The sequence below is a fragment of the Danio aesculapii genome, chromosome 24 (genome assembly GCF_903798145.1).
Source record: "Danio aesculapii chromosome 24, fDanAes4.1, whole genome shotgun sequence".
NCBI lineage: Eukaryota > Metazoa > Chordata > Actinopteri > Cypriniformes > Danionidae > Danio > Danio aesculapii.
Genome location: NC_079458.1, coordinates 24,502,780 through 24,569,931, shown reverse-complemented (window position 1 = coordinate 24,569,931; position 67,152 = coordinate 24,502,780). Strand labels below are relative to the sequence as shown.

General features: G+C 33.7%; 3 protein-coding genes across 4 annotated transcripts in view; all 3 read left to right on the top strand.

Moving 5' to 3' along the window:
• Positions 1 to 6,474: 6,474 nt before the first annotated feature.
• On the top strand, positions 6,475 to 16,599 carry bmi1a (bmi1 polycomb ring finger oncogene 1a). 2 transcript variants are annotated; one of them, XM_056450612.1, is made up of 14 exons: positions 6,475 to 6,658; positions 7,326 to 7,437; positions 7,515 to 7,578; positions 7,672 to 7,706; positions 8,116 to 8,170; positions 13,120 to 13,249; positions 13,340 to 13,436; positions 13,662 to 13,717; positions 13,803 to 13,853; positions 13,960 to 14,065; positions 14,704 to 14,746; positions 14,864 to 14,962; positions 15,179 to 15,259; positions 15,420 to 16,599. In XM_056450612.1, exons 1-14 carry the CDS (start codon positions 6,523 to 6,525, stop codon positions 15,732 to 15,734), a joined length of 1,380 nt encoding a protein of 459 aa, XP_056306587.1. In that variant the 5' UTR covers positions 6,475 to 6,522; the 3' UTR covers positions 15,735 to 16,599. The 2 variants fall into 2 exon arrangements, with proteins under 2 accessions (XP_056306587.1, XP_056306586.1); XM_056450611.1 differs by lacking the exons at positions 6,475 to 6,658; positions 7,326 to 7,437; positions 7,515 to 7,578; positions 7,672 to 7,706; positions 8,116 to 8,170 and adding an exon at positions 10,271 to 10,622 and having other exon boundaries at positions 13,117 to 13,249.
• Positions 16,600 to 19,263: 2,664 nt separating this feature from the next.
• On the top strand, positions 19,264 to 27,219 carry spag6 (sperm associated antigen 6). The gene is made up of 11 exons (XM_056450796.1): positions 19,264 to 19,378; positions 19,551 to 19,646; positions 20,924 to 21,090; positions 23,929 to 24,112; positions 24,195 to 24,400; positions 25,495 to 25,668; positions 25,996 to 26,148; positions 26,289 to 26,480; positions 26,593 to 26,709; positions 26,805 to 26,950; positions 27,075 to 27,219. The coding sequence occupies exons 1-11, from the start codon at positions 19,354 to 19,356 to the stop codon at positions 27,136 to 27,138; spliced, it is 1,524 nt and encodes a 507-aa protein (XP_056306771.1). The 5' UTR covers positions 19,264 to 19,353; the 3' UTR covers positions 27,139 to 27,219.
• Positions 27,220 to 36,713: 9,494 nt separating this feature from the next.
• LOC130218078 (polycystic kidney disease 1 like 1) overlaps positions 36,714 to 67,152 on the top strand; it is a 42,675-nt gene continuing 12,236 nt past the window's right edge. The window contains exons 1-30 of the mRNA XM_056450110.1: positions 36,714 to 36,909; positions 37,001 to 37,169; positions 39,224 to 39,463; positions 40,454 to 40,586; positions 41,172 to 41,375; positions 43,318 to 43,499; positions 43,584 to 43,787; positions 45,060 to 45,145; positions 45,777 to 45,917; positions 46,241 to 46,615; positions 47,756 to 47,821; positions 47,918 to 48,088; positions 48,171 to 48,248; positions 49,523 to 49,665; positions 50,228 to 50,348; positions 52,101 to 52,224; positions 52,304 to 52,496; positions 52,617 to 52,673; positions 52,762 to 52,962; positions 54,113 to 54,358; positions 54,445 to 54,561; positions 56,257 to 56,408; positions 56,482 to 56,582; positions 58,501 to 58,696; positions 60,292 to 60,375; positions 60,464 to 60,671; positions 60,800 to 60,906; positions 61,902 to 62,118; positions 64,496 to 64,669; positions 64,793 to 64,912. Coding sequence (XP_056306085.1) covers positions 36,714 to 36,909; positions 37,001 to 37,169; positions 39,224 to 39,463; positions 40,454 to 40,586; positions 41,172 to 41,375; positions 43,318 to 43,499; positions 43,584 to 43,787; positions 45,060 to 45,145; positions 45,777 to 45,917; positions 46,241 to 46,615; positions 47,756 to 47,821; positions 47,918 to 48,088; positions 48,171 to 48,248; positions 49,523 to 49,665; positions 50,228 to 50,348; positions 52,101 to 52,224; positions 52,304 to 52,496; positions 52,617 to 52,673; positions 52,762 to 52,962; positions 54,113 to 54,358; positions 54,445 to 54,561; positions 56,257 to 56,408; positions 56,482 to 56,582; positions 58,501 to 58,696; positions 60,292 to 60,375; positions 60,464 to 60,671; positions 60,800 to 60,906; positions 61,902 to 62,118; positions 64,496 to 64,669; positions 64,793 to 64,912 — 4,806 coding nt within the window. The remainder of the gene's footprint in view (positions 36,910 to 37,000; positions 37,170 to 39,223; positions 39,464 to 40,453; positions 40,587 to 41,171; positions 41,376 to 43,317; positions 43,500 to 43,583; positions 43,788 to 45,059; positions 45,146 to 45,776; positions 45,918 to 46,240; positions 46,616 to 47,755; positions 47,822 to 47,917; positions 48,089 to 48,170; positions 48,249 to 49,522; positions 49,666 to 50,227; positions 50,349 to 52,100; positions 52,225 to 52,303; positions 52,497 to 52,616; positions 52,674 to 52,761; positions 52,963 to 54,112; positions 54,359 to 54,444; positions 54,562 to 56,256; positions 56,409 to 56,481; positions 56,583 to 58,500; positions 58,697 to 60,291; positions 60,376 to 60,463; positions 60,672 to 60,799; positions 60,907 to 61,901; positions 62,119 to 64,495; positions 64,670 to 64,792; positions 64,913 to 67,152) is intronic.

Sequence of the window (67,152 nt, the reverse complement as noted above, 5' to 3'; positions counted from 1 at the left end):
CAAAATAAAACGTATAGCTATAAAGTCCAATCTATGTTTATTTTTACACATTGGCGTATTATGCTAAAAAACACCCAAAAGGGTAATTTATGTTCTAAATATACAACTTTGTATCTGTTCGGATTATTAGATTAGCTACTTAATATGCTATTGTTACGATGACGTTTTTTAAATAACTGGTTATTTACTCTTATCAATACAACCGTTCCTTAAGTCCTTATTTTGTTTGCGTAGGTAGGCTACCGAATAAACAGATCATAAGACATTATAGCTAGCTAATACAACGTTATGTTTTGCTTAAGCCAAGCATTGAGCCAATCAATTTGTAGATAAAATACATAATTTGTGATAGTAATATCGAAATTGTAAACATAACGATACAATAGCAAACTAGAAAATTGTAAAGTTCGGCTATATGTGCAATACCATTCTTAGTTGTGAATTTTATACACATTTTGGTTTTCCGGCGGCCCAACCGTTTCGTCATTGTCCCTCACCGCTGGTTTAGTTGGCCATTACGTCCAAAAACGAGCTCTTTTCTGACTTAAAGTCTACACTTATATCCCACCACTGCCACCAAGCGGCCATTGCTGCGCCCCGTTTTATTCTATCAGGTATGTGTGCTCTCTCTCTCTCTCTCTCTCTCTCTCTCTCTCTCTCTCTCTCTCTCTCTCTCTCTCTCTCTCTCTCTCTCTCTCTCTCTCTCTCTCTCTGTGTGAGAGAGAGAGAGAGAGCGTATAAGCGCGCGTGGCCTACGTGTGATATTTGTTACCCGCGAAAAGGGGCTCTTTTTACATTTTTGTAATTAAATGTAGTTCATAAAAAAGGACAAAGAATACAATTAGGGTAAATAATGGCATACTAAAACGTTTCAGAATAGCTTAGGCTACACTTTGACAAACGATGATTCCAATAAGATAAAATCAAGTTAAAAATCGAGTAGGACAAATTAAACTTGGTAGAAATCAAAATTATTATTATTTTGTAATTCAAATTGCCACTTTAGTTGAAATTTTACAAAACTATAGCATACATAATTTATAATAGCATATGTGGTCAATAATGCATTTTTATTTATCATTTATTGATTAATAAAACATGTTAACCATTTGCCTTGTAAAATTTAATTGTTCATTGCAAATTGACAAGTGTTGCTCGATTGCTTATTTTAGTATATAGGTACACACGGATAAACTGTTTATGGGTGAAAACAGGCTACACACTCATTTAAGCAAAGTCCATTTTTAGCTCTTTTAATAATACACAGTTTCAAATCAGCTTCCTAGAAGTCACGATTATATCCGTTTCAAACCTTTAATTAAGCATGGCTTACTGTGATTCTTGAACTACTTTAACCATTTAATCTGGTTGTATTCTTGTTGCTTTAATGGTCATTAAGCGATATTCTGAATAAAGTTTGATTTGACATTTTTCACAACAAAAAGGGAGGCTTTTATTTCCTATAGGGGGCAGAGTCACTCTCTGAAACAACGTTCAGTCAGACGCGCAGAGCTAGATTAAATGAGCCATGTCGTACCATGTTTTACGGAGTCAGAATTTAGTTAATTAGCAATCGAACGTCAATATCTTGTAGGTTAAAGTATACATTGCGGGAATCACACAAGGCCATCCCTCATTTAAAGCACAAAACTGACAGTAAATTATGAATTATGTGCTGTGACATGGCCATTGAGATACGCAACAAGTCGACCAGCTTGTGTTTTTTTCCTTAACAAAAAACTGCAGAACCGGAGGGGAGGGGCAGAGACTCACGGCATTAACTTTTGGCATAGTGCCCATTCTGAATGAGATGGAGCAAAGGGGTTGGCACGAAGAATCATTAGGGTTTCCCAAATCTTGCTAATAAACTGCCCCACAGTTCACATGATGAAGCAAACTTGTATTTTCTAAGTACGATAAGTCTTTCACGAACCTATTTTTAAACGCATTGTCAAAGCAAAACAAAATAATATTGTGATTCGAAATTACACCCAATGGACTGTCTTCACATATTTACAATTCTCATTATTCACATATTTAATTATTCTCTTTATATATATATATATATATATATATATATATATATATATATATATATATATATATATATATATATATATATATATAATTATATAAGTATTTAAACCATATGTCGTGCCAATTAAATCAGGGATCTTGACAATAAAAATCCCTATTCAAGGAAATTAAATGTGCACTAACCGAACAAATGTAAGTTACGTACGGGTTTGCATTAAAAGAGATGACCAACAAATATCTGTTGCCTTTAGTCAAAGAAAAAAGGGCTTTGCTATAGTAAGCCTATTTATTCAACCAACAACCGAGATTGGCGAATGAATAAACAATGTGAAGATTTAGTCGTGTTTATCCTTACTTTTGATAACTTGTTCTTATTTTCAACGCCCATTTTGCATGATTTCCTTCTTGAACAAAACAAATAACGAAACTTCCTTCTCGTGTGTCTTAAAGGAGACGTACCACTAGACCTTTCTCCCACACCAAACTGCAACCAAGTAACTTTTTTTCGTTTTGTGCTATTAAAACAGAATTACCAAATCCTTGGGCTATAACAAGACGTGTGATCTGGTTATTATTCCGGAAATATAGTTTAACCCCCAAAATGTTACAATGTTTGCAAGACCATGTAACAATATGGACACAGCAAAAAGATATACAACATGTTTTATATGTGTATATGGGTGTCCTTAGTTTATTTTGACATAATTGAAAAGAAAAAAAATAAATATTTAAATTTAATTAACCTAAAATAAATTAAATAATGCGTAGTATTTTTAAAAAGCTAGATTGGTAAACTTTATATGTTAAGACACATTTAAGAATCAGTACGAAATTTCAGAATATTTTACTTATTGGCTTTTTAGAAATTTCTTATCTGAATACTTTTAATATGCTTGGTTCACTTTTTGGTTTTTTGTTATTTTTTATTGCCTGATTATTATCTATTACATTTGTTTAATTATTTCCTGTTAAACACTTTACTTAAGAACGTAAGAATATTTATTACAGTAATTATAACTGAATTCATATTCATGAATAAGTATATTCAGAAAATTAAATTAATGTAATTCAGAGCTATTGTCATACTACTCAGCATCAGAAACACAGCAGTTGTAACACATTTTGGGTTTAATTTATAAGATATAATCGTGCACAATAAGAACATAAAGAAAACCCTTTAAAAATCTATCATGCTGTGTACATACGGGCCTAACACAATTTCACTTGATTTATTATATTCCATTAGTTCCTTGAAATATGCACGCGCCCCTAAATTAATCTGTGACATTTGATTAACTTTTTTGCAGGAACGTTTTATCCCAATTAATGTTACTGACGTCAGTAATTTAAGTATGTCGCTTTGGACGATTTTTTTGGACCATAGTATTTAAACGACATCTGCAAACATTTTTTGTATCGGACGGTTTCTTGGGTTTTAATGCTAAACAAATGGATAAATATTTGGCTCGATGGATAGTTCACCCTAAGCCATACAGGAAACGCATTTTAGAAAAGCAAAGAAATAAATATACAGAACATAAAAGCTTAATTGTTATTTATTTATTGTCATCTTGTGGTCTCAAATGTTTTGTTGATTTGGCTTATATTAATACAGTCTAGGCTACCTAATTTTCAAGTTATCTAGTTTCACGAATTTATTAAATTTTTATGACGACAGTTATTTCTAAACATTTTATTTACAGCTTACGAAATGTATTAAAATTAATTAGCTTGTCTGTATGCAACCATAGTCCTTCAATTTCAAATAATGTAAGGGAGTATTAATTTTAGCTACAATATTTAATTTTATCTTTAATTTTTAAAAAGACAATTTTTATTTAACATTTTCACAATATCTTTTTTTAATTACGCTACAATGCTGGATTAAATTACTTCCTACACATGCTTTGCTATATGTTCCTTTAATGACCTAGAGATTCTGTAAACATAAAAACAATAATTAAGCAATATTATTTTCCTTAAAAAAACACACGACAATAGGCTAATGATAACCTCCTCCCCTATAATAAAAAACTTCAGCAGCGCAAAAGGTTAATTTAAACATAGTTTTCCTCTATTAGCATAAACTTTCTTCTAAGCATTTGCTGCTGAAGAGCCTCCAAGCAACAGCTGGCTGTTTGGCTTCGTCAAGTTTTTAATAAACCACCAAAAAGTCCACGTCACATCCATTTTGTTGAACAACCTCTTGTCGCGAGTTTTACCCAAAATGGCCGCTGTTCTGTTTGAGGGTTCACCAAAAATAATTCTTCAGTTTGGTGAAGTTTGGTTATTTCATATCACAGTTTGTTGATACTTCAAGTAAATAATTTATCATTTTAAAATCGATTTATTTGGTCTTTCGTGTCTGCATTCTTCTATGATGTGTGGCTGGATTGGGAGAGAGTTCCTCTGAAATGTACAAGGTCGACAGCAATTTATATTGCTGCAATCTATCCTTAAAACAGCTAGTGTCAAGTTCTCATTTCGTCATTAGTCAGGGCAATGACATTAGAACTGCTTTATTTTTCCTTTTGCATTTGGTGTGCTGTTTTAACTGGAGACAACTGGTTAAATATAGGCCATCATACATATTCTATAGCCGGAGCCATTTGACTGTGATGAGGCAAATAGCTCACTGACCATTGAATCGGGCAATGTTTTCTTTCTCTAAAATCTAGCAAGTGTCCTTAAGATTTTGTATACAAAAGATGATGCAAGATTTCAGGTTGATAGTGTGTTTTCCGTGTACCTGCAAGGTGCGATGTTAAAAAAAAACTTAATTAAAAAAGAGTGAATGAAACAATCAATCAATAAACGAATGAATTAAACCGAAAATAATAAACACTGGTAACATAACCTGCATAACTGCAATATATTTCTGACCATTAGTTTTATTTTAACTTTAAGTGTTTGAAAAATATACCCTATGTATAATAAATGTTATTTTACATTTTACAAATTTTGCCTAAATAAATAAATTACATTCGAATACACAAAATGAAACATTTTATTGAGGGCAAATAACGAACTCATAAAGAATGTGTTCTTTGCTGGCAATATAAATAAAACAGAAGTATCATACTTTCCTTAATTTGTTCACAGATAGCTGTGGAAGAGCTTAATGACTTATCATAATGACCTTTTGAGACTTTTTATAAGATTCTTGATAATGACCACAAGCCCACACACGTAAATAAATAAGAGCAAATATTAATGGCAAATTCATAAATCCACGTTAGAAGCAAGTAAAGGGCTACTTTTTACATGGTTTTTATGTATCATCACGTCAGAGTAAATACTCTTTTTAAACTGTCTGACATCTGCAGTTGTTCCCGAATACTTTCTTCAGAAAATGTATACAGGCGTTTTGTCATCTGTAAAATGACAACATGTTTCTTCTTTATCGTACTTCATTTTAAAATATTTGCTTTAGAAATTTTGTGGGACAAAATTATTTTATTTATATAGTAAAATGCTTTCTACTTTTCTCCAACGCCTATATTCTTATATACTATGAAGTATTGTCTGTTTTCTGTTCAGCTTTGGAAATTTGGTAATAATTATAACAACTACACAGAGGCAAAATACAGAGGCAAAATACAATTTAAAACCAGGTCTCATACTAGAAATCTGAGTTTTTCCAGAGTTTCTCCAATTTAGAAAAACGCAAATATCACTGTTCTGGAAAAGTTATTTGATATTACATTTTTGTACTAAGCATCGATACTTTTCCCTAATGTCGTCTTTATTGCGATAAAAAAAAAATTAAGCGTTTTAACAATGTTTCTAATAATAACTCATGCGTTGTTTTTCTCGGGAGAAATGCAATGCACACGCATACTTTTATTATTGTTATTTTTGCTAATTAGTGATGAAGAATCCTTAACATTATTGAAATCTTTCAATCCCCCAAATGGTTCATACGTTATTTTCAATATTAACATTTTATTCACTCCAATAAATACATGTTTTAAGGTTGTTTGGGTAACCAAAAACGGTTGTATGCAGACACCTATCTACATAATATATGTCGCAAAACATGTTTAAAAACCATTTTGTTAAATACAAGAACTTTGAAAAAGAACCGAACTTGCCACAACGTTACCATTATAGACTTTTAAGAATCGTCTTTAAATGGTTAGGAATGGTTTTAATATTATCTAAACTATTAAATTGGTTTGTGCAGCATTACGGACGTGTTTCTTAGATCAACATACATAAACCGGAGAGCTTTTTATATGTTGCTTAGCCGTTCTGGAAGCACAGAAATCCGGCATAGTCTTTGTCAAACCAATAGTTTATTTATTTATTATTATTATTATTATTATTATTATTATTGGTTAATCTCAGTTGGGACAATAACATAATTGATAACAGCGAGTGCATACGTTTGTGTCAGTAGTACTGTGTCCCTGTTCCCCGACAATTCAAGCCCAGAGATCAGCTGACGCGCTCATGTGACCAAGGCTAGCGAGTTTGCTCAAAATGGAGTTGTCGGAATCAGTGATGAAAGGGCTTCAAATCCTGGCCGATCCGAACGTGATCGACCTGAAGTCATATACGATATTCACAGAGGTCGCCTTCGACAGTCTGGTCTCGCCTCGAAGCGAAAGCGCTCTGGGTAAGATGGTTGAGGTCTTTTCTTTGTGCAGCAGTACTTCCGGTGCTTTCCAGACAAGAAGGAAGTCGCTGCGCTGTGTTGCTGATGTTATTTTCTTAGACTTGGCGTGTTATATGTTGCAGAGTCCTACAACTGCGCACAGGCTGACGGACTATAACGTTAATCGCCATGCTTTGTTTTGGCGTGCCTACTGTGCTTACACAGTGTAGTGTACATCAGTTGACCGCTTAGCCGCATTAGCTAAGCTGTGTTGTGATTAACAACATCATTCTTTTTAAATGTAAAGGAATGAGTGAATATATATCTTATATATGCTTTATTATGCTCAAACACATGTAGTAGGCTAACATGCATGTATGTTCAGATTTGAAAAAATGTAATCTAATCTGCGGTAGTTATCAGCTAAACGTGTTTTCTTTTTCGCTTACATACTTTCCCTGTATATAAAGTGATTAGCTGGCATGACTGATAATTTAACATTTGTAATTAAAAGGCATTAACTCAGCGTGTGAGGTTCAAAACAACGCACGATCTAGCTCTCTCTCTCTCTCTCTCTCTCTCTCTCTCTCTCCCCCCCCCCCCCCCCCCCCCCCCTCCCTCTCCTTTTCTCTTCTATTTTTTTAACACGTTCAATCTTCTCTTGAGAGCAATTTTTCTTCTACCTCAGGTCATCCAGAATTGAAAGACATCGATCAGTCAACCCTGAAACACTGTCACACCGCGGCAACGACCTTCATTCTGGAGGGAGTTAAGCAAAATGCGGATAAATCGACAATTAGGTAACATCTTCTGAAGATCATTTCCAACCCCTCTCCGCTTGCCTTTTATATTCTGAAAATGCCGTGTGTTCTTCTAGCTCCTGTCTTGAAGACCTGAGGTTCCAGACTGAAAGGGTGGACATATTTTATACTTCATTCCAAGTAACGTTTTGTCTCCCGATCATTTTTGTCTCCAATTATTTTTAAAGAACAGTTGGGTTACAGTAAGGTGAATATCTCTCTTTTATCTTCTAGAAAAACAAACAAAATGTGGAGTCTTTGTTGTCAAGGTGAGGCATGTGTATTTTTTGAAAGGCATAAAAAATCACTATTAGTTAACTCAATTGGTACTCCAATATGTATACAGGAGCTCAAAAATTTCCGCAGTTATTGTTAAATTTTTTTTTACTTGCTCCTCAGCATTGATATATGCCCTCCCCATGTAACTGATGCTGCATGGCGTCTTGAATATTGTATAAAGGTATGTTGTTTCTTTAAGTTATCCAGCATTTACAATACTTCCATAATATCTCATGACAATTGTTTCTCTCCACAGAATAGTCATGTACATAAAATCAATCAGCCGTCATATCTGATTTCCTTGAACACCGAGGTATGTCCATATAGCCTACATGCATTCACTGTACTGTCCAGTAATAGTTAATTTTCACTTTGGATAAACACTGGTTGATTTTGCAGAGTGATGGCTGTTCGTCGAAAATTAATTTTAACTGCACAATGGAGCAACTTCAGGTATTTATTTTAGACCGCAGACTCACTATCAGTCTGACTAAAGGCAAGTTAACTTGTGATGGTTTACTTCAGCTTAGACATTGATTAAGATGTTTTTTTTTCTAAAGGTTTAAGTAGGCTAATATGCTTTTATTATTATTTGAAACAATTTGAAGTTTTCAAAGTTATGTTCATATTTGTTTTACCCTACAGAGTTTCTTCCTTCGGAATTCCATTTTGTAGGCCTTCTTATACGAAACGTCCTGGTTTAAACCAAAATACAAGGAATGAGACGAGCGATAAATAATTTAGCAATAATCTGTTATTATTGACATTAATTTACTATAACCTGGTAATTGAATGGTGAGTTTAGGCCTACCTAAGTTATCATCGTGTGATATCTGTCTCTGTAAAAGCCTGCTTAGCAATTTTATTATCGTAGTCATCACACAGATGCCTGTGTTTGTCGTAGGGGTGACACAAAGGTGAATTGTCCGAAAGACAAGTCATAAAATTCTTATGCACTCAATTATCATCCCATCACTTAACAAACATCCTAGAGGTTTAAATACCGACGCGTTTAGCAGGCTTGATAAAACGTTGCCATTAAGTTCAAGTTAAATTATAAAACAGTAATTTTTTATTTTAACTGACTGATTGTTGTATATGCAATCAACAGTCTCATTTATGCACGGTCAAAACTGGGATATTTTCCTCTTAATTTGGATCAAACCCTGTTTTCATTTAATTTTGTGTATTGTTCTCTTTCGTAGATCATCAGAGGTTTGCGATGTCAACCAACTGATCTTTTAATGTTATGCTTTGTTTTATCTAGCATATTTGCATGAACAGTTTGACTTAATTTTGTTTAGCTCAGATATAAAAAAATGACTTGATGAAACAAAGTTGCCAATTTCTCTGTATTTTGTATTTGCTTATGAATAAACTGGATTGTTTGAACTGTGTTTAGGATTTGGTTGGAAAATTGAAGGACGCCGCAAAAAGTGTCGAGAGAGCAACACAGTCATGATTCCTGGAGGTTTATCAAACCAAACGTCTCTTCGGTTTCTTTTTGTTCTTGCATATATCGATTAGTATTATCTGGTGTTGTTATTTGTTTGTTTGTTTGTTTGTTTGTTTGTTGTTTTTCCAAAATGTCATTTTCATAAAATCTACAATAAATCACTTTTAAGCAAGGCTGTCTTTGTGTAGACTATTTCTTTGACGCATTTTAAAAAGAAATCAATATTTTAACATTAAAGTGTTTGACCTTTTGGATCGTTAATATATACATGTGTGTTGCGCAACCATATATATATATATATATATATACGTGTATGTATGTGTGTATATATATATATATATATATATATATATATATATATATATATATATATATATATATATATATATATGTATATATATATATGTATATGTGTATATGTGTATATGTGTGTGTGTGTGTGTGTGTATGTATATGTGTGTATATATAGATAGATAGATAGATAGATAGATAGATAGATAGTGTGTGTGTGTGTATGTATGAGAGTATAAGGACAGCATAGGAAAGACTGTGAGCTATAGCTTCTGTTGAGTCATTTGTAGAATCAAAATATTTTCTAGGGGACTCCCGGCCGTATGAGGGGACGTTCGCAATATTTTGCTGTACTGCTGTACACATTCACCACCGTGAATTAATTCAGCAACGCATGCAATCAGGGTAGGTACCCTGTCTGAACATGCCATCGGCTTATGAATTAAATACTTCCATAGTGCATTAGAAAGTTTAGTTTATGCAGATGTGTATAAATAGAAAATCTATGTGGCTCTGGTCTTACGTTAAGTTGATCATGTCTATGTTATGAAACATTCTTTTTAGCGCTGTTAGCGGATTGCATTTATTTTGTAGACAAACGTGGCAAATGGTCCTAAGCTGACCTACAAGAACCCATCCTGTTGTGTAAACCTTACACGAGCTGGACCACGGTCAAACAGACTTTGAAACGCAATTCTTTGTTATTTGTTGTGCGAGAGCAGCGCTGAATACACCGACACATATTCCCAGGCCACCCTTAAGGAATTAGATCACGTGATGCACGGGGCGGTCGAACTACAAGCCATTTTGGGGACGGTGTCAGTTTCCACTGAACCATCAGCGCAGCATTTTTCAAAGAGAAGACTAGGCGCTAGTCTGGAGAAAACGCACATCAGCGTGGCCGTTTTACACGCGGGAGGTCTAAATACGAAACCAGTTACGCATCTCTAACAGCAAGGCACGCACATCGACAACAGGACCTTTTCTATTTTTTTAGTATTGTAATGCGCCCTGCTCCACCGTTCTCTTATTGCAATTGACAGCGTCTGCAGCCCTTTTCAAGATGGCCGCTTGGCTCGTATTCATTTTCTGCTGATCGACTTATAAGTTTCATTGTCTAACCAGCTCCAGGCTCGACTATTCACTACAGCTCAGCAAGGTACGTGTTCTTCAATATCTCCCCTTGCAGATGTCTAATTCCAGGCTCAGTGTTTTTGTAAGCTTAAAATGGAGACGTACGTTAGTGGATGCGGGAACTGACAGGCTCGCGTACGCAACATTGTCTCCGTCTCTCCGCGTGCTTACAGATTTGAGTTATTTTATCTAAGATTTTTGTTTACTGGCTCCACGAATGACTCTTTTTGGGTTGTGTGGTATTCAGTTATTGACATCATGATGTTTGTTTGGTGTTTCTGGCTAAAAGAAACGGTTTAGTTATTAATGAATCCTGACGGTGCACGCGAAATCGGGTAAAGACGGGTCGCCTGTTCATGTCAGGCTGATTTCTTAAGGATTTTCTATTTGTCGTAACATTGACCAGTTATCTAATTTTATAGATATGCAATCTGTATGATGTTTACTTGTTATCAAACTTGTTGTTTTGTTAAATTGTGCCTGATTGTGCGTTTTTTTAACTTAAATTTACACGGTAACCTAAACTTGCCATGTTGTCATACTGTATATAACGTTACAGGACAAAGCATTCAGTAGCTAACAGAAAACAATCACTACACAGACGATGTGTGGTTGACAAAACACATTTATTAACCCATATACTTATTTTACGAATATAACGTTTTTCAGCGTTTACTTTAATTTATCCATCTGACTTGAATGCTGCTTAGATATCCTACCTTGTAAGCTACAAGATTTGTTTGGATCTTAGGATATTAGTGTTGGACTTTGAAGCCACTTTTCCATTCAAATATATGTTTTTAAGTAGGCTATGTGGCTGTATATTTGTATACTTGAGCGAAATCATTCGTTTTCACCTATTTTTATAAAGGCTAATGTGTGGAAGCCTTGTTGTTTTTTTGTCACTGCATGTCAAGAGGTAGCCTAATCTTTTAGTGTATTTTTTAGCACTGAACTTTGTCGCTTTGACCTTTGTTGTTTAAAAATATTATATATAAGTCTATAACGCGTTTATATCTTGTTTTAGAAATTGCTGTTTCTCCCCTTAAGACTTAGTAAATATTTTTTATTATAACGTATGCCGCCGTTTCAAGTTGTGAACGCAATGTCAAAAACCTGATGCAGAATAAGTTATTAATGAATTTAACAGTTTGAGTCTTAATCAAAACCCTTAGTCAGCTTAACCAGGTGGTATATTAATAAAAATCGAAATAGGCCAGACAGATCTTTGCAAACTACATTTTCTCACGTAGAACAGTGTACAAAGGCAATTTCCTCCTGACAGTGCTTTTATTTTATACGTGAAGCCATCATCCTCAGAATGCTTGCAGAGTTCAAAAAGGTTGTGGTTGTCTGTCTCTAACCAACCGAAACGCTTGTTGCAGTTGTGAGAGCAAACAGTCCTAAAGCCTGTCATTTCTGTTTGTCTTGTGGATTGTATTAGAAAAGCTAGATCCTAGCCGCCTTTACTAATTTAATAAGGATATATATATTTTTTTCTGGGACGACTTACCTTTGTTTAAACCTTCTTATGGGCGTGTATAATTACAGCCTTTTGGTTGGCTATATTATTTTACCTAAAGTAATATCACATCTGTGTTTTTATCATTTGTTCTTCATTCATGTTTCATTGATATCGTGCTTTAATTGCTTTTTTTTTCTTACAAAATGCAGCATAATTGACACCCAAAACGCCGGTTATAACTACTAGAAGTGTAGCTCCAGGTTTAGTACTTCACATGTAAATCACTACTCTATTTATGTTCTGTGTAAAGTTGCTTACTCTGCTGGTTTTCGGATGGTTGTCATCTCAGACTTGTCTTCGGCTCCCAGAGAATGAGCCGACTTAATGAGGTGTTTTAATAACAGATCCGTGAAAAACAAAAATAAACATTATACATGGCAACGTATGACGACAGTCATGATGTCAATTGGGTATCAGTTTAATGCACGGTGCATTTTATGGGAAACGGGCGACTGAAACAGTGGTTCAGAAGATAGAGACTGTCAAAGCAAAGCGGACATCAGCTATTGCATAGCTGCGTGGCGTTATTTCAGTCGTTTGTGAACGGACTAAGGATAAACCTTAAGGCCAATATTTGTTTTAGATGTATTCGGCGGATTCGTTTTCAATCAAAATTTGCGGGAACTGCATTTATAGACAAAGCGACATGTTCATTTTCAGCTGGTTGGTACGTTGCCACGTTACGCAGGTTTAGTTGCTATAGAAACCGTTGGAAGTGTTCGTCACGTAAAGTTAATTTACGTAGACTGTTCTTATGATGGATGCTTTATTTATGCCCTTTGTGTGTTGGCGAATCTCACTTTACTCCGATATGATCTCTTTGCATTGCAATTAATAAATTTTACAGAAGCGTAAACAAGCTGTTCTAAATGTTGCTTGTATGTTTATTAAAGTGCACCAACAGCATTATTAAGGCTTTCGAAACAGCCCGTTATAACGTGAAAGTCTCAGGTGATTGTAGTTGCAATTTCAACTTATTCTAATGCATCTGCAGGTTCTTTTCCATCCCATGACGATGCATCGCACAACAAGGATCAAGATTACAGAGCTCAATCCTCATCTGATGTGTGTATTATGTGGTGGATATTTCATAGATGCAACAACAATCATAGAATGCTTGCACTCATGTAAGTGTTTGTGTGCTTTTATTTGAAAACTTTATGCCAAATATCTGGACTTTGACTTATCCTGTTTTTTTCTTTCTTTCTTATCCTCAGTTTGTAAAATGTGCATTGTCCGGTACCTGGAGACCAGTAAATACTGTCCCATATGTGATGTGCAGGTCCACAAAACAAAGCCACTTCTCAATATAAGGTAATCTTCAGCATTACTGTTGTTGTTTTTACTTGTCATAATAATTAATACTGACTGTAGGCATTCATCTGGTTTCTATGAAATGATGAATGCATAATGATGCTGTATTTATTTTCAACATTTTGATTACGTATGTTATTTAAACTGTCAGAACAGGATAGCCTCAATGGCATTGTCTTTCAAAAAATTGTTTAACTGGCCTTCAACCTTCCCTCTCAACACCAGGTCTGACAAAACTCTACAGGACATTGTATACAAGTTGGTTCCTGGTCTTTTCAAAAGTCAGTCAGTCACTTAAATTTTATAAGTGTATTATTGTAAGTATTTACACATGCTTATTTTGGAAATATGTTTTTTTCTGTGCAGATGAAATGAAGCGTAGGAGAGACTTTTATGCTGAACACCCATCTGTTGATGGTATGTATTTATTATGTTAAGAAAATAGTCTGTTCAATCCCCAACAGTTCAACAAACCTGTGTTGCACTGTTTGAAGTGTTTGAATATAATCTTCATTTTTTTAAGCTGCAAATGGATCAAATGAGGACCGAGGGGAAGTTGCTGATGAGGACAAGCGAATCATCACAGATGATGAGATTATCAGTCTGTCAATTGAGTTTTTTGATCATAGGTATGTGTTGATGTTTGAATATGTTTAAGTGTATTCTTTTAAAAGTCTAAACAACACAAGTGGTTATTAAACTAGAGTAGCCTTAATGTTGAAGATGTTTTATTTTAGACAAATGTTATAATTTATCACTTATAGTGCTCAGGATATATGAAAACACCCCTCACAAATCTCTCTTTTAAATTAATATTTTTAAAAGGATGCTATGCAATATTATATTTGTGCATAAACATTAGATTAGTCAGCACTGAAGCCAAATCTGGAGCTTATCTAACAAAATAACTTACAATAATGGTCCAAACACTAGTACACCCAAATTTATATGTTCTAGAAAAATATCAAACACAAATTTTAAAAGGAGGAAAAATTAAGAGAAGCAAAAAAATTGAAAAATTTAGTTGAAATTTTGAAGGTTGTAATTTTTAAAAATATTTTGCTTGAATTTATTTGTATTATCTTTCTCTTTCTATATATGTTTGGTGACTAAAATATTATTGTAATATATCAGTTTTGTTTAAATGCACCAAAATACATTGCCTATATTGACTGAGAAATGGATACAAATATTCATTTTCAAAATGAGGTGTACTCAATTATGCTGAGCACTGTATTGTACAATAATAATGCTTCTTATTGTTCAGGGTGCAACAGCAAAGCTGCACAGATGAGAAGCAAAAAGAAGAGGTAATTTACATTCAATATAAATTATTATTTAAAAAAAACCTGTTAATAGTGTTCGATAATGATATGGACCGCACCAAAATACAGCATTTGTGTGATTTTATTTTTTGACACACACAGGTCAATAATAAAAGATACTTACAATGCCCCGCTGCTATGACTGTGATGCATTTGAGGAAATTTCTGAGAAGCAAAATGGATATACCTCCTACTTTCCAGGTCATGTGATGTTATTGTGGAAGCAATTTCATTTTCAAAGGACCCAGCCTCTTTAAATCATTGGTGGATTGTTGCTTTTAGTAAAATATGTTGAATGTCATGTTGCACTTTTCTAAAATAAAGCAAGCATTAAGAGGCTTTTGCGTATTTATTTGCTGTTCTTGCATCTCACACTATGATATTAACTGATGCTTGTTTTTGCATATTGTTCAATAGATCGAAGTTATGTATGAGGATGAGCCTTTGAAGGATTATTACACATTAATGGACATTGCCTACATCTACACGTGGAGAAGAGTAAGTTCTCATTTGGTCCCAATCCGTAAAGTATATTATTGAAGCATGTTATCTATTGATGATATTTAAAATGAAAATCGGCTGCTTTGTGGATTGAATATTGTTCAGCTTGCAGCCTTCACTAATAAGCTGTTTTCTGGTATGATTCTACTTTACTCAGAATGGACCACTGCCCCTAAAATACCGTGTGCGACCCAGCTGTAAAAAAATGAAAATTACCCACCCACAAGAGGGTTTGAACAATACAAACCGATCTGAAAGCGACTCAGCCAGTGATAAGGCCTGCAGTCCCGCTGGAGTCCCATCCACCTCCTCACCACTACCGAGTCCAAGCACACTGGTACAGCCGTCGCAACCTCATTTCACTCATATTTCCAGTCCTATTAACGGCACGACAATGACAAGCCCAAATCGACAGTTCAACTTCAAAGTGCGAAAGTCAGCACTGAACGGATCTTCAACATCATCTGGATGATAAGGAACTAGAAGTTAAAGCCAACGCCAGATGTAATCCAGCTATTTCCATGCCAACATAGTGTCATGTAGATCCTTTTCTTTTTGTCATTATTATCAATATGTTATACATGTAACTTTAATGTAGTGGAAATGACGCACTTCATTTGACACACTGCTGGAATTTCAAAGTTTGCGTGAACGCTGGAGGCCCATTTGATTGCAAAGTGGAGCGCAGATTGATGGTTGTGGCAATTTCAGAATGCAGAAATTATACCTTTTTATATATTTTTACTTTTGGTCTACATTTTCTATACACGACTGCATTATCTGTTGCTTGTATTTTACACGTGTATTATAATGTTCTTTAAAAGCATGATTTAAAAAAAGCATATCCTTTTGATTTTTAGTTCACCTTTTCTGGGGTAGTTACTAATCATTCCTGGTTTATTCTGGCCTGTGTCAAAGAAAAGCATATATATAGCTCAAATTTAAAGAGCAAAAGACTATATTAGGATTGCGTGTTCAAAGGGAAAAGTTCTAGGCAACCTAATAAGCTTTTATTCAAAGTTATGGGGAATTCAAGTTTAGTTTTTGCAGTTATTGTACAGTTTGCTCCACTGTGCTGGTTCGGGTTGGTCAGATTGGTCACGAAGTCATGCTTTAGTCCTGTATAGCATGCACATACATATTTCAGAATGCTTTCGAGCTACTACATAAATTTATCAAAAGATAAACAGCCACTGTTATACCCCAACTTCTCATTCTGGACGTTTTGATGTCTTCAGTGTTCATTGTCTTATTAGTCGATTGTAGACTATTGACAGCTGTTGTATTGTGACTGTTGCACAGTATAAACCATCTAAATAAAACATTTTACACTTTCACATTGGCTCACCTTTTTATTCCTGCTTCTACTTGGACAAGGATCTCAGAAAAGTCTTGATGAATTCCAACAATATGTGTAAAACATTTTTTGAACAGGGTTAAATTTGAACCAGGAGTAGGCCTTAGTCTAAAACAGTAAATCATGGCTTAAAGGTTTACAAAAGCTTATGGAGTCCTAAACTACGATTAAAAGATTAATTAAAAAAACAAATGTGTTAATGTAAATTAAAGAATTTAAGAGGTCTATAATCATGAAGTGAAACTATATAAACTTAAAATGCAGAGGCATATCCAAGTAAAACAGCAGCAGGTAAAAAAAAAAACTCTTAAAGGAAGCAAAGTACAACTGCACACACAAACTAATAAAAGAAAATAAATGCTTGGAAATCTACACTACAAATAAAGATAATGACCAGATGGATTCAATGACATGATTGATTGAGCCAGAAACCTTTGGGGAACATGGCAGATGATGACCATGATTTTCTAAAGGAAGACTAGAAAGGTATTTCCTGGCTAGAAAAACTGCCAGGTGGCAGGTTAAAATTAAAATAGTTCTGAGTTTCAAGGAAGATTTTTCCTGATTAAATCTTACCCCCAACCCTAGTTTTAAACATGAAATCATCTTAATGAACTCTGAATTAATCTTAATCTAGGACTAATTAAAACCATCAGAGTATAAACAGATTTGTGTTAATCTGGTTTAAAGTGTGATTTCATTCTACAACTACACTATTTAAATCCCGCTAATGTTTACATTTTATCATTAAATGCGACCTTTGTCGTATATCTCACCTCTCACACCATAAACTTAAATTCTGTTGCACGGGATAGCCGATATTTTCTCTCCTTCTGTCATTCATTTATTTGAAGCATAAAGAATTATATTAAATGGTTCTGAGGTTAATTTGAAAGAGCAGTTAAATGAAATGTGGAGCCTACCTGCTTAACCTCCAAATTCATTTCCAAGACAACACTGTTGCGGTGAAGGTGTAGTGAAGCAGGTGCTCCAAACTTGACGAACTGTCTCAGCCGGCAACCTTACAACTTGCCCCTGCAAAGTAGGCTACCTGAAATACAGCTCACCGAAAATTAGGCGAATCTCTTCATGGCGCGAATCCAGTCTACCCGACAGATTGCAGTAACTTAATGCACGTATGCGGAGAAGGTGTACTGATATTTAAAGATTTTCTGTACGCCCATTTTTTTATAGTCTGATGCGTTCTACTCGGTCTTCTCAAATAACAACTTGATCAGCCTGCACAAACTTTATTCACAAGGTTCCCAGTAACTTAAGGTGGCAGGACCTTTAGCCGGTTTCTGGCTTTTTGCCAAATCGGTATTACAAAGAGAACGTAGACAGTAAAGTTGTTCGACGTGGCAAGCAAATGAATTATTGTTATTTTGAAGAGAAAATTATTTAATATAAAATATTCAAGACCTATAAACCCCCTTGTTAGAAGTTTATATAGAGTGGTAGAAATGACCAAATGCTAACAGTGGGGATATTTTATGACATCTCCTTGGCCTATTGATCTGGCATTGTCTTAAAATAATAAAAAATTATAATAATTTGGGGAAAGTCTATTTCTAAAATTATCAATAACCGTCTGTGTTCGATATTTGCTTTGTCTTGGCAGATGTCATGATAAACCGTACGGATAGGTGTATTCTTCATGTAATTTTAAACACTGTTTAAAAAAAATCAATGAAGGGCCATTGCTATTTACGTGAGCATGTATTTGGCAGTAGCATTTAAGTAAGTTTAATGTAAGAAAACTCCTCAGTCTTGAGATGAAGTGCTTGAAACTTTTTTTGTCATTTTTTTAAAAAAGGGCAGCTAATTTTCATTAAATTATTGCAAATCCAACAATGCAGCCTATATAATAACTTAAACAACAAAAATAAATTATAACATTTAAAAAATTCTAATAGACAATATGCAATGTGCTTGACTAAAAAGTTTGATTTTTAGTTTAATGTTAGTTTATAGCATGTGTTACACGACAAAACTGCGCATAAGGCATAAAGCCTACATAAGGTCTTCATACAGCCGCCAATCAGAACAATCGTGAATTTATCATTTTTGGTACCCAGCACAAATGACTGTATTATCCTACCTCAAGGTTACTTAAGGTTAAAAACTGACTAAAAAAGGCAAAGACTGGAGTGAACAAGCACAAAAGTTATTCTGCTGCAGCACGATGACAAGCTAATGTTGCACCAACTAAGTTACCACTCACTGGTTTCCAAACTATTCTCTAAGTTTTTTAATTAAAATAAATATGCGAATGTGAAGAGTAATTACTAAATCTCACTGTTGTTCTGACTGCAGTTGTCTGTGCGGTAACCTAAAGAAACTCATGTGGGGGCAGCTGTTCGCCCTCACAGCTGCTCTGCCCCTATATCCCACATTCATCGACCGTTCGTGAATCTCGTCTAATATCCCAATCTAATTAGGGATTATTTAACACGCTATTACATCTGGACGTTAACTGTAAACGGCAGCGATGCCCGACTTTGAAAGCATATGACTTTTACACGAAACATTCGGTTGAACATTGACAGCAAGCAAATTGAAAAAGAGGTGCCTATCACTTCCGGTTTGTTGCCAAGACAACAGCTGCACGCCTCCTGTAAACTCAAAGTCACAACAAACGCTGTTGCCTAATGGACGTTTAAACGCGTAATTCTGTCGCATCATCGCAGCTTTTTTTATCGTTTTTGCTCTGATTTGGGATTCTGATAAAATTATGAGTCAACGACAGATATTGCAAGGTGAGAAAGTTAGGTTGAACAATAAAATGAAAACATAATGTAATTATAAAATCGCTAAGTTAATTACATGTACTAGAATTTGTTTACTTTTCTTTGCAGTTTGTTGACACAAATGCCTAATGTTGTACCGTCAATATGCCAGTACCACCAAATTAATGTTATTATTTTGCAGTGTTTGAGCAATACCAGAAAGCAAGAACACAGTTTGTGCAAACTGTAGCAGATCTTGCTACAAGACCACAAAATAGTGAAACTCTTCAAAATGCTGGTGAGTGTCTATGTCTAAAATAAGCATTTTATGAGAAAGGCAAGTGAACGGGCATCTGCAAATGCTTTTTATGCTACAGAACTGGTAATATAATGTTATAATGCTGATCATATGTGAGCTCAGTAATACTTAATAAGTAGACCAGAGTATTCATTATAATTACAAATTATATATGGATATAATGTATAAGTTTACACACACTCACACATGCAAACACGCATATATATATATATATATATATATATATATATATATATATATATATATATATATATATATATATATATATATATATATATATCTTTGTGTGTAAACTGCTACACCTATACAGTTAAAGTAAGAATTATTAGCCCACTTGAATTATTAGCCCCCCTGATTATTTCTGTTTAACGGAGAGAAGATTTTTTTCAACAGATTTCTAAACATAATAGTTTTAATAACTCATTTTTAATAACTGATTTGTTTCATCTTTGCCATGATGACAGTAAATAATATTTTACCTGATATTTTTCAAGACACTTCTATACAGCTTAAAGTGACATTTAAAGGCTTGACTAGGTTATTTAGGTTAACTAGGCAGGTTAGGGTAATTAGGCAAGTTATTGTATAACGATGGTTTGTTCTGATATCGAAAAAAATATAGCTTAAAGGGGCTAATATTTTGACCTTAAAATGGTTTTTAAAAAAATAAAAAATTGCTTTTATTACAAATAAGACATTTTCCAGAAAAATTATTATCAGACATACTTCGAAAATTTACATGCTCAGTTATCATCATTTGGGAAATATTTATGAGAGAGAAAAAAATTAAAGGGGGGGCTAATAATTCTTCAACTGTATATAATGTATTATTAGATATAATATAAAACATTATGAATGTTTTTTTTAATCTTTTGAATTATTTTTTTTTATGCTTATTTCACAAATTCAAAATCCAGCCTTAAAAATATTTCTACTTAAATGTCACAACTGTTTGAGGAAGCAATGAAGTTCTTTGTACCAGGATCTAAATCAATATCTGTTCAACTTTCACCAGAACACAGTTTAAAGCATTGTTTTATGTTTCTGAACAAAACATTTTATAAAGCAAGTCACAAGCTAAACTAATCAAGTTACATTAAATGAATTGTACAGCGTATGCAGTCTGTAATGTATTTTACAACTTAATACAACATGATTTGAATCTTTGAAATTATATCCTCCTCTCATCTGCTCTCTGGTGTCTTTCCACTCCTGTTTTCTCCCCTGCACAAATGTGCTCACTCTCTTTGGCTTAGGTGTAATGTCCCTTTTGAGGCCTCTCCTTTTGGATGCAGTCCCAACTATTCAGCAGACAGCAGCTCTGGCTCTCGGAAGGCTTGCCAACTATAACGATGACCTGGCTGAGGCTGTAGTAAAGGGAGACATTCTTCCTCAGCTTGTGTACTCCCTGGCTGAGCAAAACGTAAGTTTCTTTAGCCTAGTGTTTCAGATTTATGCCTAAATTTGCTTTTGCACATTGCAAAAAAACTTCTAATAGAGCTTTCAGCAAAGCAAACCATGTTTGTAACATCTTTATATTATATATTATGTTTGTCATTTAATACAAATATGTAATACCGTATGTTTTATGGTAACAAGCAGTGGGATTTATGACTATTAGCAGTAATGCAGTTTATCACACAATTAACAGGTAATAAATCGTTTCATTATGAATACATCATCTCCAGATTCCAGGCCACATCTTGGTTTGACTACTAGAAAAATCTCTGATCATTGTCCAGAATAACTCAGGCGAGAGAGAAAGAAAAGAGTTTTGTTGTGGTCCAGACTCTGCTCCAAAAGAAATTTTTATATTACTATTATGCTGTTAAAGAAGGCTCATCAGAAGCATAAAACATGTCACACAGAACATTTTATAAAATTAAATTATACAGAATGCAAAACAGGGACTTACTGTTTATTAAAGTGGTCATAAAATGAAAAATCTAAATGTTCCTTATATTTACATACAGTTGAAGTCAGAATTAATAGCCTGCCTTAAATTTTTTTTCTTTTTTAAAAGATTTCCTAAATGATGTTTAACAGACCAAGAAAATTTTCACAATATGTCTGATAAAATTTTTTCTTCTGGAGAAAGTCTTATATGTTTTATTTCAGTTAGAATAAAAGCAGTTTTAAATTTATTTAAAACCATTTTAAGGTCGAAATTATTAGCCCCTTTAAGCTATATTTTTTCGATAGTCTACAGAACAAACCATCGTTATACAATAACTTGCCTAATTACCCTAACCTGCCTAGTTAACCTAATTAACCTAGTTAGGCAATTAAATGTCAATTTAAACTGTATAGAAGTGTCTTGAAAAATATCTAGTAAAATATTATTTACTGTCATCATAGCAAAGATAAAATAAATCAGTTATTAGAAATGAGTTATTAAAACTATTCTGTTTAGAAATGTGTTGAAAAAAATATTCTCTCCATTAAACAGAAATAGGAGAAAAAAAATAAACAGGGGGCTAATAATTCTGACTTCAACTGTATATAAGATGTCTAAAATCTGGACCGGTGCTATCTATATGCACAGAAAGAAACTGCCTATGGTCTTGGACCTGATGACAGAAATCCATTACTTCAACAAATCGATACACAAAGAAAACTGATCAAGAGAGTTATCATAAGACTATGCTGTTGGCTATTTTATATAATAGAACTATAACTCACCTGAAGTTGAACAAGTTAATATCACTTAAATGTGGGTTCTGTCCTTGAGGGGGGATGAATCAATTCCAACTTTATCCAAAACACAAACAATACAATCATAAAAATTAAACAAGACAAAAAAAAAATCTGAAAAATGAGTTACATGTAATAACAATGGAATGGCACAAGATAAAGTATTGAACTATTGAACTATATTTAAATTGTGTTTAAAGAAGTCACATGCATTGCTCAGGTGTGATTTTTTTTTTTCACAGACTGCACAGTCTTTCACAGAGTGCAAATATCTTGATTGTTCTGTGGGTCTCGTCTATCAAATTGGATCCTTATTTTGTATTTTCTCTTGGATTCATGTCAGGTGATTGGCTGGGCCATTCTACAGCTTGATTTTCTTTCTCTGAAAGCATTTAAGAGTTTCTGAGTGTTTTTGGATCATTGTCTTGCTAAAATGTCCACTCTGGTTTCATCATCTTGGTAATGTAGAGGTGGGACTGAAACAGCTAATATTAATTTACAATGATGAAGGACAGAAAGTTGCTGAATAACTACTGAGAGATTTCAGCTGCTGTCTGAGCCTTCACTACCTTTCTATACCTCCCGTACTTCATATGTTCCATACCTTTTCTCTGTGTAATTTTATTTTATCACAGATAACTTAATTTGTTAATTAATTATTTTAGTTTCCTTTGCATATATGGATTTCTTCGGCTATTACTAACATCCAGTTGAAAGTTCAAGTCAACAGCACCTTTAGAAATATTTTTTTTGATGAGGTTTTTGCTTTGGTTTCCAAATAACCAGAGCTATCTAGAATAAAAAAAACTAACTCAAAACTAACTCCTCTGCATAAAATATAAATCATTTTCTACCAGTCTAAAATGTCTGGTTGATTGACTGGGTGATTGTCATGATTCTCCTAATTAAAGAGGCGCATGACTGACTTTTTTATTGACATGCATTTGAAAAGTATTTGATTGTTGTTCACATTTTACTACAACGATTTTGCTAATTTTCTGAACATCCAGTTTTTCATATCTTTGCTATTTGCCAGACATTTTTGTACACATCCATGACTCTAAAGCCAAACACTTACATTAAGTAGTCAGTAAGTCCACTAGGTGGAATTGATGTGTCGCCGTCATCCATCAGCGCTCATTCAGTTGAGTATGTGCAAAATTGACTGTGTGTGAGGTGGAGCAGATGAAAAAAGAAGTATCATTGTTTAAGTGTTGTTAATAAAGACAGTAAATATTCTGATTAGAAATATTTGTTTGAGTTATTTCAATTACTTCTCAACATTCAAACATATACAGTTCTATCACAGTGATGAAAACACACACAAGATACTGTTGAATCAGGGTGATGTAGTTAGCCAATCACAACAGTGGGCGTTTACTTTTGTTTGTGCCTAGAAAATAAGTTCATCTCAAAGAATGAAAAAAATTGCAAAATGAAAACCTTAAGAAATTATATAAACATCTAAAGCTGCATTTAATGACCCCTGGTCATTCCTTAATCAAGTGTACTTACTATATGATTGATTTGTCCATTTCCCTATGAATCACTGGGATATGAAAGACAGCGATTCTATAAGAAAGCGGCTGCATTCGTTCTTCGGGCTGTTGCTAAGCATTCCCCTGAGCTGGCCCAGGCTGTGGTGGACTGTGGAGCACTGGACGCTCTTGTCATCTCCCTGGAGGAGTTCGATCCTGGGGTCAAAGAGGCTGCTGCATGGGCTATAGGCAACATCGCCAGACATAATGCCCGTAAGTTTACAGCAAAAAGACTTTTTTTAATGTTTAAGGTAATCTTGCCCTAGCTGTTCATCTTTTCTCTCCTGGTGTGCAGAGCTGTCTCAGGCAGTGGTTGATGCTGGAGTAGTGCCTCTGCTCGTGTTATGTATCCAGGAACCTGAAATCGCCCTGAAGAGAGTTGCTGCTTCTGCTCTGAGCGATATAGCCAAACATTCTCCAGAGCTGGCTCAAACTGTGGTGGACATTGGGGCAATCGCACATCTAGCACAGATGATTCTAAACCCAGATGCCAAATTGAAGGTCTCACAGCCTACAGATATTATAATCAATGACACTCAAATGGATAGTTCAGCCAAAAATTAAAATCTGTCATTGTTTACTCATCCTTTACTTGATTCAAACATTAATGAGTTTCTTTCCTCTGTTTAACACAAATAGTGAGTTTAATTGCATTTTGGGTGAACCTTATTGTCAATGGGGTTTTTCATGCTTGACATAATAAATCCTTGTCATTCTAAACCCCCTGGAAAATGCAATCTTAGGTTAATCGCGTTTCACATCGCTCAAGGGTTAAGAATTAATCTTGGGTATTCATAAACTGACATTTCACACTGTACATTTCCAAACCCTGAGTTAACATTCTTAGTGCTCATGGGGTGAATGACCCTTTTAGGATCATATTTGGACTCATGTATAAACTTGGAAGGCCACTGTCCTGCAGGGTCTAACTACAGCTTCCCTCAACACAACTGAAGGTGTGGATTCAGATATTATATATTAAGGAATGTAGGGATAAAACTTTCCTTAACGCCACTAAGCGCAATTTGACAGTTTATGCAATACAGGATGTTAACGTTCACAGCAGATGCGCTGCTAACTAGGGGCACTGTAATGGAGGAAGTGTTAGTACCATTCTAGACACCATGATCAGAGAGGGGGCCCAAGGAGGAAACCACTACAAGATCGACACGGGCCCAAGGCACAAACTTTCCAGGGGGCCCAGTCTTGCGTAGCCAGACTTTCAGACTGATGACAGAAGGTCTGGTCACCGTAGCAGCTATTATTGCTCAAGAGGTTATCTGAACAAAATGTAAACCAACCAGTATCTACATGTTTTGTATATTGTAAAGTTTGAAAATATTACGTTTTCCAGATATCTTGTACAATTCAACCAATGTAGATGGGCTTGCTATTTTGTGTACCTTATGCATCAAACATTACATCAGTGGCAACAGGGTTTCAAGAGGGAAATGGGCGCAACCCCTACTTCTAAATTACAAATGTGTTTCTCTAGATGGGGTTAAAAACTGTGCTTAAAACAATGACAAGCCCCAGATTAAGTGCACTGTTAAAAGCCTTAATTTGACAGTGTACTCTTTTACTCCTCTTTACAGAGGCAGGTTTTTTCAGCTCTCGGTCAAATCGCCAAGCATTCTGTTGATGTAGCTGAGATGGTGGTGGAGGCTGAGATATTCCCTGCTGCACTCGTTTGCCTAAAGGACCCAGATGAATATGTTCGGAAGAATGTTGCCACTCTTATTCGGGAAATCACAAAACACACCCCCGAGGTACCTACCACATACATAACATACCCACTAAATGATTTCAAGATGCTTGGGTAACTTTGGAATCTCCACTTTGTCAGCTCTTTGACACCCCTTGTTTAAATAGCATGGTGTGAGGCTGCTAGTCTGTAAACCATGGAGAATGCGGGTCTGTTATTTATCACCAGTGCAACACAGGAAACAGACAATTGGAAACCACATTGCATCACCCATTTTTTTTCACCTGCCCAAATTGTGTTTTGCATTTCTGGTCTGCCTTGGTAATTGTTTATCATTATGTCACACTGGTTTGTGTGTTTGCTTTTTACTCATTGTGTGTTTCCTTCTCAGCTGTCCCAGATGATAGTGAATGTGGGGGGCGTAGCAGCCGTGATTGACTACCTCGGGGACTCCAAAGGGAATGTACGCCTGCCGGGGATCATGATGCTGGGCTACGTGGCTGCACACTCCGAGAACTTAGCCATGGCTGTGATTGTATCTAAAGTCTGTCATCACAACTCAAACTTAAAACTTACATTTGACTATATTATGCACACCATCATTAAAAAGTTTAGACTTCAGAACAGTAGTGTATTGCTCTCATATTATTAACTATATTCTTATTTAATTCTCCACTTCTGTAGGGAGTACCACAGTTGGCAATCTGCCTTGAGGAAGAGCAAGAAGATCACGTCAAAGCAGCCATAGCTTGGGCATTTGGTCAGATTGGTCGGCACACACCTGAGCATGCAAGAATAGTTGCTGTGGCTAATGTGTTCCCTAAACTCCTAAACCTTTATTTGGACACTGAGAGTTCTGAAGATCTGCAGGTCAAGGTGAACAAAGGCATATATGAAACAGGGTGTGTTTTCATTTTGGTGTTTTTTCAAAGATTTTTAGTAGGGCTTAATGGAATCTCCTATTGGCTTTGTGTTTGTACTTAAAAAGGCCAAAAAGGGACTGAAGAGCATCCTTCAGAAGTGTACTTATCTACCAGCACTAGAGCCTCTTCTCTATGAAGCTCCCAGCAACATTCTTAAACATGTCATCTGCCAGTTCAGTAAGGTAGCAGGAACATATTGCTTTTATTATCAAAAATTTTAAAAATGTGTTCTCGCTGAGAACTGTTTAGGATGCTTTACGATTTCTTTTCCATAAAGGTTCTTCCTCATGACAGCAAGGCACGGCGTTTGTTTGTTACCAGTGGTGGCTTGAAGAAGGTACAGGAGATCAAAGCAGAACCTGGTTCTGCAATTCAGGAATATATCAATGCAATCAACAACTGTTACCCTGAGGAGATTGTCAGGTACATGCACATTTATAAAAAGCACCATATCGAAAAATTCTAACCCAAACAAAGTGGTACAGTATTTATTTGATATGTTGTAGGATGTTTTGTTTTTCCAATAATAGGCCTCTTTCTTTCACAGATATTATTCCCCTGGTTACTCCGAGACCTTGCTGGAAAGGATTGAAAAATATCAGCCAACATGACTTGAAACACTAAAACCACTTTAACCACTCCACTTTAAACACTTGTGAAAAATAAAAAAGTAATTAAAATGTAATAAAGAAATTAGCAATAGCAATGAATTTCATTTAGTTTGTTTGTCTTGTTTAATGTACCTAATTAACAAAAGTATATATTATAGTGGCGTGGATTATTGTGTTTGTAATTAAATCAGAGACAACCAAGCTTTATTTAGCCTATTTTTTAACTTGGTCGATTTAATCCCTCGTAATTTTAAATGACGGCTAGATCATTTGAGTGACTAGGCCTAAGTAAAGAAAGGGCATTCAAGCATTTTAAACAAGGTCTAATGAAGACAGCCGTGTTACTGCTTTGGACAGCAAAAACCGTATAAGCCTACGGAACAAATCATGTTAGAATCACGGGCTCTTCCCGTGTTTAAATCTTTCCCAACTGTAAATGAAATTCCGAGGGCATGGAGACTGCACAATGATTTTCAGGCTTTTGAAATTATCAGTGAAATAAATGTTTTACAGAAACCGACCTTCTCAAGATAGTGTTTTAATCCTCATTTGCAAGCAACTCGTCCTCGCCCTTGACAACAAGCCGTGCACGCCGTCTATTGCTATCACCGTTATCGCTCTGTGGAGCAAAGAGCAGACCGCTCGATTTCACTGCGCAGTACGGTAAAGGCTGGCAACACGATCGTTAGACTTAATACCCTTGCCTGGATCATTCACAGCAGGGCCTCAATACATGAGTGAATGCTGCTTTCATGCTCTGTCTCTGGAAACTTGCGCATAATTTAACTTAATGAATTTGTGAAAACAAAAGTTTACAAAAATCATGTGATGAAAGAACAAAACATCAGTTGTGATAACAGTTGTGATCAATTTATACAGCTGCGATATTGATCTTTGGTAATATTTAGAAAGTTAGTGGCCCTACAACGAACTAAGCCTAAACATCATGCCATTAATAAACAGTTAAAAGCGCGCATTTGCCGTTCGTGTTATTTAGGAAACTCCCCAGAAATGAACTATGGAATATGACCGATTATCGAGAAGATGTTTTTATTAATAATCATGGATTCACTTATTATCGCCCCCTGCCGTCTGATTTGTGAATAAAGAACAGCTGTTAAACATATGGCAGCCCATTCTTTGTTTATTGTTTCCTCTTCTGGTGTCAATCAGATGCTACTTTTTCAATTGACACTGTTTTGTTATGCATGTCTTCATCCCCCAGATTTGTCAAAATCACAACCTATAGGCTGCCAGACCGAATACCAAACCACTTTGTAAGTGTAAAATAAAAATATATGGCCTATTTAGTTTTCATTTTATTTATTTGGAAAGCCTTAGGACTTTATAACCTAATAATATAACATCTAATAATAAAATCTATTATAACAAAATAATTGTAAAAATGTAGGTCATTAATAGAGGGTCATTGTTTACTTTATGCATCACATTTTCTTGCCGCAAGGTTGAAACAATCAGTTTCTTGGCATTGCTTTTTCAGTCATGCCCAAGAAACGGAAGAAGCCTTGATATGATTAAACCATACACGCTTGAGGCTTTTAAATGAGAAGGCTACGACCACAAACCGTTGAGTGCACCAGACTGCAAGTTGCATGCGTAGATTCAATGAAAATTTACAATATAATCTTGTATTTGAGTCTATGGCTTTGTATGGACGTCCCCGGATTATTTCTTGTTTTGAGTAAACGGTGTTTAACACAACCGTAGGCCTTGCTTGATATTAATTACAAATAGGCCTAATATTCAAACGAATATTGCATACAACCAGGTTTTACTTTCAACAGAGCTTAATCTAGGTAAAAAGAGCACAGGCAATGCTTCATAATGTCTCTTATTTATTAGTTATAAAAACCGAAATAAAGTGTTCTGTTTATGGCAAACATGAAATATGAACTTTATAGCGAAAGCTGGAATTTTATATTTTAGTGTGATTTGTAATTGTAAACATTTTCTTCCACCGTGCTTATAGGTTAATTTATTTTAAATTGCTTATTTATTTTAATTATTCAGGCATATTTATGCATATTTAATACACAAATTTAATTTACTTGAATTTTATTAGCATTTTTATAATCTTTGTTTCACATTTAAAATTAATTTTGAACAGGCTATCTAAAAAAATATACACATCCAATCTTTACATGTGGACAGCTTGTACGATTTACCCTTAAAGCATGGAATCGGACAGTTTATAATGAATATATTAGCTATGAAAATTAAAATGAAAATTAATTCGGAAACAATTAGGGAGGTAAGTTTTTTAATTAATTTGCAATTTGTTTGTTTGTTTGTCTTATACCATTGTTGGCCTACCCATGAAAACACAAGGTGGCGCGCTCCCTTAAGGGCGCGTTGGTTGGTACGTACACCCCAAAACCACTTCTTATTTATGTTAGCTATACCACGAGAGATTCGGGCCTACATCTTTCGGCGAAAGCTAGTTTTCTTCAAACCCGTCACCCATTGTGCCCTTGGGCGTCAATGACCCTGGCCGTCAATGGTCCACTTCAGCCCTCATTCATCACTGGGGAACAGAAGCGTTTCCCTCCGCCGTTTGAAGTGGCAGGTTTTGTTTAGTAGCCTTTGGCTTGGTCAGCACTTGTCGCCCTGTTTTGGGTCACTAACTATGTGTTCGTGCCTCACCTAAAACGCCTGTTTCTCCCCAATCTTGACGTATATCCCGGAAAAGACTTTGAAGCCAAAATCTTCATCAGTCAGACTGTCAGCAGGCTCTACATATCCAAGCTTTCACCCAAGACATCATGACTTACACATTTAAACAATAAATGCGCGCAAACAAAGACATTTTGATATAGACCACAAAGCTTTCCAACTTAGTCATTTGCAAAGAAAAATGTGCCTATACAAGAAACGCCAATTTCAGCAAAGAAACTTTTTACAAAGATTTTTTTGTATTGAAAAGTTCTTCAAATAACTTTTTTAGTGTGAAGAGCACTTTCTTTCTTTCTTTCTTTCTTTCTTTCTTTCTTTCTTTCTTTCTTTCTTTGTGAAAAGGATTCATAGATGTTAGTTCTTCGTGGAATAATCGGAACCTAGAACCTATTTTTAAAGAAGGAATCTCTCAGTGCATAAATCCATACAAAGATAATAGCAATTTCTCAGGCGGCACTGTCTTGACAATATTTTGCACTCACCCGAGGAGAAATTTCAAAGTAGGCTAATTTGCATTATTTAGAAAGCGTTATTGTGTTGCCTTCTCTCATTCTCTTATAGGTTTCCTGTTTGAATACAGTCGCTGTAAGTGTCAAAACCTATACGTTTATCCTGTGTGAAACTTGCATTGTTCTTTGCAGGAATCAAAGCCGCATTTGTCAGCTGTTTGAATGTGTTGTGAAAAGCAAACACAGAGAAACAAATGTTTAGAATTTTATTATATATATATAATAAACTTAGCTTATTTCTTTTTAAAGAGATAGTTCGCCCTCAAATGAAAATCTGCTCACCCTCAAGTGGTTTCAAACATTCATGCGTTTATTCTAATGAACATAAAAGAAGATCTTTTAGAGAAAAGCTGAAAGTTTGTAACCATTGACTCACTAGGGAAAACCAATACTATTGACTTTGAGGTCAATGATTACAACTTTCTATCTTTTTACAAAATATCTTCTTCTATTTTTCAACAGAAGAAAGAAATGTTAAATGATGAGTACAAATATGAGTATCAACGGAATTTAAATTACCCCATAAATGTACTAATAAAAATGAAAGTGGAAAACCAGTATGGCACAGTCATTAAATTAAGTTGTCCGTGAGCGCACAATAAAGCGGGCGATAACTTGGAAGCTGTCAGTCAAGAACGGTTCCGCCTCCCCGCCTCCCATTCACCTGACACCTAAAGGACACTGAGAAACGTTCGATGTAAAGACGAGACTGTCGGATTGTTACTATGTTTCTGGTCTGTAGGGTTGTATTATGTTTATTATTATTACTCATTTTCTGTCTGATTCATGTCAAAGGAATCTCGGAATACGGTAGGCTATGTAGTAGGGCCTTGTGAAGTATTTTGAGGCATTTGAGTAGACATGAAGATTTATTTATCAATTGACAATATTTTTTAGCTCTTCATCGATACATTGGATTCAACAACTGCAATTCATTGGACTCTTCCCAATGTCAAGAAACTGACCCTCCATTGTGTTTCAAGACATGTTTCAGCGACAGGTAAACATGCAGATTTTTTTTTAATAGGCCACGTTTTGTCTTCACTAGAATTCAGTTAGCCTATAATGTAAATGTTTAATCAGTTTTATAAATACATAAAAATATAAATATATTGAATATAAATAATAAAAATATTGAGTTTGAATAAGAAATGTATATATTTTATTAATAATTAAAATTTGTAAATAGATTTTTTTGGGTGAATGTAAAATCATATATGGAAGTTATAAAAGCTTTTTAAAATACAAAATTCAGTTTTTATTATTTTAGTTTTTAGAATTAAATCGTATCATTACACATAATTATTACAAAATTAATTAAAAATAAATATGACAATAACAACAAACAAAAAACGAAATTCAATTTTGTTAATATGCTTTAAAACACAGTTCACTTTTGAATCGAATGTTAAGGTTGGTTATTTTGTGCAGTGAAAACTCAGTTGAGGATAAATTTTTTTATTTTATCCTTTTGTAATTTTTGTGAACATATACTTAAAAAGTGTTGAGCTTTGCACCTGTGAAGACATGTATTTTATTGTTGACACAAATATGTTGGTACACACAATAAGGCAAAACTACAAGGGAAAAAAAATTCTCAAAATAATTTATTCAATTCAAACCAGCATTTGAGTGGAGATTTATTGGGATAGTTAACCCCAAAATGATTGTTTACTCATCTTGAAATGGTTTTAGATTCAGAGTTTTGTGTTTAATGCAAAGCAAGATATTTTAAAAGAATGTTGGGTACCCATTGACTTTCTTTTGGTGTCGTTAAAATGCTATGGAAGTCAGCAGCTTCCAATCTTAAAGATTCTTCCTTTGTGTTGAACAGAAAACAGCTGGAGGTCGAGAAAATTATGAGTAAATTAAAAATTTCCCATTAAGCATAAATTACATCTTTCATTGCTCAGGATTACACTTATGTTGTGTTTTAGTGTTTAAAGGGAGTTCACCCAAAAATGAAATGTACTCATCATTTACTCTCCCTGATGTTCCAAACACAAAAGAATAGGCTAAATTTTGAAAAGTGTTAGAAACATGTAACCATAGTAGAAAGAAAAACAAATACTATGGAGGTCAATGGTTACAGGTTTCCTTAAATAGAAAAAAAGAAGCTGAAACAGGTTTGTAAATGATGAGGGTGAGTAAATGTTCAGTTTTGGGTGAACTATATCCTTTTCAACCTGATAATCATGTTTTTTTATTTGCCTGCAGATGCTTCTCCTCTGAGTGTGTGTTTTTTGGGAATGAGACGGGCAGGTTGGCATTGCACGGCAGCAGAGGGCCTACTGTTCATAATGCCACTGTAGCTGCTTTGATTGACAGGGTGCAGATTGGAAAGCCCCTCCTCCTGGAAGTCACAGGTTTTTGTTAGGCTTTCTATAGCAACCCTTCAGCTGGTTAATTCAATTGTGTCTTCAATTAAGTGTAAATTAAATTGTACATCTCTTAAAGGGACAGTTCACACAAAATAAAAATTCACTCTGGACTAACATCTATAGAAGTACAAAATACTATACAAGTCAATGGTTATAGTGCTCAGCATAACTGAGTACACCCTATTTTGAAAATGAATATTTTTATTTATTTCTCAGTGAAAAGAGGCAATGTATTTTGGTGAATTTGAACAAAACAGATTTATTAAACAGATATATTTATTAAAATAATATTTTAATCACCAAACATATTTACAAATTGAAGGATAATACAATTAAATTCAAGCTTAATAAGAAATTACAACCTACAAAATTTCAAGTAAATTTGTAAGTTTTTTTTGCATCTCTTAATTTTTCCTCTTTTTTTAAATTTGTATTTAAGATTTTTCTATAACATATAAATTTGGGTGTACTAGGACCGTAAAGTTATTTTGTTAGATTAGCTCCAGATTTGGCTTCAGTACTGACTAATCTAATGTACAGTATATGCACAAATGTAATATTGTATAGCTTCCTATTAGAAATATGAATTTAAAAGACAGATTAGTGAGGGGTGTACTTATATATGCTGAGCACTATACCTGTTTCCAACATTCTTAAAATATTTTTGAGTTACAGAAAGAAAGAATTTTAAACAATTGGACAAAATCAGACAAAAAAGGGTGAATTTTAATGATAGAAATGTAGTTTTGAGTAAGCTGCCCCTTTGAAAGATACAATATTCTAAGAATATATTATAGACCCTAAAAACATACAAAAGCGTTCTCTGCAGTTTCCATCTGAAATGAACACTAGACAGTAAAGCAACTAATATTATGATTTTGTCCTCACAATTAATTTAGCATTGTGTATGATTTGAAAACATACATTTGAACTATTGCATCACATATCTACATATGTATGGCTTTTTCAACATAGTATATATGCTGCAAGGCAAATGGTGGAGGACATCCTATCAGTAACCATAACTCCACCCATTACATCCACAGGGGTAGAGCTGGATTAGATCAAGCTGTGCTCACTATCATTTGATTTAGAAACTGCCGTCATCCCATAGGAATATTAACCATGGTTTTAAGGTGTAATAACCATAATTTTATTACAAATATTACTAAAAGTATATGTTTGCTGTGACATAAATACAAAAAACATGTTTTTTTGGTTTTATTGGTAGTAAAACTAGTGATTATTTTCATGAGGAATATTTGCATGTATCAAGGTAAGAAAATACTGCCATGGTTGTTTGTTTATAGTTAAAAATTAAATGGATACACTGTTAGACCTTACCAGGCTTTTTTTTAACAGTAGAATACTGGCAACACTGGTGCCAACAACTTACTGTAATGGTTGGGTTATAGTGACTAACTGGCAACAGTGTTGTCAGTTAATTACTGTAATAGAGCAGTAGCAGTAAATAACTGGAAACTGCTTACAGTTAATTACTGTACTGTAGTGTTACAACTCACAGCATTACACTGCATACACATTAATGGTATGTCATTTATAGTTATTGTAGTGTTACTAAAATTAATCAGTATTCTTAACTGTTCTTAAAAATAGAAAGCATATAAATTCTTCAGACAAATGTATTTTATTGTTTTGGCAGCAAACAAATATACAACAGAAAATGTACAACAAAATCAAAGAAATCAGCAGATATCAATGTATTTTCTATTTTCAATTAAACAAAAAGTTTCAATTAATAAACAACACATGCAGCGTATATAACACAGGTGTCAAACATTTACATATCATCTGACACATTACTGAGGGCCACAGATCTGCACAGTTTAGCATTAACTCCAATTAAACACACCTGATCAAACTAATTGAGGCTTATTAGAAGTCTACAGGTAACGTTAAAGCAGGGTGGGAACTAAACTCTGCTGGCTGCAGCCCTTCGGGAACTGACATTTAAGCAACTGCCAACTATTATCACAATCACATATCCAATAAAAACAATATAAATTAATTAATTAACAAACTCCATCCAAAGCAAAAAATAAAAAATCTTTCAGCACTGATCCTCATGTTGTTCCAAACCTGTAGTATTAAAAACCAAAACAAATAACCTGATTTATGCAATTAGTTAAGAAACCCTTTATTCTAAAAATACCACTTTTACTTACTTCATTTGATCTTTTCCAGTCAACTTCATTGAGCCTCTGCAAAAATGTATGGAAGTGCTGTTTTAAGATTTTTTAAATTCACTTTTAAATGTATGTCGTTTATATACAGTATAATATTTACCTTTGAAAAAGCTCTAATGTGGCTCTAATTACTTGACTCCTGATTTACAAGGTTAAAATAATATATGGTTAAAAAATTAAAACAATTAAGTTTTTTTAAGTTTCAAATAATTAAAAACAATTAGCAAATCAAATGAACATACACACATCGTTACTCTAGATATGGTTAGAAACATGTTTGTCAAAAAATAGATGCACACATTAATTCTCAATAAATAGTTTAAAATAATTATAAAAACAAAAATAAAGTCGGCAACACAGAGAATCCAAAGAATCCAATCTTTATTATTATTTACTTTAAAAAGTTCAAGAAAACAAATGTTTCTATTGTCCTTTTGAATTCACAGTTAGAAACGCAGCTCTGAAAAATACTTAGCAACAAATTCACAACCTGGAACCTGACAGTAGAGGTTTGCTAATCCCTGTGATGATTCCTGTGCAGGGTTAGCTACCTAACTGAGGAGATTGGAATTTAATAGTTTTTATGTGTATAAAATCTGCTTATAAGCCAAAAGGACACATTACACTGTTAGCATCTATACATTATGGAAATAGGCAATATCTAATGAATAAATATACTTAAATGGAAGTAATGTAAGAAGTCATATGAGGAGAGGCTAACTAGCTAACAATGTAGCCTTCAAGTACACAGTTCAAGACAACAACAATATAACGTAATACACAGACTTACAAACCCCCAAAAACAATTGAACACATTTCACTTACTCATTGTAGATTATTATTTATGGCTTAAAACATCGGACTCTGCATCTGAACTGCTAAACAGAGAATGGAGCACTCAGAAGTAAACAAATCAAACACCTGCCTCCCTTAAAGGGCCAACATTTTCTAAAACTTTTTTCACATTTTTGTCTTTAGAATAAGACGGACATCCTGTGTATGTGTGTGTCAATGTCTAAATCATTGTTTTCTGCATTAAGATAAATGTACCCTTCTATATATAGCACAATAAAAGCATAAGAGTAGATGAGACAGTATTGGTTGAACATGTAATTTACCATTTATTATCTCAGTTACTTTAATGGCTAAAGTTAATTACTGTAATTTATTGTTTGCACTACACAATTTCATACAAATCCTGCTTCTTTTACAGTAAAATACTGTTTCCTCTTATTACAGCAAAACACTGGCTATTTTACAGTTATTTACTCCATAATCTACAGTAAGTGTTAACAGTGTAGTTTACCCAAAAATTAAAAATTACTACTGTTTACTCTCCCTTAAGTGGTTCCAAACCTTTATGATTTTCCTTTTTTTTTTGTTGTTGTTGTTGTTGTTAACCACAAAAGAAGATATTTGGAAGAAAGCTGAAAACTCATAACCACTGTCTTCCAAAGTAGGAAAATCCAAATCTTCCAACATTTTTCAAAATATCTTCTTTTGAGCTCAACAGAAGAAAGAACCTCATAAAGGTTTGAAACACGTAAGGGGTGAATAAAGGGTGATAGAATAACATTTTTTGAGTCAACTATCCCTTTAACATGCTTTTAAGCAAAGCTAAGTGGACAAACAGCAGAATAATGTGCAAGAAGCAATGCATTATACAAGTTTTGCAAAAATGTCACCAAAGATACACATTTTACACAATCCTGGTTCTCTGCAACTTTCTAGAAAGACTAAAACATTGGCTTTTGTGACTACCACATGTCTTTGTATTTTTAGACATGACCCTGTCAAACAGTATTTACGCTCATTCTACCAACTGGCAGATCAGAGCTTGTTCCTCTGAGACTAAGTACTTGAATCTCATGTTGTCCACAAAAAATCAAGACGTCTCATTCTGTGCCCCTCTGCCCACACATACAGTGGGCAAACAGCAGGATAAATCCTCAATGAAATCTATAGACAATTACAAGCAAGGTGTGAGGAGGTTCCTTCATTCAGAAATAATACTTAGCTATCCAAAGCTCTCAATGTATTTATACTTTTCTGCTATACATGTGTTTTCCAGCTGTTTGGATTTGTTCTGACAAACAGGCATATGCAACACAGACAGACATCAAATTTATGGCAGTAGCAGAGGGACTTGATCCTTTGTATTTTTTCTGGAGATTTGGGGATGGACCGGAAATAAAAACAACATCCAGGATCTTCAAAAAGAGATATCGCCTCCCAGACAAGTGCTGCTTTTTATTTTTTAAAGTCACACTGAAATCAAAATTTACTCTTCTTATTTTTATATTGACAGTTGAAATCAAAAATATTAGCCTCTCTTTGATTTTTTTTTCATTTTTAAATATTCCCCAAATGATGTTTAACAGAGCAGGGAAATTTTCACAGTATGTCTGATAATATTTTTTCTTCTGGAGAAAGTCTGATATGTTTTATTTCGGCTAGAACAAAAGCAATTTAGAAAAAAATAAAAATTTTAAGGTCAAAATTATTAGCCTCTTTAAGCTATATTTTTTTGTATAGTCTACAGAACAAACCATCGTTATACAATAACTTGCCTAATTACCCTATCCTGCCTAGTTAACCTAATTAACCTAGTTAAGCCTTTAAATGTCACTTTAAGCTGTATAGAAGTGTCTTGAGGAATATCTAGTCAAATATTCTTTACTGTCATCATGACAAAGATAAAATAAATCAGTTATAAGAAATGAGTTATTAAAACTATTTTTTTTAGAAATGTGTTGAAGAAATCTTCTCTCCAATAAACAGAAATTGGGGAAAAAATAAACAAGGGGGTTAATAATTCAGGGGGTTTAATAATTCTGACTTCAACTGTATATAGTAGTGCTTGTTATTAACGATGTATCTGTGCACTTTCTGTGCAAATTCATTTGCCCTCAGAATCTTTACTGAAAAATCACAACCTTGCCCCCTTGAAACAACTCTTCTTCCCATCTGATTACATGGAAAGTTTATTTGGGAGGGGATATCAGTTCATGTCTCGTTTCTGCTCTGCCCTCATCCTTTCATCAACACTTTTTTCGTTTACTTAGCAACACTTGTCTTCCTATAATCCAGTCAGTTAGGAACGTCACGAAAGAATTAAAATGAACAATCTTAACTTTGGTTTCATTGCAACTTTAACTTTTTTTCAAGTGTAGGCTACCATGGACAAACTAAATAGCTTTAAAGTCGGCATGAAAGTTAAGATTGTCCTTTTTTCCCCATATTGTTATGTAAAACAAATTTAAATGGTCTTGAAATTAGAGAAAGATGTAGAGTGGTGCATGATTTTGTCCTTCGGGCTTGTTAGAAGATAGGTGAAAATTGACAAATAGACAAAAGCATGGCAGAAAGGAGACACACGCTGATAGTCCCACCCTAAAGGAATTCCATGTGACCAGAAGTGAAAAAAAGTCATTTCGAGGCTGCTGCGAGTGTTTAACGTACTGCAATTTAAGAAAACACATGCAATTACAAAAAATGCCAGCAAATTAAGAAAAGATGACACTAATGCAAATTCTCACAACACAAACACATTTTTAAAAAATGTGCTGCATTTTCTCAAAACGCTAACAATTTACGTAAACGTGCTGCATTTTTTCACAATTCTTTTTAATAGCACAGAACACAATGGAAATGTTTCAAGAGGACCCTAAAACCTGACAGACCCGGCCATTTAGGTTATGCTTATTTAGGCTAAAAAAATTAAAAAGACAAGGGAATCAGGATTTAAAACAAACAAACAACCAGAAAACTCACCTTTCAAAGATCACAGACAACTTCACTGAGCAATAGTCACGGCACAGCAGTGTTCGTCAGGTTTTAGGGTCCCCTTGAAACATTTCCATCGTGTTCTGATGTTTTTGTAAGTGTTGTGAGAAAATGCAGCATGTTTTTTAAAAATGTGTTTGTGTTGTGAGGATTTGCAGCACGTGTGCTGTCAAACGGATGAAGATCTTTTCTTAATTTGCTGGCGTTTTTTGTAATTGCATGTGTTTTCTTAAATTGCAGCATGTTAAACTCTCTCTGCCACCATAGAGGAGAGAAGGAATTTGATTAAAGATTATTAGAGTAAATTATTGCTTACAAAATAATGCAATTTTTACAAAATAATGAAGTTCATAGACACATCATTTATAACAAGCACTACTACATATTAAAATAAGAAGAGGAATTTCATGCCAACTTTAGCTCAAATAGTAAACAATTATATAAAGTTTTGCTGAAATAGTGTTTGTGTTCACTGACATCATTTACATTATATTTATCTATTTTACAGGTACAATGTGACAGTCAGAGTATCTGATGGTGTTAAGTCCATCAGGTCAGATGTTTATGCTGTGGTGATTCAGAGATCTGTGCAGCCCAACAGACTCTTGTACAGTCCTTCAGTTTTGTCCAACAGCTCCGTTAAATTCACCTGCCGTGTGAGCTCGGGAACGGACGTCTCATATGTCTGGAATTTTGGAGATGGAACAAAACGAAATGGATCAAGCACTGAGCATCATGTATTTTACAGGTAGCAATGTCATAATAAAGGGTTCTTAAAATGTTTAGAAATATTTAGTAATGATTTATAATAATGTTTATAAAGCAGTTTTTCTTGCTCACCAAGTCATGTTTAATTAAATAAATGCTGAATGTTATAAAGGAGATGAAAATTTACTTACTGTTTCCTCTCCCTCAAGCGGTTCCGAATCTTTTTGAGTTCCTTTCTTCTGTTGAACACAAACATAATATTTTGAAGAAAGCTGTAACCATTGACATCAATAGTAGGGAAAAACAAATCCTATGGAAGTCAATGGTTACAGGTTTCCAGCTTTCTTCAAAATATCTTCTTTTGTGTTTAACAGAAGAAACTCAAACAGGTTTTATAACAAATAAAGAAAAAGTAAATGACAGATTTATTTTTATTAATGCTAAATCATATAAACACATTGGTTTCCACAAAAATATGCAGAAAATTTTACATCGATAAAACTTCCTCAGTGCATAAATCAATTCTATATCTCCTACCATTTTTTAAAAAATTACTGGTGATATTGATCATCCTTTGTCATCATTATCTTCACCCTCCATTAGCCAGTGTTCATTTGCTAAAATCATTCATTAAATTATTTCCATTTAAATACTAGACAGATTTAATTTCTGCAATAAAAATGATTATTAATGATTGAACGTCAGTAATAATCGATCATAATAGAGAAATAAAGCATCATATTAGAATATCTTTTGAGGGTCACGTGACACTGAAGACTGCATAAAATTCAGTTTTGACAGGAATAAGTACACTTTAAATATATATTTATCTAGAAAACTGTTATTTTAATCTAGGAATAATATTTCATAGGTTGGTGTAAAAGTCTGATTTTATTGATTTTCAAAAAGTAAATAAACGGAGAAGGGACTCACGTTTAAGCAAAATACGAATGTCCTAATGTTTTATTGGTATGGTACTGTTTGATAGTTTTGACACTTCAATTTTATCTGTGCATTTTTTTCTTTATAGCACTGGAGAGTATATAATACAGGTTATTATGTCCAACCTGGTGAGCTCAACCTCTTTAACAGGACACATCTTTGTTGTTGAAGAATTATGTCAGCCTCCGCCAGTGAAAAATATGGGCCCACACAAAATACAGGTCTGTCTGTCTGTCTGTCTGTCTGTCTGTCTGTCTGTCTGTCTGTCTGTCTGTCTGTCTGTCTAGAAATGTAATGGTATGAAAATTTCTTATTGCAATTATTGTGATCATACTTATCATGGTTATCAGTATTATGGTTTTGTTAAAATGAACTAAAATGTTCAAAACTAAATTTGCACTAAAAGCATTCATGTTGTTTTGTACAAACAACAAATAACATTGACAGCTTTATGCAGTTTTCTGATCAAAAACATTAACATGGATCCCTGAATTTTGGATTTGTTTTCTAATTTTTGTATTATTTTGTGTATATGTTTTGTGCTTTTAAAGTTATTTGATTTTCTTATTCAAGGTATTGTTCTTTCTTTCTTTCTTTCTTTTTATCTTTCTTTCTTTCCTTCCTCCCTCCCTCCCTCCCTCCCTCCCTCCCTCCCTCCCTCCCTCCCTCCCTCCTTCTTTCTTTCTTCTTTCTTTCTTTCTTTCTTTCTTTCTTTCTTTCTTTCTTTCTTTCTTTCTTTCTTTCTTTCTTTCTTTCTTTCTTTCTTTCTTTCTTTCTTTCTTTCTTTCTTTCTTTCTTTCTTTCAGGTGTGGCGTTCTCAACCTGTCCATCTTGCTGTGACATTTGAGGCCCAGATTGAGTGTAATGTGTCCAGAGGTCTGCTGTATAGATGGACTATATATGACATGAGTGGTCAAAAACTGCTCCTCTCGCACATAGACACAGGACGGCAGTATATTGATCTTCCAAAATACCTCCTTCATTATGGAACATTTAAAGCCATAGCAAAGGTAAGGGCCTTTTTTCACTTGACTCAAATGATGTGCTAAGTATGTTTTGTAAGGGCGACATGGGGCTCAGTGGTTAGCACTGTCAGCAAGAAGATCGCTGACTCGAGTATCAGCTGGGCCACTTCGTGTGGGTTTCCTTTGGGTGCTCTGGTTTCTCCCACAGTCCAAAGACATGCCCTATAGGTGAATTGAATAAACTAAATTGGCTGTAGTGTATGTGTGTGAATGAGTGTGTATGGATGTTTATCAGTACTGGGTTGCAGCTGGAAGGGCATCTGCTGTGTAAAACATATGTTTGGATAAGTTCATTTCACTGTGATGACGCCTTATGAACAAAGGGACTAGGCCAAAGGAAAATGAATAAATAAATGAATGTGTTTTGCAAATGATAAAATATACGTAAAATGCTAATATTACTTTATAAAAGCAATTTCTTATTCTTTTTTTCAAACTGTGAATGTTTTGTACATTCATGTAATTGATCATGTGTAGTTTTCTGCTTTTTCCTATCAATTGTTTACCTCATTTTAATCATAATGAAAAAATATTGCACTGGTGCTCTGTTTTGATGTTCTTAACATCATGAGATGCCCAAACTAGGGCGCGTTGGCCAGAGTTGGCCCATGGTAACCTTTGATTTAGCCTGCCATCCCATCTTAGAGAGAGAATGATAGGGATGGTTTAAAGATTGTCATTTCAAATTAAATTTGAACTTTTATTTGTTTGTTGTATTGTTAAGCTACAAAAAGCTAACTGAAATTAAATGTTTCAATTTAAAAGGTGTTATTTAATCAGATTTAATTTAAAAGGTACATACTGTCACCTGACGGATAGAGGCAAAGGCAGATTCTGCTTGACTAGTGTATTCAGCATTGAACTTCACTGTGTTTATGATTGTATTGCAATAAGTTATAATTAAAAAAGTTATAATGCATTCGTTAACACAATTCAAAATAATGTTTTCTGTTTATTTTTAAATATTCTAACATTAATTAGAAAATTACTCATGGCAAATTTAATGTAAAATAGTTTGGTATATTTATCTTCGGCCCACAGCTTTTAATGACATTTGGTTTTTGGCCCTTCCTACGAAAAATTCTTTATGTGTTTTTGTAGACAGAACAAGTTTGTGTGTGTGTGTGTTCCTGTATTAATTATATGTATTATGTATTAATATAAATTAAAAGGGCGTCACGGTGGCGCAGTGGATAGCATGATCACCTCTCAGCAAGAAGGTCACTGGTTCGAGTCCCGACTGGGTCGGTTAGCATTTCTGAGTTTGCATGTTCTCCCTGTGTTGGCATGGGTTTCCTCCAGATGCTCCGGTTTCCCCCACAGTCCAAAGACATGCGCTATAGGTGAATTGAATAAACTAAATTGGCTGTAGTGAATGTAAGAGTGTATGGGTGTTTCCCAGTGTTGGGTTGCAGCTGGAAGGGCATCCGCTGTGTAAAACATATGCTGGATAAGTTAACGGATCATTCTGCTGTGGCGACCCCCGATTAATAAAGGGACTAAGCTGAATAAAGAAGATGAATTAATGAATATAAATTTAAATTTGAGTTAAATAAATATTAAATAATATAAATAAAATAAATAGAAAATGTATGTACAATCTCCAAATATTTCAGTTTAAATCCTTAGAATAGTTTAAAAATGTATTCTTCTGATGGCAAAATGAGTATTTAGTATCATTCTTCTTCATATTATAATTGTTATTATTGTTATTACTATAAAAAATTACACTGCTTAATACTTTTTGTGAGAGCTGTAATACTTTTTTATAGTATTTTCTGATTAATAAAAACATTGAATATATGCAATATATTTTGCTGCTCAACATAACTACCTGCTTTTATGTTTTCCAGCCTAAGAGCTCTAGATTTAAATGAATTTTATTTGATTGGAAAAATACTAACTAACAGCTGTTTTCACCACAAAGGTCCAGGTATCCGGAAATGTGGTTTACAGCAACTACAGTGTTTTAGTAGAAGTGGTGCACCGTCATCCTGTCAGTATCATCAGCGGAGCCACAAATATATTCATCAATCATCGGATCGGCATCAACGTCACTCTTGATGGATGGAAATCACATGACCCTGATTACCCCAATAATACTCTGAGGTTTGTGTCAGTGTTTATTTATTCCATTCAGTCGTTTTTTGTTTAATCACATCACAATAAGGTGCTCAATTTTGTTTGTTGTAGTTATAGCTGGTCCTGCAGGCCAGTAAACACACAGAAGAGCAGCTGTTTTAACAGGAACATCATGAGCACTGCAGCATTGCTTACATTTCCAGCTCTCGCCTTGAAACCTGAGTTTGACCTGCTAAAGTTCACTCTGACCGTATACAGTGGCAATCGATCATCCTCATCCGAGATGTTCATCACTGTAACATCAAAACATGTCAGGTGGGACTGAACTGTGTCAATTAAAATACATGATTGTGAAGTTACATATTATGCAGAGAAAACAGTAAAGTACAGTTAAAGATCAAAACAGAAACATAAGTGATATTACATATTTAAAGTTGAAGTCAGTATTATTAGCCCTCCTGAATTATAACCCCCCCATTGTATAATTTTTTCCCCAATTTCTGTTTAACGGAAAGATTTTTTTAATCACATTTCCAAACATAATAGTTTTAATAACTCATTTCTAATAATATATTTCTTTAGTCTTGGTCATGATGACAGTAAATAACATTTTACTAGATATTTTTTAAGATACTAGTATTCAGCATAAAGTGCCATTTAAAGGCTTAACTAGGTTGATTAGGCAAGTTAGTGTAATTTGGCAAATCATTGTATAGCATCGAAGACAATCGAAAACAAATATTGCTTAAAAAATTAAAAATTGCTTTTATTTGGAAAATATTTAAAAAACTAAAAATTCACAGGAGGGCTAAAAATTTTGACTTCAAGTGTATGTACATTTGATGTCAGAATTATTAGCCCCCCTAAATTATTAGCCCCCCTGTTTATTTTTCCCCAATTTCTGTTTAACACAGAGAAGATTTTTTCAACACATTTCTAAACATAATAGTTTTAATAACTCATTTCTAATAATGACAGTAAAAAATATTTGACTAGATATTTTTCAAGACACTTCTATACAGCTTGAAGTGACATTTAAAGGTTAATTAGGTTAACTGGGCAGGTTAGGGTAATTAGGCAGGTTATTGAATAAAGATGGTTTGTTCTATAGCTAAGGGGCTAATAATTTTGACCATAAAATGTTTTTTTTTTTATTATTTAAAACTGTTTTTATTCTATCTGAAATAAAACAAATAAGACTTTCTCTTGAAGAAAAAATACGATCAGGAATACTATGAAAATTTCCTTGCTCTGTTAAACATCATTTGGAAAAAAAAATGTAAAAGGAAAAAAATCAAAGGGGGCTAATAATCTGTACTTCAACTGTATATATGCATATAATTAATCCTGGACTTCACAAATTGTTTTATTTTGCAGGGATATACTTTTAGTAAAAAAAAAATAAAGCACATTAGAATTAGTTAAAATTTTTGGCTTTTCTTTTATGCTAAACATCTTTAGAATATTAAGTAAAGATCATATTCTGTGCATATATTTTGTAAATTTCCAATTACAATTATATTTGATATAGTTATATCAGAACTTAATTTGTGATTAGTAATATGCATTACTAAGTACTTAATTTAGACCAAAGATGCCCAAAGTAGGACCCGTGGGCAAAAGTTGGCCCAATGTAACCTTTGATTTTGCCCACCATCCCATCTGCGAGGAGGGTGAGTATGATCGAGAGGGTTGGGATGAATGCCTTTAACACAGATCGTCATTTTCTAATTTGACATATCCTTTTTTTGTTTGTTTTATTGCTGAGCTACAAAAAAGCAAAATGAAATTAAATGATTGAATAAAATTTTTGAAAATGTAAATACTGTCACTCAACAGATAGAGGAAGACATCAGCAAGCAAATCAAAGCACTGGATACTGAAATATTTTCATTATATTACTGTATCAGTTATTATATAGCAGTGTTCTTAGTAATTTTTTTAAACATTATTAAATAAATTAGGAAATTACCCTTTGGCACACTAGCCTCAGTCAAGTTTGGTTTTTGGCACCCCTGATTTAGATCATTTTAAAGGAGAATTTTTCAATGTTAAATTGATTTGAACCCTCAGATTCCAGAATTCCAAATCGTTGCATTTCGCAGGTTTTTTATTTTTACTTCAGATTTTTGTCATTTATTTCTTTTTTGCTGTCCTTATATTGGTTTAGATTTAGTTTAAAATAAAATTAATTAAAAGTGAAACAATTTCCCTGCAGGTAGCTGAAACAATGTATGTGTTTATTTGTTTTTATTTATATATATATATATTTTCTCAACAGCAACATTCATATGTCTTGTAAAGATTGCCAGGAAAATTCAGTAAACTGGAATGAGCCATTTTCTGTCTCTGCTTTCTGTGAGGATTGTGACTGCAACACAAAAAATGTGACCTATCGCTGGAAACTTCACCTGGTCAATGCCTCAAGCAGAGCTGCTGCAGAAGGTACATTGGCCAGCTTAAGAGTCTATTAGATTTCTCAGAAAACCGTTTCACTTTAAAAACAATACTTTTTACATGAGAATAAAATGTTTAGGATCAATTGAATGAGAGTAAATGGTCAGGTTCTTTTTATATTTCAGAAAAAAAAATCTCTTTAAGATTTTTAAAATAAAAAAAATCAGCAATATGTATCATCCATTTTTACTTTAAAATTGTATCAAACTCTTAATTTGTACTCATTTTTGCCAGGCACTGTATATTGTAATAAAAACACCTCAGATTTAAGACTGTTGACTTTGTGTTTCACTGCTCTTTCTCTTTCTCAGTTCCGTTCTGCAGTACTATGGATCTTGGTTTACCTTTCAGAATGGAGGAGAGCTTACATTTCTCCAGGCCTGCAGTGACACCCAACACTCCAGCACTTCTGACTGAGACCTCTATTCCTGGATCTCTGGCTCCTTATCTTTTATCTGATCTCATTGACCTGACAGCCCCAGTTACACTAGATTCTCTGCCTTTAGTGAAACACCCTGATGTTCACAATCCCCACTCAAACACAAACCACCATGCAGTGTTTCCAGCTGTCATGCATTCACAGCCAGGCCTCCTCTCATCCTTCCCTGGGGAAACAGTGTTGTCTGAGGGTCACCGGGAGTCTTTATCAGCCTCTGATAGGGTGTCAGTGACAGATTTCATGTCAGGTAAAAGTAACCAGTCATAAGTCAGAATCATGTAAAATAATTAGTTAAAAAAATGTGTTAATATTTAAAGGGAGAATTCACCCAAAACTGAGGATCTACTCTCTTATTACTCCAACATTTTTTCTGTTGCACAAAAAAACTATATTTTGAAGAATGTTAGAAACCAGTAATCATTGACTTCCTTAGTAGGAAAAACAAATACTAAAATCAATGCTTACAAAAATAACTTCTATCGTGTTGAACAGAAAGAATAAACTGGTGACAAGTGGTGAGTAAATTATGACAAAATATTCAGTTTAAATTGTGTACCATATTATAACAAAGTGTTTGTCTTTATGGTTTAATTATTGCAATATTCTGCTAGCTTTGTACAGCACTATATCACGATCCGTTAGGATAAAATGACATTAGACGCCCCCTGGTGGTCAATCGCTTAACACAATCAGGGTTTAACTGTCGTTTTCACATCAGAATAAGCTCTTCTAATATCAAAAGCAGAGAAAAACGAAACAAATGTTTATGTATTTAGTTGTGTATGTACGTTATGTCGATGAGAGCTTTGTGCCAGTCAAATAGTAATGTTAATAATGCCAGTAATAATACATTATAATGAACACAGCATGGTTAGTATGATCCCTATTGTTGTTTTTGTCAATTAAATTAGTTAGTTTTTATATTTCTATTTACATATTCTGCTTTCATTTGACTTTTACTTATGATTTTTAGTATTCTTTCTTTATTTCTTTATTATTATTATTTGGGCATGATTCATGTGTTTTCTCACTGCCTAATGACTATTGAAGCAAAAATAATAATAACAATATTAAAGTAAATAAAACAGGTATATGTATATGCCTTTCTAATTATTATTATTATTATTATTATTATTATTATTATTATTATTATTATTATTATTATTATTATTATAAAACAACAAATAATTAAACACTAACGTTGTTTCTACATTTTCAGATTTGCATACTGAGAACAAGCTTTACACAGATAATTCTGAGTCATTATCAGGTATCATCTCTCTGATCCAAGTATTTCATTCTCAAGTTAACAAAACTCTAGAATTTTATCTTTGCGAACTATACAGAATGATATAATCCCTTATATGAGATTTTTGGTTGTGTTTAGAGTATGATTATTATAATTTTGGAATTGAAGAGGCTGACCCAGGTATCCCAGTCGGCAGACCTACAGGTACACATTTTTATGATCTCCATAAAAAATGTAAATAATGAACCGACTGCTAGTTTTTAAATACGTAATATATATAAAAAAAAAATGTTACTTAAGGGAGCAATTCGGTGGGATTTAGCTGGAATGAAGGATCATTCCCTGACTCTTTTGACAATGAGGGCGAAAATCTGATGGATCCAAACATGCTGGCAGTTTCTGAAAAGACCCTTCTGGATCTGGACAAACAACTCATTCATCCATCTGTGTTTGAGTCTTACACCCTGACAGGTATATGCGAGTATTCACAGTTCATACCTCTGTTTTTACATGTGAATTTTAAAATTTACCTTGTGTTGTCTTTTTCCTATAGGATTGTCTTCTTCAGTTGTTGCATTTAAACCCTTCATGCTTAAACCAAAGAGTCTGTATCTGCTGGAAGTGTTTGCAAGTGAGTCTTTCATCTTGTTTTTTATACTCATGTTCAAGATTTATATTATAGACGCAAATGAAATGAACAAGCGAAGAGTTTAGATGCAAAAATCTCTAAATGCCATTTGATATTTTTCTCTAACTCTTGTGTGTAGGCTCAGAAATGTTACTTTTATAGTGATGAATAAGTTCTTTTCATTGCCTTTAAAGTGAAATACTTGAACATAAACATAGGAGGCTGAGAAAAATGCTCATTTTAGAAGAAAATTATGGCATTTAGAGTTTTTTTGCATCTGAACTCTTCAAATAAATAATGTACTTTTCACAATTAAGGCAATATACTGTTGGTAAAATCACGTTGAGATGTTGTGCTTTTTGGCCCTTCATAAAAAGATTTTAAAAATTCAATTTAATTTAAGGAAAATATCTAAAAATGCACATTTAATTTTGCTTTATCAATTTGTATCTGTAGATTTTCTAAATTCCTTAATTACAATTTCCTAATTTTTTTTTATTGGCACCGAGTCATACATTTCCACTTCAGCCCAACTTACATACTTCCAGAATTTACAGATTTATTTACATCTATATTCTGAATGTTTTTGCAGAGGGGTATGTTCATACATTATTTGGCAAATCATTATCATTGTGACAAATATTATGAGTATTTTTTTTCTGGCTGTTTGCAGTATTTTCTGAATTATATTGATAAAAAAGATTCCCAAAATTTTCCTCTTTGACTCTCAAATCCTTTGACTCAAACATGTCAAAAATAAATATAAACAATAGTTTTGAACTGTAAGACTTCATCCAGCGTTCACATCAGTGCTTATGTAATGAAATTAAGACTCATTTGCTTATTTATACAAAACAGTTTAGAAAACTTGTAGTACAAAAAATGTGATTCTTAATGTAGTCAGTCAAGCGGGGAAGTGTGCTGATATTATTGTTTTTGTATTTTACTGCTTCAACTGCAGTGTTAAAGTAGAGTCAATTATGGTTTATATCTCACTTTACACTGCTGATAATTTACCAGGAGTATTAATATGCTATTAAGATTTCACACTGAAACCCTGGGCTAATGTTGTTTTCATATGGCGTTGCCAGCCTCATATTAAATCTGGTGCTTCAAATATCGCTATATATCCTGACTGTCTAGTTTTTTATTCCCCTAAATGACCATTCGGATTAAAAGGCAAAAATCAAATGGTTTCCATCCTAATTGTCATTTTCCTCCCTCTCGAATGCTAAAAGTGTTTGCATTTCTCCTTCTTTTTTTGTCCTCTTTGTCAGGTTGTGAGCAGCGTCTGCGAGGGAAAAGCCAGCTGTTCTTCCACACACAAGCTGTTCCTGAGGGAATGAACTGCCAAGTGCAGCCCAACACCGGCAATGAAATCCACACACATTTCAGCATCTTCTGCTCCTCTGGAAAAGAGGTCTGCATTGTACTGCTTTTAGCATATTCGTTTTGTTTACCATTTTCAAGAATGGTGCAATATTTGATCCTCATAACCTGCAAGAATTACTGTGAGTTTAATAAGGCAATTACACGTTGTTTTGACGCTCTCCTGATGCAATTAATGAATTATTATAAATTTTTTTTAATGGTGGTACATTTTATTTGGTGTTAAATAAAAAAAAATTAATGATTGTTAAATTAGCTATAAAGTTATATCAGTTTAAGAAAAATATATAACCAAATTCTAGTACAGATTTTTTTATGTTTATAAACATGATTATGTAAATTAAGTTTATTGATAAACCATTGCAGCATGGTAAATTCATTGTTTTTTCTGTAAATTAAGCTGAAAGTGACACCTTATTAAGGTAAAATAATTATTAAATATTAAATTATTAAATAATTAAATATTATTATTATTAATTGATAATTATAAGGAATCTATTATATTTGAAGTTGCAACAGGGAATGCAACAATCATTTACTGTTTCTGAATGCATTATGATCTGACTTGGATGTATTTGTGATTGTGTGATCAGGATCTCTTGTATGAGTACAGCTACAGTTTGGGAAACACTAAGAGGAAACTCCTTTACGAAGGCAGAGACTTTCAACACTACTTTAGTCTGCCTAGTGGAGATCCGAATGATGATTACAAAGGTTGAGTTAAATTCTGGAAAATTTTCTACTTAATCATTTCGAAACTCTTTCGATGTGTTACTTACTATTTTGTTTTCCAGCAGGAACCTTAATGGTTGTAAATGAAAGGAATCAAAACTGCAAATCGATCTGTTGTCAAAACCTTGACATTGATTTATCATGCATACATCTATGCCCATTAGACCACCAAAATAACAATGCAAAAAGTATTATGATATTAGAAGCTTTATTTATCTGAAAGCTTTAATTACAAATGATAATTCAGGCCAAGGCGACGCAGTGGCGCAGTAAGTAGTGCTGTCGCCACACAGCAAGAACGTCGCTGGGTCAGTTGGCTTTTCTGTGTGGAGTTTGCATGTTCTCCCCGTGTTCGTGTGGGGGCCTCACGGGTGAATTAGGTAGGCTAAATTGTGCATAGTGGACCTTTTTTCAGTTATTCGCCTCATTTTCTATTTAATTATGAGACTTAAATACAGCATTTTAGTGACATTTTAAGCACTATTTTTTAGCTAAATTAGCTTGTCGGATAATCATCATAAACACACTTTTTGATATACCAAAAATATTTCCTAAAGATTTAGAATAAAGAAATGTAAAACAATATTTTTACAAATTAATGATATCATTAATTATTATAAAAAAATATGAATCGGTTTAAAAAGTTTTAAATGATAAACTGTGCCCCACTGTGTCATTTATTAGGCATGTTAAATGATTATTGTTAAATAACAAACTAACCAGCAGATTCAATTTTCCTCAGTCTGAATTTTGCTCTTTCAATAAAAATAAACAACAACAGCAACAACAACAACAATAATAATAATAATAATAATAATAATAATAATAATAATAATAATAATAATAATAATAATAATAATAATAATAATAATGTAGAGCTTCACAATTTTCTAGCCTCTCTTTTAAAAAAACTACATTTGAAAATACATGAATAACAACAATAGCCAAATAGTATTCAACAGAATTTTAATATAGTCCGCTTTTGGTGCTTCACACCTTTTTATTGCTCATTTTTTTGTTTCAAGAATAAGGTCCAAGATTTAGAATAAAAGTTACTTGTAAAATGTTTTCTCTATTTAAAAACAATACAGTAGAGAAAGATGGCGTCGCTTATGGCAGATTGTATGTTTTCTTGCTCAGCTGAATGTTCGACTCATGAAACATATTGGTTAGCATTGGCCAAAACTGATTAGCTGAAGTCACACCGAAGCAACAGCCAACAGAGGATTCTGCTTGGCCTTAAAGCCTTTTGATGTTTTTTTTACTATTTATGATGTCAAAATAAGACAAATGAGCTCATGTTTAGGACAAATTGTGGACCTTTGTCAGTGAGGGGTAGGTCTTCCGAATCACCCGAACAACCCCCTCCCAACCCTTCCTACAGACTGAAATTATACATTGGATTTTATACCCCTACAATGCATGTAAACAAATTTGATATCAAATTGACATCTAACAATGACATCAAAAACATGTCAAAATGGGTTACAGGACAGTACTGATTTTTGACATGTTTTTTGATGCAAATTAATCAATTTAATGTCATCAAGGTAGTCAATCAACATCAAACCGATTTGCACTTTTTACTTGTTTTTTGACATGTGTTTTGATGGATTTTGACATTTAGGTGCCTACTGGGTCATAATTATTTGTGAAATTTACTGAGCAAATTCTGAGTTCTTTTACATCTAACCCCACTCTCTGAAATCTTTTTTTTTGTTGTTGTTTACACAGTTAACGTCTATATTGAAATAAAGAACCGATTTGGATCAGCGACCAAACCATGTCCTGTGACAGTAACTGTTTTTCCCAGCTTTCAGAGAAACTCATCATCTCAGCCCAACCCGGATCAAGAACTGTATGGAATTATGCAATACAATAAATCTAACATATGTATTTGATGAATTAGAGTTTCAGTTGATCTTAAATCCTTCCAGGTACCTGTATGGAGTTGGTAACCTGACTAGTCTGAGGAAGACAGGGAGTAATCGAGACATCATCAACTACATCTTTATTTTGACAAAAGTGTTGAACCGCTTGAGTCTGGACCGAGAGTCGTCTATGGAGTTTCTGATGCTCACACGCTCCGCACTCATTTCAGCAGTCTGTCAACTCTCTATCACTCACAAGGTCCTTACTGCTGCTGTCAAAGCTATATTATTTCATTTTTTTTTCAATTCTGTAATTGAGATTTCCAAATAAAGCAATGTTTTAAATAATGTTTAATACTTTTCTTGATTTTTGCTTTAGGATATTTCATATGAAATTATTTACAGGCTTAGTGACTTGATAAACATCACAAGCCAAGTGAGTATAACTCAAAGAATATTATTGATTTATTTATAAGGTTTTGTAATGGTTTTATAAGATTTGCTAATTATTCTGTCTTTTTTAGCTGACATTTTACAGTGTCAAACAAGTAATCCAGCATGTTCATAAAATCTCGTCTGTCTTAAATGGATCTGAGCCTCCAGCTGACCATGTTAATGCTCTGGTGTCCCTTTTGTCTGGTGTGCTGGAGGCACCAGTTCTCTTCTCAAAACCAGGACACCAACTCATAAATAAAGCTCTTCACACCATCACTGATTTAATACTGGTAAGTCAAGCATCCTTATTAAAATCTTTATTTGTTTGTTTCTTGATCTCACAGTTTTCATCTCGTCTTTCTGAGATTGTTTTTTTTTTCTTTCTCAGAATTTTGAGTTTATATCTTGTAGTTTTGACTATTTTTAAAATGAAAAATAAAAAAAGGATATTGTAACTTTTTGTTGCGCAATTAATATTTACATATCACCATCTCACAAATTAAATCTTTCATAATTCTGAGTTTAAATATTATCATATAAGACATTTTTCATAAATCTGTAGACAAATGATGATTTTCAGTAATTCAGTATATTGTGATAATGAGCATGAACAATATTAATATCATGTACTCTTGAAAATACTTAATAAAAGTAGGAATAATAATTAAAGTGCCTTTTAGGAATGAACCAAATTCATCATATTGTTGTATTTTAAGTTGTCCATCACAGCACCAAGTGCTTGAACACTTAATTGGTGATTTATTTTCAGACATGCACATTTTCACATGTTAATCTGGCCTATGAAAATTCAGTGGCTATTTATAAGTCTTTTGTTTGTTAAATCTGTACAGTAAGGCTTCATTTGCTCACACCAGTTGATCAATGTAATGACAACTACAAAAGCCTTTATTAATCTTAGGTGATTATTCATTATTTCTTAGTTACTCCTAACACATTGATATCAAATGTCAGAATCCTTTTATTAATTTGAGTTAATAAATAATACAATTAATTCAGTGGTGTTTTTAAAATTAAGCCTAATTCTGAGTTTTTTTTTTAATCATGAGAATTTACAACTCACAATTTGCAGTTTACATTCCACATTTCTCATAATTTTATGTAAAAATTCCAGTTTGTGCAAGAGTAGTTAAAAATGACTTTTTAATTTTTGTAAATTCTTTGCACAAATAAGCTCCATTCATCCTTGATACAGTATCCTTGAATTAAAAAAATGTCCCTGCAAAATATCACAGTGCATCTTAAACAAATGATCAATCAGGTAAACAGTTAATTTCTATTTTATTATTGCTTAGTTTGTTGGAAACTGCAATACATTGGTATCTGTAATATTTTATTATAGTATTTTAGTCTTAAAATGTTGGATAAACAGACATATTTTAATATTTTAATATTAAGCTTATAATCACATTTTAATCACAGGAGTGCATGATGTCCAGCAACATTTCACAGTACAATCTGAGCACCACTTTCATGGAATTGTTGGCCTGGACAGACGATGAGTCTCATTCTACGGTGAAAACATTTGGCCTCACTGCGTTCCACTTCACTGACTTTCTGGAGATGCAATTTCAGCATTGGAGAATCAACAGCCAGCAAAAGCCCTGCGTTATTACCTGGCTCACAGTGTACAGACAGAGCCCATACCGCTCTTCCAGAGACATGCAGGTATACAATAAATGCTTGGCTGAATATGAGAATACATGTGCTTTGCCACGTGAAGGAAATTACTTTAATTTAATGTGATTTTACAGTTCAGTGGAGAGACAGCAGACGTTCGGCTTTACAACTGCACCACGAGAAAGGAAATCAAAGTCCGACATCTTTCCACACCAGTTACTGTTGAATTTCAGAGAAAAGATGAGACAAAAGTACATTTTTTACTTCTTTTTTAACAGTGATCATTTTCTTCTGTTTGATTATCCTGCTCTTTACTTTACTTTCACATGTTGTTTAATTGTAAAATTAGTCCCTTGAAATCTTCTTTTTAAAGTCAAATTTACATCTCTATTGTAAATTCATGTATACAACTCACTGTATATACACTACCAAATATATAAACAACCAAAACAACCAACCAAACAAACTATCAAAAACAGTGACATCTTCAGAGATAGCATGAACCGTCTGTCTTAAAGTGAAGTATTAATAATGTTTGTTTAAACATCCTAAATGGAATTGATCTAATAAATGAAGTCCTCTAATTCAGTCTAAATTAGTTTTAAAGAAGCTCCTTTGCCAGTCTTTTTTGCCAATCTTAAGCTTAGCTTAGCATAAATCATTGAATCAGATCAGACCAATAGCATTTCACTCAGAAAAAAAGTTTTTATAAATTTCCCTTTTAAAGCTTGACTCCTCTGTTGTTACAGTTGAAGTCAGAATTATTAGCCCCCCTGAATTATTAGCCCAGTTATTTTTTCCCAAATTTCTGTTTAATGGAGAGAGCATTTTTTCAACACATTTCTAAACATAATAGTTTTAATAACTCATTTCTAATAACTGATTTATTTGATCTTGTCATGATGACAGTAAATAATATTTTACTAGATATTTTTCAAAACACTACTGTACAGCTTAAAGTGACATTTAAAGGCTTAACTAGGTTAATTAGGTTAACTAGGCAGGTTAGAGTAATTAGGCAAGTTACTGTATAACGATGGTTTGTTCTGTAGACTATCGAGAAAAAAAAAAGCTTAAAGGGGCTAATAATTTTGACCTAAAAATGTTTCTTAAAAAATTAAAAACTGCTTTTATTTTAGCTGAAATAAAACAAAGAAGACTTTATCCAGAAGAAAAAAATATTATCAGACATACTGTGAAAATGTCCTTGCTCTGTTGAACATCATTTGGGAAATATTTTTTAAAAAGAAAAAAAAAATTCAAAGGGGGGCTAATAATTCTGACTTCAACTGTACATCGTGTGTACATCGTGTTCTAAGATCAATGGAAAATCAAAGTTGCTATTCTCTAGGCTGATATGGCTAGGGACTACTCATTCATGCGTAATAATCAAAGAACTTTGCTATCATAACATGGCTGCAGCAGGTTGAATGAGATTATAAAGCAGTTGAAAATAGTCTTCAGCTGCACATCGGGCAACTTTTCATTTTCTGTTAGTCTTAGTACACTGATGTAACAAAAATTAAGCTTTAAATAGGGAAATTATAAAAACTCTTTAAGAATTTTTTGAGTTTAATGCTAATGGTCTAATCTGATTTAATGATCTATGCTAAGCTAAAAGTGCTCCCTCCACAACCAGAGTTCAGCTGAATGGATTCAAAAATGGTAAAACTCAACTGTTTAACTATTGGGGAGTTGTAAACTAGACCTATTTCAAACTATTTTCAACTGAGCCTATATTTTAACTATTTCCAGTATTTAAAAAAAAGTTCCTTTACATTGAAGCAAAAGGCACAAGATATTGCTGTAAATTAAAAGGATAATCAAAATAAATACATTAAAAGCTAATGAAAAGTCTTTGTACAGTGATGAGTAAGTAAAGAACATCCCAAAACAGTCTGTTATAAACTGTCTTCAGCAAAGGTTTGTGTTCGTCTTTGTTCCAGCAGAGCAAACATACAGACTTCACTCTTATGCACAGTGAGGTGAACATTCATGAGTTCAACATCACGTCACAGATACTTCAGAGAGCCATTCAGATCACTGTGCACTTTACCAGACCTGCTGAACGGCCCTTTCCCATCCTGCTTCTGCTCAGGTATGGACATTTCAGTGATAGTCCTGGTAGTTTTTGAGTCATATATAGTATTTCATTTAACTTCTGTTCACAGGATGTATGAGCAGCCAACACCTGATCTGTACAACAAACAGACCATATATCACTGGAAAGGACAGACAGCTCACTTTTTTCTCCCTCAATCCTATGTGCATGGTTTGTTGAAATATTTTAGCTGATCTATCTGTCTATTTGTCTGCGTGTCTGTCCATCCGTTTGTCCGTCTATCAAACAATATTTATATTTGGTAATATGTACATTAATATTTAGAGTATTATTAATCTAGTATTGGGCGGCATGGTGGTTCAGTGATTAGCAATTTCGCCTTACAACAAGAAGTTTGCTGGTTCCAGTCCCGGCTGAGCCAGTTTACATTTATGGGTGGAGTTTGCATGTTCTTCGGGTGCTCAGGTTCCCCCCACAGTCAAAAAACATGCACCATAGGTGAATTGGATGAACTAATTTGGTCATAGTGTATGAGTGTGTATTGGTGTTTCCTAGTAATGGGTTGCGACTGGAAGGGCATCTGCTGCGTAAAACATATGTTGGAGTAGTTGGCGGTTCATTCCGCCATGGTGACCCTGATAAATCAGAATCAGAATCAGAATCAGAATCAGAAAGAGCTTTATTGCCAGGTATGTTCACACATACGAGGAATTTGTTTTCGTGACAGAGCTTCTACAGTGCAACAGGATTACAGAGACAGGACAAAAAACAGATAATAAATATATATTTTTTTAAAAATAGAAGTAAGTAGTGAGTGCAAATATACAGATTGACAAGTGTATGTACATGTTTATTACTATATACAACGTTATATGTGCAGCTGTTATGTGCAAATTGGCATGTAAAGTGTGTTGTTAAATAAGTGTATATGTGTATAAAAGTGTATGGCAAGTAGTGATGTTGGTTCCGCAATTATTATCATCAAGTGTTCATGAGATGGATTGCCTGAGGGAAGAAACTGTTTCTGTGTCGGGCTGTTCTGGTGCGCAGTGCTCTGTAGCGTCGACCAGAAGGTAACAGGTAACAAAGGTAACAAAATAAAGGACTGTCTAAGGAAAATGAATAATGAATGAATGAATCTAGTATTCATTTTTCAAAATTTCCCATATAAATATTTTTTTTCCATTTTATTTTTTGAAATATAATATAATATAATAAAAAATAATATAATATAATATAATATAATATAATATAATATAATATAATATAATATAATATAATATAATATAATAAAAAATAATATAATATAATATAATATAATATAATATAATATAATATAATATAATATAATATAATAAAAAACAATATAATATAATATAATATAATATAATATAATATAATATAATATAATATAATAAAAAATAATATAATATAATATAATATAATATAATATAATATAATATAATATAATATAATATAATATAATAAAAATAATATAATATAATATAATATAATATAATATAATATAATATAATATAAATATAATATAATATAATATAATATAATATAATATAATATAATAAAAAATAATATAATATAATATAATATAATATAATATAATATAATATAATATAATATAATATAATATAATATAATATAATATAATATAATATAATATAATATAATAAAAAATAATATAATATAATATAATATAATATAATATAATATAATATAATATAATAAAAAATAATATAATATAATATAATATAATATAATATATAATATATAATATGCTTAATTATGCAGAAAGATTTTGAGCGTATAAGAGCTGAAAAACTTAAATAAAAAATATTAATTTAATTTAAGCTTTACAAGGCAAATGGAATTAGAAGCTGGTAAACATACTCGTATATGACATCCACTAAAAGACAGAACATTGTATTGTGTAAAAATCATCTAAACATTTAAATTATTCAATATTACAATATATTTTGTAAAAACTGAATAGATATTATTTTCTGCACATTTACATTTTTTTTTACCAATTTCATAACAAATATATATTTGTATTTACTTCTATATGCGATTTACAAACCACGAACAACCAACATTTTTTGTTAATTTCCAGCTACTGGTACTGTTTACCTGATGCTTCTCAAAGCAGACTATAATAAAAGCCCAAGCAACAAGTACATCACCAGAGCTGTAAACTACACACTGCGCATTGAGTCTGTTGAGTGTCTGTCCTGGGATGGTGAGAAACAGTGGAAGCCCGATGGTTGTTTTCCTCTTGCTGCTGTTTCTCCAGACCGCATTTACTGCAGGTACGGAATCGGATTGTACAATAAATGCTCCATCTAGTGGTTAGACACAACAGTTCATGGATTACAATTGTGTGGCGTTATGAAATCATTCCTTCAAATGGGTTTGCAAGTAAATTTGATATTAATTCATTTAAATTAATAATTCATGTAAGTGATAATTGAATTAATCTATTGTTTTGAATCTCAATTACTCCACCATTGTAGGACAGTACGGTCTGGCACTATGAATTAAAAGCATTGTTCACTCAAAATTTTCCATTTACCTGCCATTTGCTCACTCTCAAGTGGTTTCAGTAGTGTATGTATTTTGCTGTTAAAGCAAAGAAGATATTTTGAAGAAGCCTTGCAAGGTTCAATTCCTTCATGTTGTACCAACACAAATCTATTAAGTTAGCTTAATATATATATATATATATATATATATATATATATATATATATATATATATATATATATATATATATATATATATATATATATATATATATATATATATATTATTTTTTTTTTTTTTTACAAATTTTGAATATTGATTGAACATAAAACAATTTAATTGTCCTAAAAAACTTAAGAATTGTGTTGATTCAGCTCATTTTAAATAAGTAGTCTGAACAATCAGCAAAAGTACATTTTTGATTGTAGAAAACAAAAATACTATTTACTGATTTAAAACATCCTTAAAATATTGTCTGTTGTGTTCGACAGAAGAAAAACATTTAAATATGTTTGGATCAATAAATGTAAATGACGACAGGCTTTTCATTTTTAGATAAACTTGATCCCATTCATACAATCAAAAAAATAACTCATTGGATAAACTCAATTTAATTGAGGGCAGGATTTCCATCCAATAAATTTGTTTAGCACAAGCTAAAAATAAACTATTTACACAATTAAATGCAATTGAGTTGGTCCAACATACTTTTATCAAATAAAAGTTTAAATACATTTGTTTTTTATTTAACTTAAACTCAAAGTGCTGTTAATATCATGGATATTATGTGTTTTACATTTTGAAGTCTCTTAGTTTTAAATGAAGTTACCCTAAATGAACTAATGAGCCATTTTTCACAAGTTACACATATAGTCGATTGAGACTGATCTCAGAACTAGTTTTAGGACAGTTATTGTTCACTGAGCAAAGCAACAAACTGCAGTTTTGCTAATTAAACTGCTAACACCTAAAGCATGGGTGCTTCTGCAAGGTGGTAATCTCAAAACTCAAAGCATTATATGAAAATCTTTTAAATTTTCAAACTAAAGTGAAGATTAAACTCTAACAAGTCTGTCTATTAACATTAACCACCTAAGATTACTTTTATTGTCAACATTTCTCTCTTAATTCAATCCCACGCAAAGCATGCTAGGAACTACAAATTCCCTAACCAGGTAGTTAACACAATTCCTTCATGTTGTTCCAACACAAAACGCTTAAATTAACTTAATGGTTTACAAATTTAAGTGGACTGAACATAAAACAAATAAATCGGCCAAAGAAATTGCAAGAATTGTGTTGTTTCAGCTCATTTTAAACAGGTAGTTTGAACAAACAGCAGTATAAAACACACAAAAATGTATGCTCTTTTATATTTCAGTTGCAACCACCTGGCATCATTTGCAGTATCACATGAGGCCATCACAAACAACTTCAGCTCTGCAGATGTTTCACAGTTCATCCAGTACACCTGCAACACCTTCAACTTTATAAGATCTGAAAACGGTTCCTTTTTACCTCACGCTTACAGATATTCTCCTCCTGTCCTACAGCTCAAAACTCAACTACATCCCGGTCATTTTGGCAGTTATTTTCCTGGCTCTCCATATAATGGTGTCAGTCATCTGTAGGAAAGCTGATGTTTCCTTACAGAAAACTACAGGCTCGTTCCTGCTACCAGAAAACAATCCATCAGACCGCTTTCTCTATGCTGTCACCATTGACACAGGCTTTAGATCTAGAACCAGGATGACAGCAAAGGTAAAGATGAGCAATGAGAATGAATGTGAAATTATTATAAGAGATCATTGATGAATGCACTGTATTATTGTGAGTTGCATGTATTAGATGTAACCGTAAATTTTTATCTCTGCATTTGTTGTTGTCAGGTCTACATTGTTCTGCATGGAGATGATGGTGTGTCTCAGACCAGGGAGATCAGCAGCTCTGACTCCAGGCTCTTTACAAACAACTCAAGGAATACTTTCATTCTCAGGTAGATGCTCATTTTGCACATTTAGTGTTTTCATAAGGTACAGTCAACCATCAATGAAACTGTTTAAAGCAGGGGTGCCCAAACGTTTTCTTATGAAGGACCAAAAACTAAACCTGATTGAGGGCTGTGGGCTAAAGGTAAATATACCAAACTGTATTACACCATGAATAATTTCCTAATTTATTTCCTAATTTTATAACTAACGCAGTATATTTGAATAAAAGTATAATGAATATATTACAATAAAAACATAAACAATAATGACACAATGTTAAGTGAATACACCAAGCTGCCACCTTGATTTGCTTTACCTTGGTTTGCTTGCAAGATGTCTTGTGCATTGCCCTCTATCCTTTGCGATATAGTATTTACATTTTTAGATTCAGTTACAAAACAAAACAAATTACAAAACAAACAAAAAAAAGGTTACATTAAATTCAAAACGGCTATCTCTGTCAAAGATATTCACTCCATCCACCTCCCTGTCATTCTCCAACTCTTCTCAAATGGGATGGTAGGCCAAATCAAAGGTTAGAATGGGCCAACTTTGGCCTGCGGGCCCTGCGATTTGGGTGTCTTAGGTTTAAAGGAACAGTTCACGCAAAACTGAAAATTCTGTCATCATTTACTCATCTCTAAGTGACTACAAACCTGCTTGAGTTTCTTTCTGCTGTTGAACACAAAACAAGATATTGTGAAGAATGTTGGAAACCACCAGCCATTGACATCCATTGTAGGAACAAAAAATACAATGACAGCTGCTTCCCAACATTTTTCAAAATAACACTTAAGTCAGGACAATAAACATAAAACTGAAATACGAGATGGTTCTGGGAAAAAAAATGGTCTGGTCACCTTATTTGTAGACATCCTCAAAGTTAGGGAATATCTTTTTTGTTTTATATCTTTTTTCAACTGTTGACACACTGGCAATAAAAAAGCAAATTCCTATATAGCTTTGTCTAATATGTCATGACTTATCCTGTATTATTCAGCTCTCCAGAGTGTCTGGGTCGAGTGTGGAAGGTGCACCTCTGGCATGATAACGGAGGTTCATCTCCCAGCTGGTATCTGAGCCATGTGGTGGTAAAAGACCTGGTGCAGGGCTCCTGCTGGTTCTTTCTGGGCCAGTGTTGGCTTGCAGTTGATGAGGGAGATGGAAGAGTGGAGAGGAACCTGGTTGCTTCAGAATGTGGACTAACATTTAAACAGGTGATGTACAGCTAGTTAAAGGATAGTACACCCAATAATGAAAACCCGGTTTCCTCCTGGTGCTCCAGTTTCCCCCACAAGTCCAAAAATATGCGATATAGGGTAATTGGGTAAGCTCAATTGTCCTTAGTGTATGTGTGTATGTCCTGGTGCTTTAGGTTGGGGTTTGAGTGTTGGGCTAACGACCCACCTCGTAAAAAATTAGATGTTACGAAACACCAACATGGTGTGGCTAAATATCAACTTTAATATAAATGGCCCTGGGAGTAAGAAAGTATTTTGAAAAAATGTAGAACAGCCTTAAAATAATTTTACTATAAACAAAATTTGCACATTGTTACTTTTGACCCAGTCAGTAGGGACAAAAGTAACACGGGTGGGTCAACAGTAACACAATATTATTTGCTAAATGTACTTGCTTAATCTTTTCTATTTTAAATATATCTGACTATTACATTGTTAATATTAACTGCAAACATATTTTGTCCTTCATTTTTGTTAAAAATATTAAACTGCATTTTTAAATTTCACTTCTATCATATGTTTCAAAAGTAATCAAACAATGCCACATGTTCAGATTTTATATATATATATATTTTACATTTTCATATTATTATTGGCAATATGCATTCATTTCATAAAACATATTAATCGAAACACTGAAAACACCAAAGTGAAATAAAAAAAAAGGTTTGGCTAGGAGTGAGACTTGAATAACAGTTTTATTTTGTCCTCACAGGAACTCTTGCCATTTAAGTGCAATTTATTTATAAACTAATTTCAGGAGTTCACTCTTCAGCTGGTGATTTGTAATAAAGCATGTTTGGCATGCTGTCCCGAGAGAGAGCCCTGAGCTCATAAGATCCTCGAGCCCAGGGAGCCCCCCGTGATTGCTATGAGGATGTGCTGCTGATTGAAGCTCGTCTATGGTGCTAATTTGGTTTAGTCAATTCACCAATGTCTCATGTTTTTGGACTGTGGGAGGAAACTGGAGAACCTGGGAGAAACCAACGTCAGCACGGAGAGAGCATGAACTCTACACAGAAATGTCAACTGGCTGGGTAAAAACCCGAACCAGACATAACAGTGAGACAACGGTGCTAACCACTGGGCCACCATGCTTCCCTATAGAGGAAAAGAGGGGCAGAAGGGGTGGAATGGGGTATTCTTTGGTTATTCATAATAAGTTAGGAAACGTCTGATTGGTGAATCATAAGTTAGCTAATGCGGGACCAGTCATGTCAATCATAAGCACGTGATCCTCTCGAAATTAGTTAATAAATAAACTTCACTTCGAGAGGATCACGTGCTTATGATTGATTACGGCTGGTCCTGCATCAGCTTTACATTTTTCGCCAATCAGATGAATACTAACTCTCTATAAATAACCTGAATTTTTCACTTCAGTCACCTTCATCTTGAAGAATCCCCCCTTCCACCTCTACTCCTCCCCTTCTCCTGATAGGGTGGCACGATGGCCCAGTGGTTAGCACTGTTGCCTAACAGCAAGAATGCCACTTCGAGCCCTTACCAGGAGTTTGCGTGTTCTCCCCGTGCTCGCATGGGTTTTCCGTGGGTTCCCCGGTTTCCTCACACCATCCAAAGACATACATTGCAAGTAAATTGACTAATGCAAAGTGGCATCATAAGACAAACTCTTAGCCAGCTATATCTCTCAGCTATTCCTAACACGCTCACAAGCAGGGGAGTTCTCAAGACTTACCTGAGCTCAAACTTCTCTCTTGCCCTTCAAACGTGAGAGAGCTCCGGCCTCGAGGATATTCTGAGCTCAGAAAATCCTCTTGAAATCTGATTTACTTTTAAAGTAAAAAACCTAGACAATGCGAATGTGTTATTGCACTAAATAACCTGTAGATTGTCCCTGCTCTCCCCTATCACATAAATAAATTATAAAAAAAATATACTAAAATATACAATAGTAATTGTTATAGTATTTGAAAAATTACTATTTTATTGTATTTTCCAATTAAATGCAACCTTAATATTTTTTTACTTCATTTACTTTACTAAAACATTGCATAAAAATTTAGGCAGCAATAAAACTAAAGTCTTGGTTTATTGTTAATTAATGTTTTACTGTAAAAAATGCAGGGTTCAACACAATTCATTAATGTTGTCCCAACACAAATCGATAAAATAACTTAACACTTTTAACAGATTTATGTGGACTGAACATTAAAAAATAAGTTGCTCATTTTAAATAAGTAGTTTGAACAAGCAAATATATATATATATATATATATATATATATATATATATATATATATATATATATATTTGAGTATTCAAATATATTCCAGCATGCTATATAAGTTGAGTATATGTTCAACTGTTTGTGTTTATGTGTTTGCAAAAGCTTCTATATATGAAGCTGACAGAATATCTGGAGGACTTTCACCCGTGGTTTTCCGTGTACAGCCGTCCGTCTTCCAGCTCTCACACACACACCCAGCGTTTGAGTGTGTGTCTGCTGCTCCTGCAGGGCTACATGTGTGTCAACACGCTGCTCATAAATCTTTTGGAAAAACAGGTGTTCAACACAGAAATCAATACATGTCAACAAACACTGCGTCAACATGTTTGTGATGTTGTTTGATTCGTTTTCACCCTATTGAATCATATCTTTTGTTTTCTACTGTGCACCACCGAGCAGGGTTTTGCGGAGACAGGACTCATTGATGTTCCGGCGGTCTGCATGTTAACAGGCATGTGCAGTGCTCTGGCTGTGATGCCGGCGGGGGGTTTGGTGTCTCTGGTGTTTCGTGTCAGCAAGGTCAGAAATCCCAGACTGCCTGAAACGGTCTGCCACAGAGTTAAATATTGGAGCTACTGGATGCATTCATTCAGACTATTAGTATATGTGATGTATGATTTAGATCTTTTTTGTTCCTACAGTTTCCTTTTGTAAATATGAGAAAGAAGGCTGTGACAAAAATGTGTTGCTTAAGCTCTTAAAACTACCTGTAGAAGATTAGAGCCTAAAAAAACTTTTACAAAAAAATTATTTAGCTCGACACGGTGGCTCAGTGGTTAGCACTGTCACCTCACAGCAAGAAGGCATTTCTGTGTGGAGTTTGCATATTCTCCTCGTGTTCGCAAGGGTTTCCTCTTGATTTTGAATAAACTAAATTGGCTGTAGTGGTTGAGTGTGAATGAGTGTGTATTAATGTTTACCCGTTCTGGGTTGCAGCTGGAAGGGCATACGCTGTGTAAAACATATTCTGGATAAGTTGCCAGTTCATTCCGCTGTGGCAACCCCTGATGAATAAAGGGACTGAAATGAATGAATGAATGAAAAAACAGTATGCGAGCTGAATATGTCTAAATTCATAGAAATCGAAAAACAGTAGGTAGGAAGTATCCGGATGACCTACTACTACCAGCGACATTTGATGGATGCTATCCCAGGATGGATCATGAGAGAATTCATGAATGGGAGTGAAGCGGGTGTGTCATGTGATCATGATAAAATGGCGGATATAGTACAATCAAGCTCCATTCATACTACTTACATTCATACTGTATAGAACATACTTTTCTATAGCTCAAGTAGTACATTTAAATTCAATTGCAGTACCTACTGAGTAGTAGGCGATTTTGGACGCAGCCAATATATTTTATTTTAAGAAACATTTAAAATATTTTGGAGTAGTAAACACGTCAGGCTAAATTATTCAAATGAAGACTTCTGCTGTCTTCATTAGTTTCAAAAACTGATTTCTTTACAATTTAATATGGTATCTTTGGAAATCTTTTCTGCTGGAGATACTGTTGTCCTAAAAAACAAACAAACAAAAAAAACATAAAAAACAATCATACATGTACTGTAGGAACGGTTTAACAGAAAATGTTGGCGGTTTTAAAACCTTTACTTTTGTAAACCGCAGTATACATTGAAAACAATTATCGTCCCCTGCCTATCGATGATCCAAAAACCCAAATTCCTGCTGTGATTCTTGGAGATCTTTTTGGTCACTTGAAGCTCGTATTGGTGATTTAAAAAAAGCTCGTGCTCTTTAGCTGATTCATAACGTTTCTTGTTGACTGTAAATTCTTAACTATTGCCCTGATGGTGGAAATGTTTATCAGTGTTTTTGATATTTTAAGATACTTCCCATGTTCACACATATATGTAACAATACATATATACCACATACTTTACACAAATATTTAACAAATTTGTGTTCTCATAACCACATTTCTTTTTCTCATAAAACTGTGCTTGTAGTTGTTTGTTCTCAATGAAAGCAGAGATGTTTTTATTTTGGTAATAGTTTGAGCAAAATCATATCAAAAGGTTAAAGAATAAAGACATTTTACCTCCATCTTTTCTCATACTTTACCCTGGTCTTATGTTGAAATGGTATATTTTTAGCAATACACAAAATACATTGTATGCGTCAAAATTATTGTTTTTTCTTTTACGCCATAATCATTAGAATGTTAAGTAGCTATTTTGTTCCATGAAAACATGGAAATATGACACCATTATTTATTCAAAATAATACAAAATACAAAAATTATACAAAAACAATTTCATACCAGCAGCAATTAGACATTTAAATAAGGCATAGGCTAAAGCAGACGTATTTCTATGACTTTTTTTTAAACATTTATTTGTGGGGGGAGGGGGGTATTCTTTATTCATTCATTCATTTTCTTTTCGGCTTAGTCCCTTTATTAATCAGGGATTGCCACCATGGAATGAACCGCCAACTTATCCAGTATATGTTTTATGCAGCGGATGCCCTTCCAGCTGCAACCCAAAACTTGGAAACACCCACACACTTTTGCATCACATACACTACAGCCAATTTAGATTATTCAGTTCACCTATGTCTTTAGACTGTGGGGGAAACCACAGCCCCCGGAGGAAACCCACACCAACATGGGGAGAACACGGCTCGAAGCCCCCGGAGGAAACTTACACCAACATGGGGAGAACACGGCTCGAACCAGCGACCTTCTTGCTGTGAGGTGATGATGCTACCCATTGCGCCACCGTGACGCCCT

Coding starts and splice junctions, on each gene's coding strand:
- bmi1a (XM_056450612.1), top strand. CDS start 6,523: ATGGAGTTGTCGGAATCAGTGATGAAAGGGCTTCAAATCCTGGCCGAT. Junction 7,579..7,671: donor TATTTTATACTTCATTCCAA/GTAACGTTTTGT, acceptor TTTATCTTCTAG/AAAAACAAACAAAATGTGGA. Junction 13,854..13,959: donor TGAACACCCATCTGTTGATG/GTATGTATTTAT, acceptor CATTTTTTTAAG/CTGCAAATGGATCAAATGAG.
- spag6 (XM_056450796.1), top strand. CDS start 19,354: ATGAGTCAACGACAGATATTGCAAG. Junction 19,647..20,923: donor TGAAACTCTTCAAAATGCTG/GTGAGTGTCTAT, acceptor TCTTTGGCTTAG/GTGTAATGTCCCTTTTGAGG. Junction 26,149..26,288: donor TGGCTGTGATTGTATCTAAA/GTCTGTCATCAC, acceptor CCACTTCTGTAG/GGAGTACCACAGTTGGCAAT.